General features: G+C 42.6%; 1 protein-coding gene across 4 annotated transcripts; it reads left to right on the top strand.

The window, feature by feature from the left end:
* Positions 1 to 26,523: 26,523 nt before the first annotated feature.
* Positions 26,524 to 56,824, top strand: LOC119621561 (uncharacterized). 4 transcript variants are annotated; one of them, XM_073009547.1, is made up of 4 exons: positions 26,524 to 27,191; positions 40,369 to 40,437; positions 48,074 to 50,049; positions 52,155 to 56,824. In XM_073009547.1, the coding sequence occupies exon 4, from the start codon at positions 55,311 to 55,313 to the stop codon at positions 56,331 to 56,333; it is 1,023 nt and encodes a 340-aa protein (XP_072865648.1). In that variant the 5' UTR covers positions 26,524 to 27,191; positions 40,369 to 40,437; positions 48,074 to 50,049; positions 52,155 to 55,310; the 3' UTR covers positions 56,334 to 56,824. The 4 variants fall into 4 exon arrangements, with proteins under 4 accessions (XP_072865648.1, XP_037846969.1, XP_072865650.1 ...); XM_037991041.2 differs by lacking the exon at positions 48,074 to 50,049; XM_073009549.1 differs by lacking the exons at positions 26,524 to 27,191; positions 48,074 to 50,049 and adding an exon at positions 27,201 to 27,291.
* The last annotated feature ends 15,265 nt before the right edge of the window (positions 56,825 to 72,089 follow it).

Raw genomic sequence — 72,089 nt, 5'->3', positions numbered from 1 at the left:
TTGATATGTAAAGAACTCTCAAATTCTGCAAGAAAATAAGCAGCACAATTACAAATGAGAAAAGATTTGAACACTTCACCAAAAAAGATGAAAAATAAGCACAGAAAAAGATGCTTAACACCACTAAGCATTAGGAAAATGCAAATTAAGATCACAATAAGATACTATATCTGATACCAGATCTAGCAGGCTAGTTAAAATTAAAAAGACTGGTTGCACTAAGTGTTGGGAAGGATGTAAGGGAATTGGAACACTCATACACTGCTAGTTGGGATGTTAAATGATGCAGTGGAAAATAGTTTGGTAGTTTTTTTTTTTGTTTTTTTTTGTTTTTTTTTTAAGTTAAACATCAATCTACTGTCTTATTCAGCCATTCTACTTTTAGGTATTTGCCTAAGAGTAAAGGAAATATATTTTTATAAAAATACTTGTAAATGAATGCTAATAAAAACTCTCTTCATAATAGCCAAAAATTAGAAAAAACCCACATGCAGATCAACAGTTGAATGAACACACACATTGTGGGGATCCTGCAATGGAATACCACTCAGCAAGAAAAGAAATGTGTGACTGATACTCAAAACAAATGGATGAAACTCAAAATAGCTGCAGTCAAAGCCAGGCACAAAAGAGTATATTGTATAAGTCCATTTATATAGCACTTTAAAAAGTGCGAAGTATTCTGTGGTGACAGAAAGCTCAATGATCCCCCCTGCAGATATTCATGCTCTTGTGTAAACTCCTCATGTTGCATGTGGGCTAGACCTAGTGATTCACTTTGAATAGATAGACTTCAGCACACATGATGGGCTGTCTCTTCTTAGGTTAGGTTACATAAAGACCGTGGCTTCTGCCTTGGGCTCTGTCTCTCACTCACCTGCCTGCTCATTTGCTCTGAGGGCACCATGCTGCCATGTTGTGAACAGCCTTAGGGAAAGGCCCGTGTGACAAGGAACTGATGTCTCTGTCACAGCTACATGAAGGAGCTGGGAATCAAGTCATCATCGCAAGATGACAGGAGCACTGGTTGACACCTTGACTGCAGTCTTATTAAATAGTATACCTGCAGTACTCAAGAAAGCTATGACTGCATTTCTCATCCTTAGATACTGTGAGACAAAAAAAATGTTGGTTGTTTTAATCTGCTAAACTTTGGGATAAATTGTCACACAGCAATAGATAACAAATACACTATGCAAGGTGTGAATGTGGATACGAGCAATGTTATGCTTCTTATTTTGTACAGGGGAAGACATTAAAGATATAGATGTTATGCTTTAGACATTAATAAGAAGAATAAGCTGATATTAGGTCTTAATAATGTGTAGAGAGCAGTAACAAAAATAAAATAAATAATTTTCAAACCAGTAGAATGAATATCTGTACTCAAGGCAAGACAGAAGAAGAAAACCAGAAAGAAAATCTATAAGTTAAAAATGTACAATAAGATAAAACAAATTGCCTAATATTATAGTATTTGAATAAATATAAATGGTTAAAATCATTGCTCAAAAGAAAAGAGACTCTCAGATTCTGAAACCAATGAAGGGGACTCAGAAATATGTCATTAGTAAGATTCATATTTAAAAGGATCCAGGAAGGTTGAAAATATAGCAAAGGGAAATAATATACCATACAAACGTGAAACTAAGGGAAGGCAGAGTGGTAACTTTAATTTTGTATAAAGTATACCTTAGTGAAAAATGTAAAAATGTAAAAAAATAGATGTGTTTCACCTGGGACAGATAAGTGAAGGGGCAGAGAGAGAGAGAATGCATTTGGGAAAAATCCTTACTCATTGAAATAAAAGGAACGAAGAAAAGACAATCCTTTCATAAATCACAAACTGAGTGAACTGGAGGAAAATAGATAAATGAACAAAGTTTATTGGATTTCTTAGTACACATCTCTCAGAAAGTAATGGACAAGCAAACATGAAATAAGCAGACATGGCTATTTCCAGTAATAGTGCACCAGATAATTCAGACCAAAGCATATGCTGAGAACAACTAGAAGACCAGACACACACACACACACACACACACACACACACACACACACACTCCTTGAAGAATCTGGAGAGTTAATGATGTGGTGAAGAAGTCCTGTAGCAGGGCCCGGCGGACAACTGAGAGGAGTAGGTAACCCAGCATGGAGTCAACTTCGATCCCTGGGAGATTCTCCGATTCAGGAGGGAGCAGCTAGAGGCTGACTGGTGGGGGGGTGGGTAGAGAGTTGACAACTCTGTAGGGGTGGAGGCCGTGAAACCTACTCTTGAGGAGTGATCTAGCAAAGACTAATCAGTTTCAAGTTAATTTTTGTGTATTGTGTGAAGTAAGGTTTGAAGTTTGTTTATTTATTTATTTAGAGATGGAGTCTTGCTCTGTTGCCCAGGCTGGAGTGCAGTGGCGCAATCTCGGCTCACTGCAGCCTCTGCCTTGCGGGTTCAAGTGATTCTTCTACCACAGCCTCCTGAGTAGCTGGGACTACAGGAATGCACTAACACACCTGGCTAATTTTTGTATTTTTAGTAGAGACGGGGTTTCACCATGTTGGTCAGGCTGGTCTTGAACTCCTGACCTCGTGATCTGCCTGCCTTGGCCTCCCAAAGTGCTGGGATTACAGGTGTGAGCCACCATGCCTGGCCTATTATTTATTTTTTTGCATGTGGATATCTGGCATCATTTATTGAAAAGATGATTTTCTTGTTCCCATTGACTTTTCTTGGAAGTTTTGTGTAAAATCAATTGACCATGTTCGTGTGGTTGTTTTTCTAACTCTCTACTGTCCCATTGCTTTTTGTGTCTATGCTTATGCCAAAAATACATTATGTTGTTTTCTATAGATTTCTAAGTCTTGAAATCAGGTAATTTAAATGCTTCGTCTTAGTTTACTTTCAAAACTATTTTGGCTCTTCTAAATCCTCTGTAGTTCTATATAAATTTTAGAACCAACGTGTTAATTTTCACGTACAAGGGATTTGTTCTAGTATTCCATTGAATCTATAGATCAATTTGGTGAGAAATGACATCTGAGCAATTTTGAGTCTTCTGACACACAAATATGATGTATCTTTCAATTAGATTTAAAAATTTCTCTTAGCAACATTTTATAGTTCTCAGTGTTCATGTCATATATATACATATATACATATATATACACACATACATATGCATACATGTATCCGTAAGTATTTAATTTTTGTATTGCCATTATAGTGGTTTTAATTTCCCATTGTTCATCACTGGTAATTTTGTCTTTGTATCCTGCAAACTTGCTTATCTCACTTATTCATTTAGAACCTTTTGGGGGGAGTTACTTTTTTAAAGATGTTCTACCTAGACAATCATATCATCTTCAAACAAATATAATTCTTCCTATTCTTTTCCAAATAGTATGCATTTTATTTTGTTTGTCTTGCAGAAATGCTTTGGGTAGGTCTTCAAATACAATGTTGAGTAACAATGGCAAGGGAGGTCGTCCTCCACATGTTCTCAATCATAGGGAGAAAGACTTTCGTTGTTAACTATTAAGATTGGTGTTAATCAGTCTTAACAATCTGGTGTATTAGTCAGTCTGGTATATTTTTGGCATAATGCTGCATGTTTTTCTCTAAAATTATTGTTTTAAATTCACCATTTAAATTTCGATATGTTGTGTTTTCATTTTCATTCAGTTCAAACTATTTTCTCATTCCCCCTATTCATTGTTTTTTATGTTTTTACCTTTTCTCAACTTTTACTTTAGATTCAGAGGGTACATGTTACCTGGGTATACTGTGTAATGCTAAGACTTGGGGTACAAATGATTTAGTCAACCAGATACTGAGCATAGTATCCTACAGTTAGTCAATCCTTGTCCCCCTTCTTCACTCCTCCCTCTATTATTTCCCAGTGTCTATTTTTGCCATCTTTATGTCCATAAGTACTTAGTGTTTACCTCCCAGTTACAAGTGAGAATGTGGTATTTGGTTTTCTGTTCCAGGATTAATTTGCTTAGGATAATGACCCCCCAACTGCATCCATGTTGCTGCAAAGGACATGATTTCATTCTTTTTTAATGACTGCATATTAATTCTTTTTGATACCTACATTATTTAGATGTATGTTGTTAAATTTCTAAATGTTTCAGAATGTCCCCAAATCTTTCTGTTAATATTTTATGTTAATTATTTTGCAGTCAGAGTAAACACTTTATTGCAATCCTCTTAAATTTTATGAGGCTTGTTTAGAAGACTTGAACATGGTCTATTTGGTGAATATTCCATATGCCCTTGAAGAGAATGTTCTTCTGCTATTGTTGGGTGGAGGATTCTATAAATGTCAGTTAGGTCGAAATACTTGAAGGGTTGCTAAAATCTTCTGTATACTTACTGGTTTTATGTTTACTTGTCCTTGTCTGCTCTGGCTGCTATAACAAATTACCATAGACTAGATAGCTTAAACAATAGCAATTTATTTTTCACAGTTCTGGAGCTTGGGAAGTACAAGATCAAGATACCAGCAGATTTGGTTCCTGATGAGGGATCTTTTCCTGGTGTACAGACGGCTGTCTTCTTGCTGTGTCCTCACATAGAAGAGAGAGAGTTGTAGTCCCTTTCTCTTCTTGTAAGGATACTAATCCCATCTAAACCTCTTCTAAACCTAATCACTTCTCAATGGCCCCACCTTCTAAAGCCATCACATGGGGCTGAGGGTTCCAACATACGAATTTGGCAGGGGGAAGGGCACACACATTCAGTACATCACACTTGTTCTGTCAAATAGTGAGAAAGGAAGGCTGAAATTTTCAACTACAATTGTGAAGTTGTATATTTATCTTTTAATTGTTTCACCTTCTGTTGCATTTCTTTAAGCGTTGTTATTAGGTGTGTGCCTATTTAGGATTTTTTTATCCTTTTGGTTACCAATTTGTCATTTTGAAATATTTCCGTTTAGCCCTGGTCATACTTTTTGTTCTAAAATCAACTTTGCCTTGTATTAATACAGCATCTTAAGCTGTACGTGTGTGTGTGTGCACGCTTGTGTGTGTGTGTTTGCCTGGTACCTTTTTCCATCTGTTTCTTTGTATTTAAAGTGGATTTCTTGTAGACAGCATAATGACGGGTCTTGCTTTCTTTTATTCAGCTTGACACCATCTATCTTTCAGCATTTATTGACATGCTTGGATTAAATTTACCATCTTGGTTTTGTTTTGTTTGTCCTACCTGATCTTTGTTACCTTTTTTCCACTTCACACGTAGTGTAAGGACCTTATGAGGCTTTCCTTCTGTAAATTCCTGCTCTCCATTGTATAACGCTGGCGTACATTTTTACTTCCACATATGCTATGAACCCCACAATTTAGTGTTATTGTTTTGTTCTTAATAGTCAATTATCTGTATTTCTGCGGTAGTAAGGTATACCTAGTGTATAAAAACTATGCATATTTAAACTATATGGTTTTGATAGGTTTGAATAATGTACAAGCCCATAAAACCATCACCACAACCAAGACAATGAAGATAGTCCACACTCCAGAATTCCTTATGCCCCTTTGCAATTCACTTCTCTCTTCCCCAGTCCCATCCCCAGGCAATCACTGGTCAGCTTTCTGTCACCATCGTTTAGTTTGCTTTTTAAAGTATTTATTTAAGTGGAATTGGGCACAATGAGTTCTTTTTGGTTTAGCTTCCTATACTCAGCTTAATTATTTTAAGAGTCAACCTTATTGTTATATATATTAAGGATTTATTGGTGAGTAATATTCCTTTATATTAATAAATAGTATTCCATTGTGGATTGAAAAATTCGTTTATCCACTTATCTGTTGATTAACATTTGAGTTGTTTCCAGTTTTGGTGTGTTGCAAATAAAGCTGTTGTGAACATTTGTGTGCAAATTTTCCTGTGAAAATATGCACGTATTACTATTGAGTAAAACTCAGAGAAGGATGATTGGGTTATATGGTAAGTATATGTTTAAACTTTTAGGAAATAAACAAAAGACAAAATATAGGAAATAACAGTTTTTATTATTCTAGACATCAGGCAACAAAGAACACAGATCCATGAGAGATGGGAAATAAACAAGGTAAGTCCTACAAGTACTCTGGCAAACAGCCTTATAAGAGTTTCCAGGTCATGACACAGATGCAGGAAAGCCATACAGAACTTAGAAGACACCCTGATTTGAAGACATGAAGCTAAAAATTTTACAAGACCAAGGCTACTAGAGTTCATATTACAGAGTACCAAAGAGGAGATGGCTACATAGAGAGAGAGAGAAGTGTGAAAATCTACTGAGGCCCTCCTCAAGTATTTATATGAGTTTTGATCAGCATAAACATATGAGGAAAATACCAAAGCCTAGCACAAAAAAGACACAAAATGATTAGAGGGAACAATGTCTTGTGCTCACACTAAGTTGCCAATAGTGCCTGTTTTTTCCTAGCCAGATTGGAAAAATCTTATGACTCATGGGGCAATGGGTAGAATAGTCAGAAGGATCTTGCCTCAGTGAGGAACAAATAGTCCCAGACTAAGCACTATCTTGGTTCCACTTAACAAATATTGAAAGCAAGATGCAGAAGAATCAACCTGTCTCCAAGTAACTTAGCTGTGTTCCAAGATAAAGATCAAGACTATATCTAGAAATATTAAAATACCTACTACCAAACAGGGTAAAATTCACAGTAGTTGACATCCAATAAAAAGTTCCCAGGCATACAAAGAAGCAAGAAAATATAATACATAAGGAGAACAAAAGTCAATCCATTGGAAATTGACTGAGTACTGATACAGATATTGTAACTAACCAACAAAGACATTAAAGCAGTTATTATGACTGTATTCATATGCTCAAAAAGTTAAGTAGAAATAGTAAAGATATGAAAGAAGATCAAAAGTAACTATGTAGAGATTTTGAAAATACAGTATCTGAGATAAAAAATACTCTGGAAGGGATTAATAGCAGATTAGATATTGCAGAAGAAAATAATAGGTAACTTGAAGACATAGAAATAGGAACTATAAAAAATAAAATACAGAGAAAGAAAGATGTTAGAAAATGAATAGAATATTAATGAACTATTGAACAGCTTGAACCACTTCAATCACACACACACACACACACACCCACCCACCCCAAAGAGGAGAAAAGGTGGAACAGAAAACACGTTTGAAGAAATAATGACAAAAACTTTCCAAATTTGCTTAAAACTCTGAGCCTATACATCCAAGAAGTTTGACAAATCCCAAGCACAAGAATATAAAGACACTATACAGAAGCACATCATAATCTAATTTCTCAAATTCAATAAGAAAAATCAGTCAATAAATAAATTCAATTAGCAATCATAAATTTTGCAAAAACAAAGCAATGCAAAATTATAAAGCAGTGAGTGGAAAAATGCAGGTTATATAGCAAGGAAAAAATATGGGGATGGCAGCTGACTTGTTGAAGACAGTGCAATGGAGAAGACAGTGGAATCGTGTCATTAAAATACTAAAAGAAAAACTTGTTAACTTAGAGTTATATATTTTGTGGAAATATCTTTCAAAACCAAAGATAAAAATAAAGACTTTTTTAGACATAGAAAAATAACAATGTATGGTGAGTTTGATAATGTGTGTAAGAGAAGATATAGATGACAGTGATATCACTAAGGTTGAGAGGAGAGAAAGGGAAGTACACTATTTTAAGCTTCTCATTTCATAGGCTACATGGTATGAATAACTTGACGGTATATTTCAATAAGTTAAAGATGTATATTATAAACCCAAATCCACTCCCACCCACAAAATCCTCCCAAAACAATTGAACAAATAATCCAACAAAGAAAATAAAAGGATTACTAACAAAGACTCAGTCCAAAAGAAGGGAAAAAAGTAACATGAAACAGGTGATCTAAATATAAAACACATAAGATGGTATGAATATATTCATACCCTAATATATCACTTGTCATGTTAAACATTAATGAAGTAAACACTTCAATTAAAGGCAGAGTTTCTCAATGGGTTAAAAAATAAAATAGCAGCCAACTATATGTTGCTTATAAGTGACATATTTACATATAAGGAGACAGAATGATTAAAAGTAAAGAGATAGGAAAAGATATATTTTTCAAATATTAACCCTATAAGTTCCAAACGGTGGACTGATGTGTCCTGTGTTACCATAGCCAACTCAGGATTACATGGAATATTTTAAAAATTGTAAGAAAACATAGCAAATCTGTTGTATTCCACACAAACCATAAGCTCTCGGAAGTTTGGAGTTTCAATGTTAGATCTCTTACATTTCTTTTGATGATGTGTCATTGCGAAGTTGATCTTTCATCAGTTGCTGCAATAAAAGAGCAAATACTGTGGAAAAGTTCTTGTGGTCCCATAAACAAAGGGGTGGTGTCTGATCTGATTCCAAGTTCTGAGAAGTCCGTACGGTGCCCAGTAAGTGCCGAGTTCTTAGGACATAAATATTTATCAGTTGTTTGGACCTGTTTGATAAAACTATTGGGTTTTATTTTTGTCGTGGGCCCTCCTGACGGAATTACTGAGACACTAAGGGTGCCATGAACAGGCAACGTTTGAGAACCTCTAAACTAAATTTCTCAAAGTGGTATTGTCACAGTAATATTAAAGTAGAGATTAATTTCAGAAATGTTACTAGAGATAAACAGGAATGCTTCAAAATAAAAAAAGGCTGAAGTCACACAGAGGATACAACAATTCTAACAAAGCCTCAAATTCTAGTAAGCACAAACTGACAAGGAGATTACGTGGAGTCAAAGAGCCAAAGTCATAATCATAATGGACATTTAAAAAACATATCTCTCTTAATTATCTGATAAAATGACTTATTAAATTTTAAAAAGACTTGTGTTGACTGTAAAATCAATGCCATGGTTTGAATGTTGGTGTTCTCTCCTGAATTCATGTTGAAACTTAATCCCAAATGTAACAGAATTGAAAGGTGTGGCCTCTAGAAGTGACTGAGTCATGATGTCTTCACCCTCACGAATGGGATTAGGTGCTCTTATAAAAGGGCTTGGCAGAGAAACTCGGGTCTTTTCACCCATTCTGTCCCTTCTGCCACGTGAGGACACAGCGTTCCTCCCTCCAGAGGACACTGCAGGGCACTGTCACAGCAGAGAGCAGCCCTCATCAGACATTGCACCTGCTGGGGCCTTGATCTTGTCCTCAGACTCCAGCACTGTGAGAAATACATTTCTGTTCCTTATGAATTACCTAGTCTCAGGTATTTTGTTATGGCAGCACAAATGGACTAAGATAATCAATAAGGATTAAACATGTCAACAGTGAGAAAACTTTATCTTATGGACGTATTTTTTTTTTTGAAACAGAGTCTCGCTCTGTCGCCCAGGTTGGAGTGCAGTGGCGCGATCTCGGCTCACTGCAAGCTCTGCCTCCCGGGTTCATACCATTCTCCTGCCTCAGCCTCCCGAGTAGCTGGGACTACAGGCGCCGCCACCACGCCCGGCTAATTTTTTGTATTTTTAGTAGAGACAGGGTTTCACCATGTTAACCAGGAGGGTCTCGATCTCCTGACCTCATGATCCGCCTGCCTCAGCCTCCCAAAGTGCTGGGATTACAGGCGTGAGCCACCGCGTCTGGCCTTATGGATGTATTTTTAAACACTGCACCCAATAATAACTGCAGAGTACAAGCTATTTTCAAACACATGCAAAACATTTATAAAAGTTGATATATTATGGCCACAGAGCAAGCACATATCAACAGATTTCAATAAACTAAAATAATAAGAGTGTATATTTTGAACATAATTTACTTGAATACCAGTAATAATAGGACAACTAAGAGACAAGAACAAAGACAAAAAGATTCTTAAGAGAACTGACATCAACTTCTAAATAATCTATGGGTGCAAAGAAAAGTGATGGTGGAAATTAGAAAATACACTGAACCAAATGATAATAAAATGTAAGGTATCAACACCCGTAGAGTTCAGTTAAAGTTTCAGTTTCTTACTTAGAAGAAAATGTATGGATTTATGTGTACTTTAAAAAAAGAAAATAGCATAAAATCATTGTGTTAAGAATCTGTCTTAATCAATTCGATGACAACAGCAAGTTAAACTCAAGGAAAACAGAATGATGAAAAAACACAAATTAATAAGCTTAAAAATGTGTAAGAGAGAGAATCAAAAAGAGGCAAAATTTGGATCTTTGTAAAGACTGAGAAAATTAGTAAACTTTTGGAAAGATTAACCAGAAGAAAGAGGAAAGAAGTAGTTAACCAGTGTCTATAATGAAGGATTCACCTCTCTAGATCTTTTAGACATTAACAACATAATAAAAGTGTTTTTTCTTTTCTCTTTTTTCGAGATGGAGTCTCCCTCTGTCACCCAGGCTAAAGTGCAGTGGTGTGATCTCGGCTCACTGCAACCTCCGGCTCCTGGGTTCAAGCGATTCTCCTGCCTCAGCCTCCTGAGTAGCTGAGACTACAGGCATGCACCACCACACCCGGCTAATTTTTTTTTCTATTTTTAGTAGAGACGGGGTTTCACCATGTTGGCCAGGCTGATCTTGAACTCCTGACCTCAAATGATCCATCCACCTTGGCCTCCCAAAGTGCTGGGATTACAGGCATGAGCAAAAGTGTTTTTAAGAACCACTTTATGTCAATAAATTAAAAAACTAGATGAAATGAAACTAAAACTTATCAAAAATTGACCCCAAAAGAAATATAAGAATAATTCTATGAGTATTAAAGAAATTTAATTAAGAAAAAATTTAAAAATTTTTCCTCAGAGAAAATGCTTGGGTGGTTGCTTAGGCTGGTAAATCCTACCAGTTACTTAAGGAGAGAATAATGTCGCTGTGGCACCAGCTCCTGTAAGGAGCAGGAAAACTGGGAACACTTCCCACTTTCTAGTAGCGTGACCTTGAGCGAATTACTTATCTTTATGTGTCTCCATTTCCTCATTTGTAAAATAGGATAATAATAATTACTCTATTGGGTTGTTATGAAGAGTAAATGACTTAATAGTTGAGACAGTTCCTGGCACATGGCAAGTCCGTATAAATTTTGTTAAACAAACTAAATTGTCATAATAACAACAAGATCGATCCACTAATCTTTCTCAGCTCTGCCTATGTCCCAGGGGCCATGCAGAGCACTTTACATACAGTACTTAGTTCTTGCTAAGGTAAATCTTATCAGGCAAATTGAGATCAGAAGCTGACTTAGACACTGTATTTTCATTTCTCAGTGTGCAGCTCCCTGCACCCCACTTAATTTGTAAAGTTGAACCTCCCACAAACCTAGGAAGACAAGTCTCTGATTCAGCATCCTTGGGGGAGTACATTTCACTCTTCAAAACCATGTCAGAGAAATCTTCTCACTCCCCTTCACCAGCAGGTGTGTCCTCATCTGTACATTCCTGAAATGTGTTGCTTTTGAGATGATCCTCCAGCTGGCCGACCCCCAAGACCCTTCTCTCCTCCTTTTAGTCCCCACACTGTGCGTGGAGGGCTACACTATGACCATGGCACTAGGAACCTCCTGCCCACTGGCTGGGTTCTGGTTGGGTATAGCCAGTGGAAGCACTGGGCAGGAGATCAGAGGGCAAGAGGAGGAAGAACTCATAGCCCATCTTGCCCTGCCCATCCATGCCCCAGTGGCATTGTTTGGCCAAGGGCTACGAACCCTGTCCACTGTGTTTTCTGCTGGATGGGTGGCCTCCTCCTGTGGCTCTGACTTGGACGGAGGTCTCCTTTGCTCAGGGTCTTCCCACAATTGCCAGTCCCTCAGTCCTTCTCATTCCTCTGTTCATAACTTCCTCTTGAATTTACAATAAAATCCTAGCCAGAGAAGGATCCTGATGGACATGCTCAGCCTTGTGTGGGTGTCCCCTTTATTCGGAGCGCAGCGCCTCGTCCAGCCCCAGCATCAGAGGTGCCTTCACATGCTGCCTTTTAGTCCCTCTTTGCCTGGTTCCCTGAGGATTTCTTACTTTCCCGTTAGTTCAGCTATGGATTAAAAGGACCTGTGCTTCATTTCATCCAGAATTACTGGATGTCAGGCTGAAGTTTTATCAGGAGATATAGTCCACCATATTACTGAAAAGCAAATGGAGTCTGGTGAATTACAAATATTATAATGGTAGAACAATTCTGTTCAAACAAACTCCTATACAGATTCTTAACATACACAGTAGGGGAAAGTATGATGTCTCTGTTGCAATACAAGTGGCTTTGCCTCAATTTTTCTGTCTCTCCCTATTTTGCTAATGATGAAGTTGTGGTGAAATTATGACTAGAACTCCATGAAGCTCAGTTTGAAACCCCGTTGTCTACCTCAATTCCTTCTTTTATTAACATTTGTAATAAGTTATTTGCCTTCAAATACTCTGTTGGTGTAGTCAAGATTCTCCAGAGAGATAGTTAGAACCAATAAGATAGATGGATAGGTAGATAGATGATAGATAGACAGATGATAGGTGATAGATAGATATATGATTGATAAATAGATGGATGAGAGGGGATTTCTTAGGGGAATTGGCTCAAGTGATTATGAAGGTTGAGAAGTCCCACAACAGGCTGTGTGCAAGCTGGAGACCCTGGGGTGCTGGTAGCCTGGCCCAATCCAAGTCTTGAAGCCTCAGAACCAGGGAAACTGAGAATGTAATTCTCAGTGCAAGACGAAAGGCCTGTGAACCTGGGGGGCCACTGGGGCAAGTCCTGGAGTCCAAAGGCCGGAGGTCTGGGGTTGTCGTCCAAGGACAGGAGAGGAAGAGGGTATCCCAGCTCAGCAGTCAGATCAACACATTTGCCTTTTCTCTGTTTTTGTTCCCCCCAGGACCCCAGCAGATTGGATGGCGCCCATCCAAACCAAGGGCAGATCTTTCCCACCCTGTCCACTCAGACACACATGCTGATCTCCTCTGGAAGCACCCTCGTAGACACTCCCAAAATAATGCTTTACCAGGTTCCCAGGTATTTCTCAATCCAGCCAAGTTCACAGCTAAAATTAACCATCACAGTCAGTTAATGACAGATTTAAAAAGAACCCAGTTCTCTTAATGGCTAATAGAAAGCATTTTTCATTACATTGGATTATCGTTACAAAACACGAGACGGTAAAGATAGCAAATAAGAAAAATGTACAGGTAAGCATGAATTGGATTTGTTGGCCTAAATGTTAGAACCATGGATCATTTGATCCCTTTCACATGTATGCCCAGGATTTGAAATTAATTTAAGGATCAGTTCCAAGTTGGTGGCCTGAATGCCCCACATTTTTCCTACACCAAGTAAAAAATCTCTTTTCCTGTTATGTATCTGTGATGGTGAGTATTGAGTGTCAGCTTGATTGGATTGAAGGATGCAAAGTCTTGTTCCTGAGTGTGTCTGTGAGGCTGTTACCAGCAGAGATTAACATTTGAGTCAGTGGACTGGGACAGGCAGACCCACCCTCAATCTGGATAGGCCACCATCTAATCAGCTGCCAGCACAGCTAGAATAAAGCAGGCAGAGGAACTTAGAAGGACTAGACTGGCTGAGTCTTCTGGCCTCCATCTTCTCCTGTGCTGGATGCTTCCTGCCCTTGAACATTGGACTCCAGGTTCTTCAGCTTTTAGACTCTTGGACTTACACCACCAGTAATTTGCCAGGGGCTCTTGGGCCTTCGGCCGCAGACTGAAGGCTGCACTATTGGTCTCCCTACTTTTGAGGATTTTGGACCCTGACTGGCTTCCTTGCTCTTCAGCTTGCAGATGGCCTGTTGTGGGACTTCACCTTGTGATCGTGTGAGTCAATACCCCTAATAATCTCCCTTTCATCGACATATCTATCCTATTAGTCCTGTCCCTCTAGACAACCCTGAGCAATACAATATCTTCAGCCTTGGGCACTGGCTTATGATTTAATGGAGTGATAAGTTATTGAGCATGGTCATTATTCTCTAGGAAGAAGCTTCTAGTGTCCAGATTGATATTCTGCTTCCTTACAAACTGTATATTCTAGAGGTATAGATGACAAGCTTGAAGGAAAATAGGTCAACAGTACTTAAGATAAGTAATAGTTTAATCAATCTGAAGGTAGTTTCTGATGGCTAATGTGTAATGGTAATATATTACTTTTAAAATTTCCCTTTAAAATGGTGTAGGCATTTAGAAACGCTATTGTATAAATTCCTTTTCAGAGATGCAAATACTCATTTTATCTCTCCTCAATAGTTATGTCTATTAAAATAGGCCATAATAGAGTTTTCATATTTTCTATAATTTTTGTTGTGGACTTAGGACTTGGGAAAAGTCCCATATTACATTGTGGACTCAGGAAAAGTTGGTGTGAATTTAAACAGGGAACTCATGGGGCATAAAAAAATATAGAAGCAGCTTTAAAAATTATCAGTCACATTATCACCTTTCACTTCATGAGCACTAGGTCCATGAAAACAAGGTAGGTCATCTCTACATTTCCCAGGGTATACGAATCCACCAGGTGCCTCTGGAGCAACAGCAAAAAGCAGCCAGTCAGAGGTACTTTCAATTTCCCATCTGCTGCGCTGAAAAGGCTGGGATGTGCAAAGGGGGTAGCTTCTGGTCCTTTTGTTACTTAGGCATGGAAAGTTAGGGTTTTCCTTTTAATTTAATTCTAGGAAGTTGGTGGGAGATGGCCTTAGGTTCCCTGCCTCCAGACCCTATTCTCCTACCTCAATATTACCCCCAATACAATAAAAATGTTTTAAAACAAAAGAAGGCTCAATTGGTATTAGCATTTCTGCACCCAGCATTGGAGGGACTATAGGAAGTCAGGACCTCACGGGCTGACAGACCTGAAGAATGAGGAGGGACCAGGTGCAGGGGTCTCAGCATGTCCCCGGTGGGTGCCTCTAAAGGAGAGGGAAGCGGTAGGTTGGCTGGAACTCAGAATGTTTGGGATTTGTGAGGCCACAGAAGCTGCTCTGATAATGGCAGAACCAAAGGTAAGAGAAGACGTCCTCGAGGAGAGGGGTGACGAAATTCTCAGTTTACATGTGGGGAAACTGGGCATTAGCTAGACCAGAGCAACAGAACTGACAAGCAGCCCCACAGCCAGGCGTCAGTCTCAAAGGAAAGACTATTTTGTTAAGAGCCGTAAAAGCAGTGGTTGGTGGAACTGACAAGAATTCTTGACAACTAGTGCTTAGTCATGATAGTACTATGCCCACATAAAGAAAAAAGAGAGCTCCAAGTTTTAAAAATTAATTTATACACAATAAAGAATTACATACCTAGTACTATGTATGTAATTTATGCATAATAGAGCACTAGTGTCTTCAATCTCTAAAGAATTGGAGAGGCTCAGAAGTTCTTTCCCCCTCGCCACCAAAAAACCCTATCTACTGCCTTTCTTCCACTAAAGCAATCTATTTTTAGGCTACAGCAGAGGAAAAAATGACTATCACTCTTGAAGTTCAGAGGATTTAAAAAAATTATTGGTGCCATCATCCTAATTTCTACTATTTTTTTCCAGCAGCCATTGTATTGCAGCTGTATTTTTGGTTTAAATAAGCCTTGTGGGTGAGTCTAGAAACCTCGTCACCACTTATAACATTGTTTTTATGGGAAAATGTTTTTAAATTGAAGTAACTGAATTAAAAATAAAGTGATGAGATGAAAACAATTTTTAATAAGGGATTTCATGCTTATGCAAACCTATTTTTATACAATAAAAGCATCTGTACAGTCTTGGCCAGTAGCTTATAAATAAAGCACATAATTCTTATTATTATGGTTACTTACATGTGGCTAATTACATTATATGACTTACACTTAAATATTCCATCAAATGGTCTGTATTCGTCTCTCTGTGCCTTTGAGCTCAAACTATTATTCCGCAGCAGGCGATAGGCAGAGAGTGGAATGAGATGCCACTAGTTGGTTATGTAAGGCTCAGCCCAAGTCTAAAAGCTAGGAATAAAATCAAAATTACTTTCACATGAGTTGGCCACGTTTTAAGTTGTACCAGTGAGCATAATGCAGTGGATAGAAACTCTTGAAACTGTAGAAGCTCTAACCCAGCCCGCCCCGACCTGCAGCCCTGTCAACACATCACAATACTTCCTTACCACTCCATGCCCACATAGATGGCTCTTGATTTTAATGATGGACCCTTTAACTGTACATAAAATAACTAATGGAACAATGGATTCCAACATCGATCAGTTTGGTAATGGGAGTGAGACATCAACAAGCTCATTATAATGCTCTAAGCGCAATTATTCTTTTAGATCCTCTTTATTTTCTTTTAATGTTTCGTGGCAAGCTAAAGAGCTAAGAAATTGCAAATGTGGAACAGCACATAATTCTTCTTATTATTTTAATTAAATAACACTCTCTGTGACATGTCATGGTAATTATCCCTTCCCCCTACTCTTCTTTTCCTGTTAATTTAGTTCCTAAATTCATTTCTGAACTATGGACTTTAACAGAGAGTTGTTTTAATGAGGTCTTTAAAAATGCGAGTGCTGTTGATAAGCTTGCTTTTAAGATTCATCTTGAATGTGACAGACATCTCAGGTAATTTAAAGGTGATTTAATGAGAGGCCCAACATTTCTTGTGAAATAATTAGGAAAATAATGGAACTATTTAGTAGTAATCCAAGCCTTAGCAATTTCCTTTAAGTCTTGATTTCTATTCTATTGTGATCTTCTCTGATTTGATTTCTTGTCTTGACTCTGATCCACTAGCTATGATCCAAACGTTTTGTAAGTTGTCAATTTATGTTGTCCTGGGAGTACAGCCCAGGTGCAGGGAAATGCCACAGGCACCAAACCCAAGGCAAATTAGGGATGTCGGCAAACGCTGTCTTTTCCTTAGGCTGCTGCAGACTCTGCATGTCTCCTTGCGTGATGCCCCAACTTTTAAAATAATATATTTCTGATATTTTAATTCAGGTGGAAAAAAGGGGAGTTATTATGAACACTGAATTTATATATCCTAGAAGAAATAAGACATTGAAATCACATTTCAATATCTGTGACTTAAAATCTCTAACACTGGGCCAGTAGAGCATATGTTCAGGAATGCTGTGGTCATTCTCTGAGTCACGTCAGCCTGAAGGTTCAGGGCCATCTCCCAACCCAGCCCTGAGGGAATCCATCAGCCAAGCTTGTTGATTTCTTTTCTTTTTTCTATTTGTCCATTAGGCTCCATCTCTATTTCCAGCATCTGGGAGATATCACCTTGATCCTTCCAAAAAGGTTGTATTATGTTGCTGTCCTTTTCCAAAGGGAGGACGGGATGGAGCAGTGGGAAAGGCTCCCAGGAAGCATTGTCTCTTGTCCTGATGTGGAGGCCTTCCCAGGTGGCAGATTGCCAAGCAAGGGAAGGAATGGCTTGGCCCCAGGCAGGATCCAGTCTCCTCTGAATTCACCAACCCCGTGGTATTCACTCTCCTTGGTATCAGGCTAGCTTAAGGCTCTTTGCACAAATCTTCAGCCTGCAGCTCAGTGTTTTTGGTGTGTCCACAGCCATCCCCATGAAGCCTCCCCATGCCTCTTTCTTTCAGCGCCCCCTGTAGTAAGCACCATCCCACAGGTCATGAGCTTGTATTTTGCTTAATTTGTTATTGCTTCTACAGCCCTCACAGTGCCTTGCATAGAATATCTATATAATATTTAGTCACATTACTCTGTAAAGGAAGGAAGGCTGCAACATGCATCCCTTTTGATGAAATGTCAACGTCCAAATACAGATCTCTGGACTTGGGTCTTACCCAAGTAATTTAGTTCCTAATTCATTTCTGAACTATGGGTCTTACCCAAGTCCGGAGATTTTTGTTTCTAAGGGTATCTTTTAGTTTATATTTGTCTTTTGTTATAAATTTGTACTTGTGCTCTGAAGGCCTTTTATTCTGAAATGTTAAAATATTAAATTCAAAGCAAACTAGTATTTACCACTGTTCGTTAGAAACTAAATGACCTGTCGTGAATCACAAATTCAACCTTTTCACCCAGGAGTCATCTTGAAGAGTGAGATGCCACACATTTCCGTTATAAGGGTAACTTCCATAAGCCCACTGTGTTTAGTGCAAAGGAAGAAGCTGAATGATGTTAAATGTCATTCATGATTTACCAGTAATCAGTGAAATCACAGTTTAAAATGTTCGTTTATTTCACACTTACAGCTGAAAGTGGGGGAGAAAGAGATACTGGTTTCTCTGCTCCTGTAATCACCTGCCCAGTTTTTTGAGACAGAGTCTCGCTTTCTTGCCAGGCTGGAGTGCCATGGCGCAATCTCGGCTCACTGCAACCTCTGCCTCTTGGGTTCAAGTGATTCTCCTGCCTCAGCCTCCCGAGTAGCTGGGACTACAGGTGTGTGCCACCATGCCCAGTTACTTTTTGTATTTTCAGTAGAGACAAGGTTTTACCATGCTGGCTAGGATGGTCTCAATCTCTTGACCTCATGATCCGCCTGCCTCGGCATCCTAAAGTGCTGGGATTACAGGTGTGAGCCACTATGCCCGGCTGTGTTCTTGTATTATGATCTTTGCATAAGCAACAGTGCCTAACTCAGTAACCTGGACAGAGTAGAATTCACAAATGCTTGCTGACTTTTGAAAAAGAAGGTAACTGCAGACATAATGACCTCTCCCTTGCAAGAGACCTGTGAGGGGCACATGAGGCCAGAAATCATGGTTACCCTTTTCCTACTTGTTTTGCCTTAACTTTTATGGACTCCATCAGCTAAGATTTCAAGATGAAGAAGTGACCAGACCTCAGCATTCTTCATTCCCTTGCTCTTCTGACCCTTAGCAGTTGAACATTTTTGTCATTTTTCCCCCAATTTTGGATGTCACAGAAGCTGAGTGGACATCCAGTTTTCTAAGCAGATTTTTTTGGTTGGTTTTGCCATTACCTTTTGAAAAGAAAGGGCTAGGGGCGTGTCTCAACAATATTCTTGGAAGGAAAATTAACAAGAGTCACAAGCTACAGAGATGGTTAATGGCTATGATAGTGGCAGGAGGCAGACAGATCCTAGGCAGTCCCAGGAAAACCTGACCTTCAGACCAAAGACAGTTCAAAGCCTGAGAACCCAGCCACAAGTTTCAGATAAATCCACAAATGAGATTGAGAACCTCTCTCCCCATTTGATGCACTTTCCTCTGATAGATTCCCATCCTTCACCTATTTTACACATACCTACCCTTCTCTAATTAGTTTTTTACCCCGTGATTCCCATCTTTGAGTGGTACCTTTTTTGTAGCCTTTTTGCATACTCACAAACCAGTCAGCACACACTCCCCCATTCTGACCCCATAAAAGCCCTGGACTCAGTCACACTTGGGGACTCCCTGCCTTCTGGTAGGGGGTGCTACCCAACTTGGGTCCTCTCTATGCTGAGAGCTGTTTCATTGCTAAATAAAACTCTTTGCCTTGCTCAACTGCCAGCTGTCAGCATAACCTCATTCTTCTTGGATGTGGGACAATAACTCGGGACCTGCCAAAAGCAAGTATGAAAAAGGCTGTAACACGGTAGCCCTCCACCCTCTGCCAGCGCCAGGGAGCCACCCCACATGACAGGAAGCAGCAACAGAACTAGACCAGCCCCAGAGCCATGGGCCAGAATGGGGCAGGCGGACTGAATGAGCTGTAACATAAACGGGCCCAGTGGGTGGGGTACCTCCAGCAGCCAGCCTGGGGCTGAGCAAGGCCTGGGCAGGGGCGTCACCAGCAATGGAGGTCTCCAGTTGGTGAAGTGACACCGGAAAATCCTGTGTCAGGTGGACCAGCATTGGAAAATGGTCCATTCTGGAGTATCCCACTGGGCCATATCTGTCTCCTAAGGCCAGGGATGGCTTTGTCCTCATCAAGATGACTTAATGTATGTTTCCAAGATCTGCTTTTGTCTGAATGTTCTAAGTAGTAAGTTGAAAGTTATAGTATTGGTATGGATTAATATTCAAAACCAACTACACTGCCCAGATTCATGGAGCAATTGTTCATCTTGTTCTCAGAAATCCTGTGGATACAATCAAAAGCAATCTCACAGTGTGTCCCCTTCTATTAATGTTGTTGTTGTTCAATTTTCCTGTTACTTTTATGATGTCTTGAATTAAAATGAATCCTAGCAGAAAGTTAATCAGTCTTGCTTCAGCTTCGAGAACTCAAGAGGAAGCACCAAGACTTTTTGTCAGGGAAATCGTGTGCCATCTATAAAGTAGGATCATTCCTGCCATCCTTCTTCTCATCTATATATTAAGCTCTGCAAAATCCCAAATTGAGTTTGACTCAACATATTTCTTGTAACCACATCATTTTAAAGGTTAATATCATTGGCCAGATCCTCATGGGATAAATCAATGAGATGGTAATTACCTTGCACAAATTTTTGGCTAAAAATGAAGTCCCACACAAAAGTGAAGCAAAACAATTCACATTTCAACTCTAAGACTTCTTAGCTGTGTGTACACAAAAGTATTATTTTACATTTTGGTGACCCAGATTTTCCATCTATAAAATGAGGATACAATTAGGAATCACCTCCTAGATTTTTGTGTGAATCAACAAGTTCACAAATGCTTTAGACAATCCTGGCTTGTAGTAAGCACTCAAGAAATATTAGCTATTGTCATAATCACTGTTATTTATTACCTAAATAGAAATACAAAATCTACAGATAATATTGCATTACAACGGGCTAACCATGTCAAATTTGAACCTAACTGGCCCTGAGCATACTTTGTAGATAGGATCATCTCAACCAACTCCTGAATGGGCTTCCCCAGGGTACTCCATACTATCTGCAAATCATAACTTTAAATGGAACAGTTGTTCTCAGTATCTTTTCTGTTATGGTCAGTTTTCTGTCCTAACCAAGAAGAATCCATATAAATAGAGAAAAAGTGTACTCTAAAATTTGTCTCCTTGCTCTCCCTGCCCCCAAATTATGTGATGCCATACAAAGCTGGAAGTAGTTTTTACTATTTTCATTTATCAAATTCTATGCACTGCAAGATAGATATAAAAACAGGACTTAGAGGGTAAAAGAATGGGAGAAAGTGAAGGATGTAAAGGATGTGGAAGAGAGAAAGGAATGGGATCTGTGCCCAAGATACACTGGCCATTCTCAGATTCTCTCCCCCTTTCCCTCCTTCACATCCCAACCCGACTGAACCCTCCACACAAGCTACGACTCTAACAGTAAAGCCCTCATTGGCCTCTCCTAGATGAGAAGTTCTGCTGTGGTCAAAATGCAACCAATTCTGTTTACTTTGTTATTTTGTTGTTCACATTTGTGACTTAGACAATGTTTAGAATGTCACAATTTGAAATTACTGGGTAAGTGGCAGATATTTTGACCTGACCACATATTTTCTTGTGCATAAATTAACCTGGATGTTCGGTTGAACATGCAAGTGTGTTTAGACACGTCAATTCCAAGGAAGTTCCAAAGAACTATTTTCTTTCAGAAGAGTTATGTGGCTTATGTTGTGTTTCTAAGGCGCTGGTCTTTCGGTAGGCTGCTGCAGGCTAAAGACGTGATAAATCTTTTCCATTGATCTTTTTATTCTACAACCCATAAAAGAAAATGCTAGACTCTCCCATTCATTCCTTTCTCCCTCTCCCATCCCTCCTCCCCATCTGCCCCCAGCCTCTCATGTGTGGTCATTAGAAGCAAACAGAGGACCACACTTCTACCTTTTAATTGGGTGTTTAACGGGACAGTGTTTGAAAGCAATTAATGGGGAAAAACATTTTTGTCCTGTTTTATCAATTGGTCTTCAAGAAAAATGCCTACCCAAGGTAATGATTCCGTGTGAGCCAGGAAACTGCTGTCCTTTTCAGTTTTTCCCATGTCACAATTTATTCATTTAATTCAGCTCTCCAAAATCACCACAGTGCCAATTATCTCTCTGTGTGTGGAAAATGAGTTCGGCCTACTTGAGTTTTTCCTTCATCTGATGCCTGCTTTTGGCTTTTCTTCTGTGCCTGAGTCATGTGCGATGCAAAAAAAAGGAGAGGATCTTCAGAAATATGTGAAGTGGTTAAAGTGGCTTCTTGGTACCTGCGAAGAGTCCCCTCGAAGCAGCTTAGGAGACAATGGCAGGTTGCGTCTGGCCGGGGTTTGTTTTGTCCACATGATCCATTTCACACGCACCCAGGCAACTGATGAATAGAGGATTAGCACAAGTTTTCACCTTATTGAAATGAGTAATTCAAAGCAAACAAATAGGGCTAACTAGTTAGAATATGAAATTAAAGATTCTCTAAGTCCCTTTGTTGTCCTGCAACTCACATTCACACTCAACGAAAAAATATGCAGATAGACACACAAACACCAGGTCACACGGTGGCCTCCAGGTTAGCCTGCTCGGGTGAGGCTGCATGTTGGAAACGCTAGGCAAATGGATGGGCACCGCACAGTGTGACCTCTCGCACTGTGAGGTCATCTGCATCTCCATCATAGGACTGGAATTTTAAAAGTAATTAATCTGTGCATTGAAAAACATGAAGATGATGCTCTGCTTTTAGGTTAATCTCTCTTGACACGACGTTTAAGTTTTTAGCCACCGTGACTGTTATAAAATCTGTCATTATATTGTGTAGAACAAACCCAGACAAATGCTGAAGCTAGGATGTCTTAAGTGCATAGTCTGTAGCTTTCTTGGTAGCCAGAATTTCTTTATGACTATTCTTGACTAGTTCGTCCCATTGGGGTCACTGTGGCAATTAACAGTGACGTAAAAGAAGCACACACATCCCTTTACAATCAGAGTCCCTGAATTTCAGTTTGTTAAAGGGTTGGATTCCAGAATATGAAAAGCCAGCATGAAAAGGAACTAACTTGATGAGTATTTCACTTCTCAATAGTTTTAGTTTATACAGTGACACTCACATCTGTCTTTAATAACTTCAATAGCCTGTTTATTTCTATGCACGCTCCGCAAGCAAAACCAGAATGTGAGCTCAATTTCCTATCCCTAATGGGATAGGATGCCTATTTCCCTTTCCTAATAGTCCAACGTTATTGAGCAATAAGGAAAATAAATTCTGAAAGGAAAAGTGACTTTTTTTTGATATGTTCATTTTCAGTCATTGAAATGAAAATTTTTGCAGATGCATAAAATCTTATTCTCAGTTATTCATTTATTTTTGGGCACTGAAAAGATGTCCAGCTTGTGTCTATCAAGGAGAGAAAAGATAAAAAGCAATAATGCCCAACTTTTGCAAACTCGTGACCCAAAGAGAGAGAACAGATACACAAATTCAAAAGCAATATCACGCAGTCTGTCATAAGTATCAAACTATTGGTGTTGACATTTAGAGAAACAGAGCAGGTGTAACTAGTAGAAACACAAGGTTCTTGTTGCAGAGTTGTGGAAGCCAAGATTATAAAGACAAGTTTTTAGGAAGATGGCTGAGAAATCTGCTGTATCTGGCCGGGAATCCATAAATGGAGTAAGAGGATGAAGGGGCATTTCAGGAAGTCATCCAGCACTGATGTGCAGATGAATTATATGGGAAGAGAATGTTTGCAGCAGAGCAGCTAAGATGCCATCCCACAGGCATGGAGCAATCAGAAGGCAGTTACGGACATTGCAGGAGGTGAAGTGAGGGATGTCAGGCTCCTCCAAAGAAACAGTCAACTGGATACTGGGAGGTGGAGTGGATGCATGAGAGACCATGCTACCCTGGGCTTGTAGGTCTCTGAGACCTCAGAGACACAATACGGTCTCCACCATGTAGACAGACTCAGCATATAGGAGAAACAGGACAGTCTCCACCGTGTAGACAGACTCAGCATATGGGACAAACAGGACAGTCTCCACTGTGTAAACAGGCTTAGCATATAGGAGAAACAGGACAGTCGCCACCAGGTAGACAGACTCAGCATATAGGTCTGAGCTTAGGGGCAAATGGGCTCATTCTGAAATGGTGGAACTTGTGTTGTTGATGGGAAATTCAAGCTGGAACGCCAGGATGGAGTTGATGGTGGAGGTTGAGTTGGAGACATAGATTGGGAAGTCAGCCTATGGGAGAGTAACCCAAGAGTAACCAAGGAACCAAAGGCAGACAGTGGGGAAATGCTGGGTGCTGTGCATCTGGCTAAATCTCAGGGCTGGGTGGCACGGGGAGGAACAGAGCCAGAGGAGTCCAGGAGACGTGGTGGTGGGGGACGCACACATTTGGTTTGGAGGGATGCTTGGACATGACAGGCAGTTCTCTGGATGCACAGTGGGGTACTCATGGCCATCAGGGGAGAAACAGCTTCCAGGACGACCCCTGCCGCCCACAGTGCTGACCCTATCTGCGCGGTGAGCCCAGCTTCTTCACCAATACGATTATCTTCACAAATTTCACAGCTGGAAAGTAGATAGAGGAACAGCTACCTTTTCCTTAAGATGAGCAAAATAAATGATCTTTAGTACAAAAAAAAATCTTTTTTGGCCTGAGACATGCACAGTAACGCTATAGTCAAACCCCGATGAGACAAGGCAAGTCGGGGATTTCAGAACCCAGTACAATTCTAATCTGTTCTTTGAGAATATGTTTTTGCTGTCACCAGTGACATATCTTTTATTTTTTGGCAAATTGAACTGGGTTTAGTTTTTGTGGTAATTGTAGTATAAAATCATCATTTTTAGATTTACATTTCAAATAGACAAAAATAAATGCGTAATGAACACATGCACATATGCAGATGATGTTTGTATATCTTGATATCACGTCTTACTATTATTTGTTTCTAATGAAGAATTACAAATACACTTGGCCCCTGTTTCTCCCTTTCTAGTAGACACTTTCACTAGTGCAGCGTTCGCCACTCCCACGCACAGTTTTATTCTTTATCTGCATTTTTGTGTATCTATAAATGTTATATAACATTAATTTAGAGGGTTGTTTTTAAGTTTTTACAGTTTATTACTCCTCTTGAGAGATGCACATGACAACCGTGGCTGAAGTCACGCAGGATCTCCCGTGGCCGCTCTACAGTCTCCTGCCTGCTCTCTGCTGGCACCAGCACCTGCCCCACAGCACCCCCCGCTTCCTCACTCTGCCCTTGCATTCCCTCTGCTGCTTCTTTGAGATCTTTCTGTCCTCAGACAGGCCATGTGTTGAAAGTCTATGTCCAAATTCATTTTTCTTTGCATAATTCCAGGAACCCCAAGTCATGCCTAAGCCAGTGGCCTTGTCACCTCCCAATGGGATATGAATCCACATACGAAGATGACATCTTCCACGTCTTGTGTTCTTCAGTTTAATTAGATCTCACTTGTCAATTTTGGCCAATCTACCCATCTGACAAAGGCCTTATATCCAGAATCTACAAGGAACTTTAAGCAAATTTACAAGAAAGAAACAACCCCATCAAAAAGTGGGCAAAGGATATGAACAGACACTTCTCAAAAGAAGATATCTATGCAGCCAGCAAACATACGAAAAAAATGCTCATCATCACTGGTCACTACAGAAATGCAAATCAAAATCACAGTGAGATACCATCTCACGTGTCAGAATGGCAATTATTAAAAAGTCAAGAAACAATAGATTGGTGAGGCTGTGGAGAAATAAGAATGCTTTTTCACTGTTGGTGGGAATGTAAATTAGTTCAAGCATTGTGGAAGACAGTGTGGTGATTCCTCAAGGATCTAGAACCAGAAATATCATTTGACTCAGCAATCCCTTTACTGGGTATACACCCAAAGGAATATAAATCATTCTATTATTAAGACACATGAATGTTTATTGCAGAACTATTTACAATAGCAAAGACATGGAACTAACCCAAATGCCCATCAATGATAGACTGGATAAAGAAAATGTGGTACATATACACCATGGAATACTATGCAGCCATAAAAAGAAATGAGATCATGTTGTTTGCAGGGACGTAGATGAAGCTGGAAGCCATTATCCTCAGCAAACTAACACAGGAACAGAAAACCAAACACCGCATGTTCTCACTCGTAAGTGGGAGTTGAACAGTGAGAATACATGGACACAGGGAGGGGAGCACATACACTGGGGCCTGTCAGGAGGTGGGGGAAAGGAGAGGGAGAGCATTAGGACAAATACCCTAATGTATGCCTGACTTAAAACCTAGATGATGGGTTGATGGGTGCAGCAAACCACCATGGCACATGTATACCTATGTAACAAACTTGCACGTTCTGCACATGTATCCCAGAACTTAAAGCAAAAAAAAAAAAAAAAAAGAGTAGTTTTTTAACAACTGCCTTCATTTTTGGCATCATGTTTTCAGCTGTGCCCACAACAGTTAAGTATGTATCCTTAGCTAGTTTGTCTTTCTGTGTCCCACATCTGCATTTTCACCTGCATCTCTGCTATTGTTTTTGTTGGAATGTATTCACTATGAGCTCCCTCAGAAAGATTTAAACACTGGTAAATTTTCAAAATCTGAATCTGAAATATATTATTTTTATCTTATTTTTGTGCTTGTATCAAATTTTAACTAGGTGTCAAATTCAAGCCTTCATATAATTTTTCTAATAACATTTAAAGGCATTATTTCATTCTCACATAGCCATGCCGTCAGTAACTAATTTCATGTCAGTCTGATCATTGCACTTTTGTACGTAAGCTGGTTTCTTCCTGAGTCTATGGCTTTTCTGGAACCTTGGTAACCTGGAATCTCTGTAAGTCATGTGAGGGAGTGGGCATGCTTGGCACCGTGTGGCCTCTTCCATGGGAAACTCAGAGTCTTTGTTTATACAGCAAGTCTTCTGTCATTTCTCTGATCATATCTTCTCTTGTTCCACAGCTGTGAACATGTATGGATCTATCTCCCACTTCTTTTAATTTTTCTCTCATTTTCTTCTTTTTTTTGCATTGTCTTCCGTGAAAACAATTTAGCTCCAGCTTCTAGTGTCCTAACCTATTTTGAAAAATTGTTTTGCAATAGCCATTTCAACTTTAATTTCTTTTTTTATTTATTGCTTATTTGGGGGACAAGTTCTTGCTCTGTCATCCAGGCTGGAGTGCAGTTTCACAATCACAGCTTACTGCTGCCTCGACTCCCCAGGCTCAAGTGATCGTCCCACCTCAGACTTCCAAGTAGCTGGGACCACAAGCGTGTGCCGTATGTCTGGCTAAGTTTTAAATTTTTATTTTTTTTTGTAGAGACAGGGTCTCACTATGTTTCCCAGACTGGTTTTGAACTCCTGGGCTCAAGTGATCCTTCTGCCGCAGCCTCCCGAAGTGCTGGGATTACAGGTATGAACCACCATGCCCAGCCTGTTTTCTTAATTATTATTGTTTCCTTTATTTTCAAGCACGTGTCAGTCATAGTTCTCAGCATCTGGAAGTATGACAGGTTAGCATGTTTGATGTTTAAAATATTTAATTAATATCTATAGTTCTTTGCTTTTGTTAATTTTATTTCTTAATTGACAAATAATAATTGTATATATTGATGGGCACAACCTGATGTTTTGATATATGTTTACACTGTGGAATAATTAAATCAAGCTAATTAACATATCCATCCCCTCGCATACTTATCATTTCTCTTTCAGCAATTTTGAAAGGCACAATGCATCATTATTTATAATCACTTTCTGTGCAATAGATCACTAAAGCTTATTTCTCCCGTCTAACCAAAACTGTTTACCCTTTGACAGACATTTCCCCTTTTCCCACCCAATCCTCCCGCCCCCACCCCCAGCTTCTGATCACCTCCCTTCTAATCTCTACTCCTATGAGTTAAACTCCTTTAGATTTTTCATCTGAGCGAGATCATGCAGTATTTGTCTTTCTGTGCCTGGCTTATTTCAGTTACCATAATATCTTCCTGGCTCACCCATGTGGTAGCACGTGACAGGATTTCCTCCTTTTTTATGGCTGAATAGTATTATTACATGGTGCCATTGTATCACATTTTTCTTGATCCATTCATCTGCTGATGGACGCTTACACTGATTCTGTGTCTTGGCTATTGTGCATAGTGCTGCAGTGAACACAGGCATGCAAACACCCTTCCGCATACTGATTTCAATCCTTTGGGTCTATACCCAGAAGTTGGATTGCTAGACCATATGGTAGTTCTATTTTTAGTTTTTTGAGGAACCGCTGTACCGTTTTTCATAATGGCTGTATTTACTAACCCATTTTTTAATCCGGCTCTTCCTGCTATTAGAACCTTCTACTGAAGTTTTTGTTTGTTTTTACGTTCATATTTTAAATTCATAATATATTTGATAAATTAACTTTCATATCATCTATTTGTATGCATGAGCTATCCTTTCCAGTTTCTCTGAATGTATTTTTTAAATATTGATTTTGGCACGTTTCTTCATATTGTTTGTTTTCCCCAACACTGAATGATCCTCTCCCTTGTTGTGGATACGGCTTTCCGGACGAGGCTGTGGGTTGAGCAGATTTCACTGTGGGAATAGGTTCTCCTTGCAGGGAGTGCAGGGGCCCAGGCTCAGGCTGTTTACGGGAGCAGTGAGAGGGGAATGGGGGTGGCCCCATGAGCATCCGTCCATTGAAGGGTGTTAGCCTTCTGGGTGCAGGAACGCCCTCTTCGTGACGGCTGTGACTTTGCCTGAGCACAGGATTCACAAGTCACAAAAAGATATTTGCGGATCTTACCTAAATGGAAACGCCGAGGCCAGCAAGTTCGGAAGCAGGACCCTACTTTGTGATTAATCACTGATGTAATGAGACCCTGGGCTCCTTCTTCCAGCCTGTGATGTCTCAAATTCTATTTCTATTCTCACTGAATTCCATGGGAAAAGCCACTTTCCCCCAGGTTCTTTCTGGCCTGGATGGGACTGCTGACTCTTTGGTTTTCATCCTCCAGACGGTTCCATTCAGTCCATTCAAGAGATATCTTCCAGTGATTCCTTACTGCTCTGCTCTGCGGGTGGAAGCCTTCCGAAACTCAAATTTTAAACATTTCTTTTGTCATTTCAATGGGATTTGAGGAAGCAGGAAAAGTGAACACATGCTAATTCAGCCACCTCTTTAAAGGCTTCTCTTTTATTTTTCTCCATATCCTCTTCTCTCAGCACCAAAGTCTACTGGAAGACCTGCTCCTTCAAAAACATCTCATACTTGGGGTCATTCCTGCCAGCCCCAGCGCACTAGTCTGTGTGCACAGAGTGACACACTGGTATGACAAAGATGTATTTAAATTGCCCCTCAGCCTCGCAACCCCTCCCCAGCTCTACTGATGCTCAGCTTGAATGTCTTTTAAAGATCTGCTGGGAATATCAATACCCTTTTTTCCTTTCTTGAGTTGCAAACTCTTCAGATCTGTAATTTCAACCCTATCTTGTCTCAAAAATTGTAAAAGTTTCTAATTGAATGATAGTTCACTTTTAATTTTTCTAGCAGTGCTATGTACTGATCTATTCCCATTTTTATCTTTTTCTAACATTTCCATGTTAGCTCTCAATAAATATCAGCTATAATAATCTCAGGATCAGATCTAGCAATTATTGAGTGTTTGTTACTTACCAGGCACTTCTCTAAGTGCTTTACACATATTAACTCATTTAATTGTCTTATCATCTTCAATCTTATAAGGCATTATTGAGAGGCCAAGTGATGAGTTCAAGGTTATAAAAGCTACTAAGTACAGACTTGGGATTTGGAGAGAAGAATTATTAACACAGTCTGCAATCTTAAACAGAAAACCTTTTATATTTTCATTTTATTAATAATTATACACATCATTTTTCCTTTAAAGTTTTCTACTGTCTACAATTATTCCTCAATAATACTAATAAAGTAATACATAGAGTGAGAGAGTATAGTCATAAGCTGACCCCACTGGGTACCAGTTAGGATTAGTTTAGCTGCATGTAACAGTAAAACTTTAAATAATAGTACTCTGAACAAGATCAAAGTTACACAAGATCAGTTAATCAGGCTGTTAATTGTGTCCTCTAAAAAGACATGTTGAAGTCCTAATCCTCAGTAGCTCGCAATGTGACCTCATTTGGAAGTAGGGACATTGCAGATGGAATTAGTTAAGATGAAGTCATGCTGGAGTAGAAGGGCTCTTAATGTGATATGACTGGTGTCCTTTTATAAAGAGGGAGATTTGGACAGGACACAAACACACGGGCAGAACAGTAGGTGACCATGGAGACAGAGACTGGGGTGATGAGTCAACAGCCAAGAAACACTAAGAATGCTGGCAAAGGCCAAACACCAGGAGGGGCAAAGAGAGCTTCTCCTCTGTGGGCTTCAGAGAGCACGTCCATGCTGACTTTCTGCTTCATGATTTGTGCTACTTTGGGTGACTTTGCCATATTCTAGGGCTTCACTCTCTTCTCATCCCCATTCAGCTAGTAGATAGGAAAAGAGAGGTGGTGGAGGAGCCCTTAGGAGATTTTTGGAAGCCAGGCTTGAACTGGTAGCCACCAAGTTTATTTCTTCCTCTAGGAAGAACACACATATAAAGTCCATGGTTAGGTATGGCAGCCCCATTATGTCACTGGCCATCTTTCTGGTCTTCTGCTCAGTGTTCATAAGGACTGGCTTCCATCCTCAGGTTACCTCATGGTGAAAGGTGGCTGCCTGAACTCCAGCTATCACGTTTGTGTTGCAAGCCACAAGCAGGAGCAAAAGCAGAACAACTAAAGAGCTGTGCCTCTGGCTGAGTCAGCTTCCTGTAATCCCCCCTCTGGAAGTTCATTTAACATTTCTACTCACATCTCACTGGGCTTACTCATAGAACTGCACTTAACTCCAAAGAAGGCTGACAAACATCCTCTTGTAGCGGGTAGCCAGGTGTCTTGCTAAAACAAGAGACTACTGGGAGAGGAGGAGCAATATGGTTTGGATCTGTGTGTGTCCCCACCCAAATCTCATGTTGAAATGTAATCCTCGGTGCTGGAAGTGGGGCCTGGTGGGAGGTGATTGGATCATGGGAGTGGTTTCTAATGATTTAGCACCATCCCTTTGGTGCAGTTCTCCTGAGAGAGTACTAACGGGATCTCATTGTTTAAAAGTGTGTTGGCACATCCCCCGTCCCTCTCTTCCTCATGTCCTGGCTGTGTAAGACGTACCTGCTTCTCCTTCACCTTCTGCCATGACTGTAAGTTTTCCGAGGCTTCCCCAGAAGCTGAGCAGATACTGGCACCATGCTTCCTGTACAACGTGCAGACCATGAGCCAATTAAACCTCTTTTCTTTATAGATTACCCAGTCTCAGGTATTTCCTTATAGCAGTGTGAGAACAGACTAATACAGAGAGAATGGATACTGGGGGGCAACCAGCAGCCCAGATCTCCACTACTAACAGTTTTTACTTCCCTGGCACAATTTCCCAGGAAAGCAACAGCCTTGTGGGCAGGCTGAGCTGTTCTGCTGGATCTGAAGTTAAGCTGATTTGGGTTCTTTCTCCCTTGGTAAAGTGCCTTAACTCTTAATTGACTTACTATCATCAGTCCATAAGTCAGTAAAAATAACTCATGTAATAATTTTTGAATAAATTGAACCAACTAGAACATTCTTGCTATAAGTCATATGTTGGCACTGTTTTTGCCCAGAGAGTAGGTGGTATAATGTCCTAGAATAATTAACTGGTCTAGTGATACACTGATCCTATATCAAAGCCTCAATCACAAAAAGAAGATTTTTAAAATTCCTTGAAACTTTATTAAGTAAGATAAATTAATTATAAACATTACAAAGCACTTTTTTTGAGACAGAGTCTCCCTGTGTCACCCAGGCTGAAGTGCAGTGACGTGATCTCAGCTCACAGCAACCGCTGACTCCCAGGTTCAAGTGATTCTTGTGCCTTAGCCTCGCTGAGTAGCTGGGATTACAGGTGTACCCCACCACACCTGGCTAATTTATCTATTTTTAGTAGAGATGGGGTTTTACCATGTTGGACAGGCTGGTCTTGAACTCCTGGCCTCAAGTGATCCTCCTGCCTTGGCCTCCCAAAGTGCTGGGATTAAAGGTGCGAGCCACTGCGCCCAGCCCCAAACATGATTTTTTTGATTCAATAATGAAAGTCTTTCTTTTTTTTAACATGCTCTTCATTAGCTTAAAGTTTTAGAAGTTGTGGGTTTTCACTAAGTTCTTTTTAATTTAAAATCAATGCTTTCTTTTTTTCCTAGTAAAAGTAGAAGAGTAGAGACAGATTTACAGTAATAATAAGAGTCTTGCCCCTTGCCTGGCTCTTCAGCCCCAAGTAACCATTCCCGACCACGCTTGGGCACGCTACCATATATGTACGTGTATTTGCACATATGCAGAATCTTTTTTTCTAAAATATAGAAAGATAAACGTTATTCTGAAGCTTGCTGTCTTTGGTTTCTGAGACACCTTCACTCTGTCTCCATGGAAGTTCATATAGATTTGCCTCATCAATCCAGACAGTCATAAAACATCCCATTGTATAACTATATCATGGCCCATTCAAGTAGGTTTCTATGCAAAACATTTATTTCCAATATTCTGTAATTGCACATAATGCTACAATAACTGCCACTCACACACCTTTGCCTATTTGTGTGAGCAGATCTATAGGCTGAATTCTTAGTGGTGAAAGCATTGGCTCAAACACCATGCACACTTAGATTTTATACATGATGTTGCACTTCCCTCTGAAGGACTGTGTGGATATAAATGATTGTATTCCACTCACAGCGTGTGACAGTACGTTTCACCCCACGGGTGAAACCATGCGACTATACTCATTTTTAACCTTTGTCAATTGGAGAGGAAAAAATTTTTATATTGCTGCCTAAAAGAACGTAGTTGATCATCTTTAGAAAAGCAGACAAGGAATACGCATAATCAGTTCTCAGAAAAAATTAATGCAAATAGTCATGCACCTAAACTCTTAAGCTCAGGAGCCTCAGCCTTCCTCCGGTGTCAACACTCGCTGCACTGAGCCCCGCCGAGAACTCCCAGACACCTGCCGGTCTCCCCCGCACTTGCCTCATCTCCAAAGATGGGAGAGGTGTCTCTTGATGTTTCCATCATTCATCAACTTAGGCTATTACAAAGCTGTTTCATAGTTTGGACAAGAGCAAAACAAAAACCATTACATAAACATTACATAATGGGAACATTTTTATACTCATTTTAATTTTAAAAGAGGAGTGACTTATTTTTAAGTTTTTAACATTTTGAAGGGCTTGATTTATGCATGTCAAGGTGAGGAAGAGAATTGCCAGGAAATGCAACATAACCAGGCATACTTAAATGAGCGTCCAAAAGAGGAGAGCAATACAGTCACTCCCCACCGGTGAGACTAGTAGAGAAAACAAGGCCAACGAGCATTTTACATAAATTTATCGACAATCATTTCAAAATTAACGATTAAGGGGAACTCAAGGATGATCAAAAAAGCATTCTTCATCTGTTGAGATTCCTATAATGAAGGTAAAATGTGCTTTTCTACAAATCAAAGTCAACAATAAATATTTATAGCTGTGCTAAGCACCGTGTTAGGAAGTTGATGAGATGAAAAGTTAAGATGTGTTTTCTGGGCCAGTGTATGTTGCAGAAAGTACAAGTACACCATCTTCCCCACCATCTGAGTGCAAGGGATGGAAGGAGGGAGACAAGGAGAGTGGCCTTGTTTATCGAGGAGGGAGCTCCCCAGAAAGCCAACACTGGAAGACTGGTAAGCAGGACGCGTAGGAGGAGAGGCCCAGGACTCATACCCAGGGGAAGAGTGAGGCAGCAGGATTGGGCGGAGGGAGGTGCTGAACTTGGAATGCCACCACCAGACCTCAGTCTGGCCACGGGAGCTCCAAGGCTGGGTGGTCAGTGTGGCTTATGCAGTCCTGAAGCAGTCTTCTGACGTCTCAGTCCATGCAGGCTGTGGTAACAGAGGACTGCAGACGGGGCAGCTTATAAATAACAGAAATGGATTTCTCCCAGTTCTGGAGGCTGAAGTCCAAAATCAAGTTGCTGGCAGATTTGGTGTCTGGCAAGGGCTGTCTCATTGTCTTGTAGAGGACACTGTCTTCCTGTGTCCTCACAGGATGGGTATGGGGACAGAAAGAGAGACTATGAGCTCCCTGGGGTCTTTTATAAGGACACTAACCCCATGCACGCGCACTTTGCCCTCATGACTTAATCATCTCCCAAAGGCCCTACTGCCTGGCGCCGCTGCCTTAGGGGTTAGGTTCCAGCCCATGAATTTCGGGAGGGCACACACATTCAGACCGTGGCATCTGTATCGCAGCAACATGCCCTGCAAGCTGACAGCCACTGGGAGGAAGACAGGAGTAAGGGAGCAGATATTGCCGTTGAAAACCTCCTCTTTGCCCATGGACTGTAATGCAACAGAGGTAGATCGACTCCGGGAAGTCAGAGAAACGTCCATGCTCAAGTAAAACAATAGTAACCTTCGTCATCACAGAGGCCGTCCTACAGCTAGGTTGACCGAGTTCAAATTCCAGCCTCACCCGTCACTGATTTGAACTCTCTGAGACTCCATTTCCTCAACTGTAAAAAATGTGGACACTCTCTCACCTCCTCGGATTGTGGTAAGGATGAATTGAGTTAATATTTGTAAATAATTTAAAACACGGCCTGTTGCAAAGTGCATGCTATTTGTGAAGGTTGTATCTGTCATTACCCTGTGGTTCCTGCCTCATCCCGCCTCCACCATTCCTCTCCAGGACTGTCTCTCACTGCAGACCCTGGCATCTGTTCTGACAGCTCCTGCTGGAGCCCAAGTGTCTTTCGGGTGGTCTCTTGCTTCCTGTCATGTTGCTCCTCCTTTAGGAAAGTCTGGAGATGCACACGTCTGTTTCCAAGTTGTCTGTGTCCATCCGTTCTTGCATTGCTATAAGGAAATACTTGAGGCTGCATAACTTATAAGGGAAAAAGGTTTAACTGGCGCATGGTTCTGCAAGCTGTACCTGCTTCTGGTCAGGGCTGAGGAAGCTTCAAACCATGGCAGACGGTGACAGGGAGCCAAGGAACCACCTGCTGACAGAGAGAAAAGGGGAAGGCACCACACACTTCTAAACAACTAGATCCCCTGTGAACTAACCCAGTGAGAACGCACTCATCACCAAAAGGGTGGCACCAGGCCATTCCTGAGGGATCCTCTCCCGTGACTCAGTCACCTCCCAGCAGGCCCCACCTCCAGCACTGGGAATCACATTTCAACATGAGACATGGAGGGGACACACCTCCAAACCTGAGCATCATCTCTTTGGACATTACATTCCATATGTTTCAAACTGGCTCAGGGAAGTCCAGAGCGGCAGGCACTCTTTGGAGGCCTCCCCACAGGTACAGCATCCCTCTTCCCAGTAATAAACACGGATGTTTGCTCAACGGCGATGGAAGCCCCTTGGTCCTCACCATCCCCAGGACGTAAATCACGTTTGCTCTGCATCAGGGCTTCTCAGCCTCGGCACGATGGGCTTGGGGACTGATAGTTCTTTGTTGTGGGGGCTGCTCTGTGCAGCGCAGGATGATGAGCCGGGCCTTCACCCATGAGATGCTCGCAGCACCCCTCCCAACATTATGGCAACCAATCATGGGGTTCTGCAGACACTGCCAAGCTGCCTGCCATTGAGAATCACGGGTCCAAGGTGGTCTAAGCCCCTCCCATTCACCGAATATTTGCTCTCCTGTTCTCTCTGGAGTTGGGGGCCAATGAAAGGAGTCTCCCAAGAGGTTTTGAAAAAAACACATTCTTCCTGACAAAAATGAATGACCTTTTCAGGAGGAAACCTGCCCCCTCTCCTTCTGACTTAGGACACCTGGAGTTGCTCCACCCACCAGCAGCCCCGGAAGAGGGAGTGACACTCAGGGACGCTGACCTGCCGATGGGGTGTGGACGTTCCTACCTCTATTCCTCTCGTTCTGTGACATCATTAAATACCATCATCATCTAAGCCATTTTTATTTGAGCATTCCATTATTAGTAGCCAGACATATTTTTAATTAACTCATAAGAAGGATTTCCTCTGTGTTCACCTTAGAAGTGTCAGGCATCCCCCAAACCCCTCGGAGCTGGAAAATGAGCCCCTATGTGTGGTCTCTGTAATATGATTTACAGACCACAATTTCATTTGCCCACAAATGTCAGCTACTGAGGCTGAAAAGTTCTGTTTTTTAAAGCAATTCTAGATTTTCTATGTAGAAGTGAGACTCAACCAGCTATGGTCAACATCTTTTCCGGTGCCCAAGTTGTGTGTCTGTTTTGATCAATTAGGATGCGTGCATAGAGATGTAAGTTATTACACCTTTGCCACATTTCCAAGGACCGAGTCTCCAGTACGATGGGGCTTCCCTGGAAACAGCTGCTGTCTCTGGTCTTACACATACATGAGCCTCCTTCACTAAAGCCATTGGCCTGCATATATATATAATAATATATATAACATTAAATATATATATATTTAATTGTCACTGAAATTCGTGGCTGGAGGGAACTACAAAGGTCAATGGGTTCACTTTCCCCACTGTACAGATGGAGAGACTGAGAACCAGGGACGCTCAATGGCCCAGGGCCCCACAGCCACCAGGTGGAGGCGGAGCTGGGAACAGGACTCTTTTGTGCCCTTTATATTTTTCTCTTTTGTTGTTCTTCCAATTCCTCCCCGCTTCTTATGTTTCTCTACCTGGATATTATGTCCTAAATCACTCATTTACAACATACCCAGGCACCCCCAAGTGCTGTGCCAACTGCCATGGGGTGCCCAACAGAATAACCACCACAGCGCACTCTCCAGGTCCACTAGCTAAATCAGCTTCCCCTGGGAGGACCTCTGTGGCCCAAAGTCCTCCAGCCTGATAGCATGACTGGAACACCCACAAGCCTCCCTGGAGGGCTCAGTGCCTCCTCGATGTGCCTTTGATTTGGATGCCATGGCAGAAGAGCTGTGCCATGCCGAATGTGCCTCTGAGGAGCCCCTGTGTCTGTGAGTTTCTGCAGGCCCAAAGTGCTTCCCCATCCAGGACTCAAGCTGAGCCTCCCACCAAGGTGGCAAAGTCAGTAGGGCAGATACTTTTTTCAACTACAGCTGAGGGTGTTGATGTTTAAGTCCTAGTCAGAGGCCGTGCACCAGGGACCATAGAAGCAGCAGACACCAGGGTCCAGGTCTCAACTTTGTTCTGGCCAAAGGACCAGCATCTCCTTGCCTGAGCCGCAGCATGGACTTCTGCTTCTTCTGGGGATCCTTGAGCTTTGCTCCCTTCTATCTCTTAGCAAAATATGTAGTGAGAGTAAACTTGACCCTCTCGCCAGTATCCTGACACTCTCGGCTTTTTATTTTGGAATGTTCATAATTTCTGGCTTCCAGATAACCTACCTCTGATGCAAATTGCACAGGAATCCCTCATTCTGCATCGCTGATCCTGATGTAGACGCACTTGTAATTTCTCTATGAATAGACGTCTAAGTGCTGGTTAGCTTTCACAGAGCGACACGGGAACGAGCAGAAGTGGGCACAGCAGCACATGAATATCAATCACCTCTATTATGATCCATGCACAGTGGAGCCGCCTCGGCAAATCAACAAAAGCTTGCTTCTCCACTCACGGGGCTGGCATGGATTTGGAGGCCAGACCAAGCTGCAAATGCATCTCTTAGTTCAATAAGCACAGAATGGTTTTGTTATGGTAGTTTTAATTTCCGTTTTCCAGTTGTTATATGTGACTTTCATGGCTAGAAATCCCAGCGTTGCAGGAGGCGTTGCCCTCCCTGAGCCCCTGCATTGTCTGCACACACACTACGACTCTCATGAGAACACATCCCAGCCTTGCCTTGCCGTTTCAAAGGCCACCAGTGACCAGAGCACCAGGCACTGCCGTTTCCACAACTGCACGGGTTTGGCAGGGGAATCCCCTTTAGATAGATCCTTTTTCTTATCTCAATGACCAAAATCTCTTATATTACCTTTATCTCACCTGCAGCTGCTAAATTGTACTTCTGTAGGCTGAAAACTCATTAATAATTGTAGGACTGTTATCAAAAAGTTTAAGCCTTATTGGAAGACATTGGAAACTCAGGGAGGTTTTAGTGCTTCACTAACAACTTTTCTAGGAACTCTAATGGGGAAGCAAAAGAAATAGCAAATGGGAAAGGATTTACAAATTTGGATTTCTTTATCTATTTATTTTTTTCTTGTTTGGAGATGAAGTTTTGCTCTTGTTGCCCGGGCTGGAGTGCAGTGGCATGATCTTGGCTCACTGCAACCTCTCCTCCCAGGTTCAAGTGATTCTCCTGCCTCAGCCTCCTGAGTAGGTGGGAATATAGGTGCATGCCACAACTCCTGGCTAATTTTTTTGTATTTTTAGTAGAGACAGGGTTTAACCATGTTAGCCAGGAGGGTCTTGATCTCCTGACCTCAGGATCTGCCCACCTCGGCCTCCCAAAGTGCTGGGATTACAGGCGTGAGCCACCACACCCAGTCACAAATTTGGATTTCTTACAACAGATACTTGGAAGTCAACTGAGGCTACTGGGTAGGGGAGTGACTGGGGAGGAAGGAACAGGTTCAGAGGGAGTAGAAGAATTCCAGGGATGTGGAATGGGGGCTCTGAAAGAAAGCAGGGGTGGAGCTTGTCTACTACTTTTAATATTTTTATTTCAGATTTTGTTTCCCATTACGTATTGGCATGTTTTTATATAGCTAGGTTAAATATTTTCAACAATTCTTTGACATAGCAGGTCTATTTAAAAGATACTAGAGTACAGAAATATAGACCGAAATATACAGGAAAAATATGTCTATATGTGCACACACACAAAGATATTCTTTGCACATTTTCTGTAATAGTGAAAAAGTAAAAACAACTTACGTATACATTAATAAGGGACTGGTTAAAAACTGACGGTACATCTACAATAGAAAATATGTGGTTGTCATTAAAAAGGATGAGATCGACCTGTGTGTTCTGGCTTAGGAACATGGCCACAATGTAGGTAGAGTTATAACAACAAGTTGCAGAACAATATGTATAGAATAATGGTATTTACAAAATAAATACATGTGTGCATATAAAAAGCTATGGAAAGGATGCAAACTCATCTCCTGAGTTGCTGTCTATGTAGATGAGAAATGCAGTGGATGTCCCCACACTTCCTCCCCTGTCCTCTACTGTGTTGTTTGACTGTTTCCTACAAGCGTGTATTACTTTCATAACAATAACAGGAATGGTTGAAAATTGTAGTGGTTCTATTCTTAAGCATACACCCAGGAGAACTGCAATAATACACCCACACAAAGTCTTGTACATGAATGTTCAGAGCAGTCTTAGCTGAAAATCAGTGTAGCTTCACTCTCCCCACGTCGCCTTCCTTCTTGTGGTGCTCCAGGCCCAACAGACAGCGCATGGCACAGTCTGCCGCAGCCTTCCTGGTGGTGCTTTGGCATAGATGCTGACCCTCAGGCTAGACTCATCTCCACTACCGTCGTGTCTGCCTGTAGACCTCTACCTCTTCTGTGAGCTAAAATGTTCATGTCTGGTTATGACAGTTCCAGCTAAAGTAGCCACTTATTTCTGGTGCTTTACCCGAAACCCTCCAACTTTCCATCCTCAGAACACCCCTCCTTCCTTCCTCACTCATGGATTTTCTTAGTGACAGTGACTGCTGCATGTACCACTTTTACTTTTTCTCCAGAGTGGTTTCTCCCTGTGTCTGTCTCCCCACGAGGTCCTGTGCTCTTGGAGGCAGGGACTGTCTTGTACACATCATAGTGTTTCCACAATTTCTGGTTCAATGTCTTGAACTTGGTACATTTTAGTAACTTAGTTGGATCCATTTCTGACTTCCCTGAACTTGAACTTTTGTCTGCTACATTTATAATATCCACATTACACTTCCAGGCGAATCCAGCCTTCCCTCCCCTGAAGTGAACTAATTTCAGGTTGGAGGAATCTTTGTGGTTCCTTATATCCAGGATGAAGCCTATCTTTGAAGTTTATGCAAAAGGCATCTTTGAATAGATCATCAATGTGTCTGATAACAGAACAGCATTTTACCCAGTACGATTCTGTCTTTTCTCTGTCCATAAAAACCGTTCAGTGGATCAGAACTGGAACACAGTTCCTTCAAGTCTAAAATGCTGTGAAGTCCAGTGGACAAAGAGTGGTCACTGGCCAGTGATCCAGAAAGGGCGCTGGAGACCTTCCATCTGGAGGGCAGGGCGGGCATGTGGGCTGGACTCTGGTGCACAGGGAGGCATGGCAAGCAGGGTGGTGAGAGATGTGCTTGTTTAGACCCCTAAATGACTGTCGATCTTTCTTCATCCTTTTTCTCTGAGGTCCCTCTGGATGATCTGATCTATTCAAACATCTACACACTGATGATTTTTGAGATGGTAGCTCTCCTGAATTCCAAACCTGAATGTTCTTTCTATGGGAAATAGCCACATGAATGTCCCACAGGCATCCCAAATAAAGTATTAATGAAACTGAACTCCTTATCTTTCTTCCAAAAGCTTCTGGTCTTCCTGGATCTCTATCATGGTTCAAGACATGGCTCTATCTTGTCCCACAAGGAATCTCAGGTAAGATTTTAGTCCTCCCTCTTTTTCACCCACACAGAAGCCTGTGACACCACCTGTGAGGCACCTCTGTGGTCCATTTCTCTGCACCCATGGCCATCCCACCACTCCCAGTCCATGGGTACTTAACAGTGTCCAACATGCTTCTCTTTTTGTTTACCATTACTCTGATCAGAGTATTATCTTTTAAGAATATAAAATTGTTATGCTACCCTTATGCTGAAAACCTGTGAGGGATCCTAGAAGGGGGGTAGAGCAAAACGGCAGAATAGAAGGTTCCACTGATCATCCGTCCTGCAAGGACACCAACATAACAACTACCTACACAAAAAAGCACCTTCATAAAAATCAAAAATCAGATAGGCACTCACAGTACTGGCTTTAATGGCATATTTGCCACAAGAGGCACTGAAGAGGCAGGAAAAGGTCTTGAATCGCTGGTGCCATCCCTTCCCCACCTCCAGCCGTGGTGGTGTGGAGTGGAGAGTGTGTGAGAGGGAGGGGGAGAGGGAGAGTGCAGCAATTGTAAGGCTTTGGATTCAGTGCTGCCCTGTTATATCAGAAAACAAAACCAGACCAAACTCAGCTGACGCCCACACATGGAGGGAACATTTAAGCCAACTTTATCCAGGGGGGAATTGCGGAACCCAGCCGTTCAAACTTAAGGGGAGGGAAGGGTGAGGAAAAGTGCATCTTGTGGTTTGAGTACCAACTCAGCTGTGGTACAATAGAACACCAGGTAGAGTTCTAAGGCTTTTGACTGTAGTCTCTGGCTCCCAGATGGCACATCAAGCCCAGCAATTCAAACCTAAGCCTTGCCTCTGCAAGCTAAAGTGCTCTGGGCTCTAAATAACTTGGAGGGCAGTCTAGGCCATAAGGACTGCAACTCCTAGGGGAGTCCTAGTGCTGAACTGGGCCCAGAGACAGTGGACGGCGAAGTGGCATGGGGAGGGCATGTGACCTACTGAGAAACCAGCTGGGGTGGCTAAGGGAGTACTGGCATCTTTCCCTAACCCTAGGCTGCACAGCACACAACTCCAAAAGAGACCCCTTCCCTCCTCTCAAGGAGAGGAGAAGAAAGCATGGGGAGAACTTTGTCTTGTATTTTGGATACCATCTCAGCCACAGCAGGCTAGGAGGACAGTCAGAGTTGTAAGGTCCCCTTTCCAGGCTCTAGCTCCTAGACAACATTTCTAAACATACCCTGAGCCAGAAGGGAACCCACTGCCTTGAAGGGAAGGACCCAGTCCTGGCAGGATTTATCACCTGCTAACTGAAGAGCCTTTGGGCCCTGAATAACCAGCAGTGATACACAGATACTAACTATATTGAGGGCTTTGGGTGAGACTCTGAGGCTTGATGGCTTCACGTGAGATTCAGCACTTTCCCAGCTGTGGTGGCCATGGGACAAGACTCCTTCTGCTTGAGAAAAGCAGCGGGAAAAGTAAAGGGGACTTTGTCTTGCACCTTAGGGACCAGCTCAGCCACAGAGGGATAGAGCACCAAGTAGGTTCTTGGAGTCACTGATTCTAGGACTTGGGTCTTGACATTTTTGGACCTGCCCAGAGTCAGAGGGGAGCCCACTGCCCTGAAGAATGAGTCCCAGGCCAGGCAACATTCACCACAAGCTAACTGAAGTGCCCTTGGACCTTAAGGGTACATTGTTGGTAGTCTGCTAGTATTCTCCATGGGTCTGTGACAGTGGTGGCCATGGGAGAGGCTCCTCTGCTTTTGGAAAGGGGAGGGAAGGGTGAGGAAAACTGCATCTTGTGGTTTGAGTGCCAACTCAGTTGCGGTGCAATAGAACACCACGTAGAGTTCTAAGGCTTATGACTGTAGTCTCTGGCTCCCAGATGGCACATCAAGACCCACCCAGAACCTGGGGGAGTTTACCATCCAAAGAGGACACAGCCTGCCTGGTTTTGCTACCTGCTGATTGTAGAGCCCCAGGGCTTTAAGCAAACATAGGCCGTAACCAGGGAGTGATTACAATAGGCCTTGAGTGAGACCCCAGTGCTGTGCTGGCTTTAGGTATGACCCAACGCAGTCCTAGTGGTGTTGGTCACAGGATTGCTTTTGTCACTCCACCCTCAGTTCCAGGAGGCTCAGAACAGATACAGAGTGACTCCGTTTGTTTGGGAGAAAGTAAGAGAGGAGACCAAGAATCTTTGCCTGATAACCCAGAACATTCTTCTAGATCTTATCTAAGATCATCAAGGTGGTACCTCTATGAGTCTGCAAGAACCATGGCATTACTGGGCTTGGGGTGCCCCCTAAAGCAGATACAGCTTAGATCACAACACTCAAGTCCTTTTGAATATCTGGAAAGCCTTCACAAAAGGGCAAGTACAAACAAGCCCAGACTGAGAAGACTACAATAAATACCTAACTCTTCAATGCCCAGACAGAGATGAACATCTACAAGTATCAAGACCATCTAGGAAAACAGGTCCTCACCACATGAACTAAATGAGACAACAGGGACCAATCGTGGAGAAACAGAGACATGTGACCTTTCACACAGTGAATTCAAAACAGCTATTTTGAGGAAACTCAAAGAAATTCGAGATAACGCAGGGAAGGAATTAAGAATTCTATCAGATAAATTTAACAAAGGAATTGAAATAATTAAAAAGAACCAAGCAGAAATTCTGGAGCTGAAACACGCAATTGGCATATTTAAGAATGCATCGAAGTCTCTTAATAGCAGAACTGATCAAGTAGAAGAAAGACTTAGTGAACTCAAAGACAGGTTATTTGAAAATACAGAGTCAGAGGAGACAAATCAGAAAAGAATTTTTAAAATGGAGCACATCTATGGGATCTAGATAACAGGCTCAAAAGTGCAAATCTAAGAGATACTGGCCTTAAAGAGGAGGTAGAGAAAGAGATAAGTGTGGAAAGTTTATTCAAAGGGATAATAACAAAGAATGTTCCAAACCTAGAGAAAGAGATCAATACGTAAGTACAAGAAGGTTACAGAACACCAATCTGATTTAACCCAAAGAAGACTACCTCAAGGTATTTAATAATGAACCCCTAAAAGACTCAGGATAAAAGAAAAATCCTAAAAGTAGCAACAGAAAAGAAAGAAATAACATAAAATAGAGCTCTAGTACATCTGACAGCAGACTTTTCAGTGGAAACCTTACAGGCCAGGAAAGAGTGACACGACATATTTAAAGCACTGAAAGAAAAAATACTTTTACCCTAGAACAGTATATCTGGTAGATATAGTATTCAAATCAAACTATATATACTACTCACTGTCAAACATGAAGGAAAAATAAAGACTTTCTCAGACAAGCAAAAGCTGAGGGACTTCATCAACACCAGATCTGTCCTACAAGAAATGCTAAAGGGATTACTTTAATTAGAAAGAAAAAGATGTTAATGAGCAATAAGAAATCATCTGAAGGTACAAAACTCACTAGTAATAGTGAGTACACAGAAAATACAGAATATTACAACACTGTAACTGTGGTGTGTAAATTACTCTTAAGTAGAAAGACTAAACAACGAACCAATAAAAAATAATAATGACTGCAACTTTTCAAGACATAGACAGTATGATAAGATATAAATAGAAACAACAAAAAGTTGAAAAGCAGGGGGATGAAATCAAGGCTTAGAGTCTTAATAAAGACTCTAAGTTTTCATTTTGTTTGTTTATGCAAAAAGTGTTAAGTTGTTACCAACTTAAAGTAATGGATTGTAAGATAGTATCTGCAAGCCTCATGGTAACCCAAAAATACGCAACAAATACATGAAAAATAAAAAGAAAGAAACTAAATCACACCACCAGAGAAAATCACCTTCACTAGAAGAAAGACAGGAATGAAAGAAAGAAGGAAGAAAAGACCACAAAGCAACCAGAAAACAAATAACAAAGTGGCAGGAATAAGTCCTTACTTACCAATAATAATATTGAATATAAATGGACTAAACTTTCAGTCAAGAGACATAGAGTATCTGAAGGGATTAAAAAAAAAAATAAGACCCAATGATCTGTGGCTTACAAGAAACATACTTCACCTATAGCGACACATAAAGGCTGAAAATAAAGGGATGGAAAAAGATATTCCATGCCAATGCAAACCAATAAAGAGCAGGAGTAACTTTACTTACATCAGACAAAATAGATTTCAAGACAAAAACTGTAAGAAGAGACAAAGAAAGTCACTATACAATAATAAAGGTGTCAATCTAGCAAAAAGATAAAAAAAATTGTAAATATATATGCATCCAACACCGGAGCACCCAGAATATGTAAAACAAATATTATTAGAGCTAAACAGAGAGATAGATCCCAATACAATAACAGCTGGAGACTTTAACACCTTACTTTTAGCACTGAAGAGATATTCCAGACAGAAAATCAACACCAAAACCTCAGACTTAGTCTGCACTATAGATCAAATAAACCTAATAGATATTTACAGAACATTTCACCCAATGGTTGCAGAATATATATATAATCTTTTCCTCAGCACACTGAGAACATGATCATTCTCAAGGATTGATCATATGCTAGATCACAAGACAAGTTTTAAAACATTTAAAAAAAAACTGAAATAATATCAAGCATCTTCTCTGACCACAATGGAATAAAACTGTAAATTAATAACAACAGGAATTTTGAAAACTATACAAATACATGAAAATTTTAAAATATGCTCCTGAATGACCAGTGGGTCAATGGATAAATTAATAACAAAATTGAAGAATTTATTGAAACAAATAATGGAAGCACAATATACCAAAACCTGTGAGATACAGCAAAAGGAGTGCTAAAAAGGAAGTTTGTAGCTCTAAGTGCCTACAGCAGAAAGGAAGAAAAACTTCAAATAAACAACCCAATAATACATCTTAATGAAAAAAGTCAAGAGCAAAGAAAATCGAAAATGAATGGAAAAGAGATAAACCAGAGCAGAAATAAATGAAATTGACAGAAGAAAACAATATAAAATATAAATTGAAAACAATATAAAATATAAATGAAAAAAAAAAGTTGACTTTTTGAAAAGTTAAACAAAACTGGCAAACCTTTAGCCAGACTAAGAAAAAAAGAAAAAATCCAAACATATGAAATCAGAAATGAAAAGAGAGACATTACAACTGATACCACAGAAATTCAAGGTATCATTAGTGGCTACTATGAGCAAGTGTATGCCAATAAATTGGAAAATCTAGAAGAAATAGACAAATTCCTAGACACATACAACCTATCAAGATTGAATCACGAAGAAAACCTAAACAGACCAATAACATGTAACAAGATCAAAATTGTAGTAAAAAGTCTCCCAGTTAAGTCCTTGACCTAATGACTACGCTGCTGAATTCCTACTGCCCCCCGATATTTAAAGTAGAACTAATACCAATACTACTCACACTATTCTGAAAAATGAGGAAGAGGGAATACTTCCAAACTCATTCTATGAGGCCAGTATTACCCTGATCCTAAAACCAGACAAAGACACATTAAAAAAAAAAAAAAAAAAAAAAAAAAAAAAAAAAAAAAGAAGGAGGAAGGAAGGAAGGGGAAGAAGGAAGGGAGAGACAGAGAGAGAGAGAGAGAGAGTGAAAGAAAGAGAGAGAGAAAGAAAGAAAGGAAAGAAGGAAGGAAGGAAGAAAGAAAGAGAGAGAGAGAGAGGGAGAGAGAAAGAGAGAGAGAGAGAAAGAAGGAAAGAAAGAAAATGAACAAACTACAGACCAATATGTCTGATGAATATTGATGCAAAAATTCTCAAAGAAATGCTAGCAAACCAAATTCAACAATACATTTAAAAGGCCGTTTATCATTACCAAGTGGGATTTATCCTTGGGATGCAAGGATGGTTTAACATATGCAAATAAATCAATGTGATACATCATATCAACAGAATGAAGAACAAAAACTATATGATCATTTCAATTGATACTAAAAAAGCACTTGATAAAATGTCAACATCCCTTTATGATTAAAACAACCCTAAAAACTGTGTATAGAAGAAACATACCTCAACATAATAGACAACATATGCAATAGATCCAGTTGGTATCATACTGAAGGGAAAACTGAAAGCCTTTCTCTAAGATCTGGAGCACAATAAGGATACCCACTTTCACCACTATTATACAACATAGTACTGGAAGTCCTAGCTAGAGCAATCAGACAAGAAAAAGAAAGGAGATCCAAATTTAAAAGGAAGAAGTCAAATTATCCTTGTTTGCAGATGATATGATCTTACATTTGAAAACATCTAAAACTTCCACAAAAAACTATTAGAAGTAATAAACACACTCAGTAAAGTTGCAAAATACAAACTAAATATACAAAAATCAGTAGCATTTCTACATGCTACAGTGAACAATCTGAAAAAGAAATAAAAAGAATCCCATTTACAATAGCCACAAATAAAATTAAATATCTAGGAATTAACCAAAGAAGTTAAAGATGTCTATAATAAAAACTATAAAATATTGATGAAAGAAATTGAAGAGGACACCAAAAACATGGAAAGATGTTTCATGTTCATGGATTGAAAGAATAAATATTGTTAAAATGTCCACACTAGCCAAAATAATCTACAGATTCAATGCAATCCCTGTCAACATACCAATGACATGCTTCACAGAAATAGAAAAAAAGATCCTAAAATTTATATGAAACCACAAAAGACCCAGAACAGCCAAAGCTATCCTAAGCAAAAATAACAAAACTGACAGAATCACATTACCTGACTTCAAATTATACTACAGAACTATTCTAACCAAAACAGCATGGTACTGGCATAAAAACAGAACCACAGACTGAAGGAACAGAACGGAGAACCCAGAAGCATATCCACACACCTGCAGTGAACTCATTTTCAACAAAGATGCCAAGGACATACACTGCCAGATAGCAGGGTTGATGTGCTCTTCATTTTCATGTTGCTAAGAACTGGCACAGGCTAAGTTCCAAATAAATGTTTGCTGACATACAATACAAGCCTTAGGGGCTACTGACATGTGAGGGCTGTTGTCACATAGCAAAGGATCTCAGGCTACTTTGCTTTTTGAGTTCTTGAGCTTACTTTGATGGTTTTTCTTTCTCTTCTCTTCCTGTTAATCTGTCAGGATAGTCTGCTTCCTGCCCTGTGTCCAGAAGCCCCACTTTCCTCTTTCCTAAATTACTGTCATTCTGTTGTGTTGTAGAAAATGAGATAGCAAAGCTTGTTGTAATCCTCACAAAATGAAGTTCTTTGGGGTCTGAGCAAATGCCTCCAAAAGCTCCTCTTCTGAGCCCAGCGTGTGAACCTAGAGACATTTCCCAGTGACTGCAGGTGGCTGAGGTTTCTGGATAATGGCCCTCGAAATAAATCAGGGTATTATTATAGAATACTAATTCTTAAAACTTTCAAATGAGCAATATGGCCATCTCAAAGTTGTGGAGAATCCCTGGGAGTTTTCAAAACTTGAGGAATATAAAAGGTAAGTAAAAAGTAAGAATTTAATACTATAAATTAACCCTAAAGTAATTCATTCCATGGAAAAGGTTATGAATGAGAATTATGGACAGATAGCATAGGAACATTTATAATTAAATTTACAATGATATTAGGAAAGTCTGTTCACTAAGTCAATGACCTAATCCTGTCAACACTTTTTTTTTCAGCCGTATGGTTCCCAAGCTACTTCATTCTACTCCATGTCAGAGGACCGTGTATTCCCATGAGATCAGCCAAGTTTTTCTGGAGGTCAAATAATCTCCCCCAGCCACTGGGCCCACAGCCTGTGTGTGTGTGGGGTGTGCCGATTTGGCTGTCTGGCTCTTCTCCTGTGTCCTAAGAACCACCTGCCCCAGGTGGCTGCCTGCCAGGTTGGAACCCCTAGTGAAAAGGCCGGTGGTAGAGGTGTAGCAGCCAGCTCACCACACATGCAGGGAATAAGTGCTGGTCGTGACCAAGCCCTGGGATGGGGATTGTGGTTACTGCAGCAAAACTGACTAATACAAGCATTAAGGGGTATTTATTTACCTGTCTCCTAAGCTTTCCATTAGCTTAGCTTCCATGTTTTAGAATGATTTCTGGTGTATAAATATTATAGGAAGAGTTAGAGTCATGCATTTATTTTAAGCTTCTCAAATCAATAAATTGTCATTATTATACTTCTCATAAGTGTCATAAAATCTGAATTAAATAGGACCCTGGAGGTGACCTAATCATCCTCATTCTAAGTTCTTCCATAAGATTGTCTCTCAGCCTCTGCTGAGCTGTTTTCACTGATATGTGGCAATGCAGACGGGTTCATCATGGGACAACCCCGATTTGTTGAAAATTCTCCACTGAGAGAGGCAGTTTATCCTCAGCCATAAGAGCGTGGACTTGACTATCAGACAAGTGTTCGTTTTCTATTGCAGCTTAACAAATTACCACACTCTCAGAAGCTGAAAGCAGCACACATTTATGATGTTTCTGTGGGTCAGGAGAGCTAACTCCTCTGCGTGGGTCTCTCAAGGGCCACAACCAAGACTGCAGGCTGGGGCTGAAATTCTCGTTCGAGCTCACAGTTGTGTTGGCAGCATTCATGCAGAACTCACGGCGGTTGGCTTCTAGAAGGCCGGGAGAGGAATCCCTGATTTCTTGTCTCCCCTTTAGGGAAGGCCTGGCTTGCTGGGTAGGTCAGGCACACCTAGGGCAATCTCCCTATGGTTGAACTGAAAGTCAACTGAATAGGGACCTTATTTACATCTTCAAAATCTCTTCACCCTCACTGTAGACATAACCTGATCTTGGGAGTGGCATCCTAGCCTGTTCACAGACCTCCCCACACTGGGGGAGAGGGGCTACAAGAGGTGTATACACCTGGGGCGGACTCTGGGGCTGACTCAGAAGCCTCCTAGCACACCTGCCTTCAGGACTGGCCTCTGCAGACTGTGGCTACATCTAGTTGGTGCTGTGCTTCACCTACCTGCTTCTCAGAATCTTCAAAGAGAGAGACAAAGATAAAGCAGCTTCACTGCAGGGCTGTGATGAGGGCTCCCATGCAAAACAGCCCACAGCGTGCTTGGCATGTGATAAACCCTACCATGTTTCTAACGTTACCTTGGGTTAGAATCATGTGAATGAGGCCAATCCTTCCCCAAGTAAGATGCTCTGGTATTTGAAGTCAACCACCAGCTTCACTGGTGCGATTCTGTGGCCACAGCCCCAGGCTCTCCAGGCACTGTCTGTCGGCTGTTTCTTGGAGAAGCTTCACTGTCACTGTTAACCTGTTCAATGTTCTCTAAATGGAACACAATATTTGGGCTGAGATGCACTCTCCTTAGAACGAGAAGGTGCCTGGTCTGCCCTGATGTGGCTTCTTGGGGACGTGGGTGGCAGGGTGGGGGGGTGTAGGTGGTGAAGGCGTTCTCCTGTATCAGCCAGTGTTGTGCTCAGTTAACCCTCAGGTGCATTTCAAACAAATGATAAAGGAACCTTCCAGATCTGAGTCAGATAACTGCCGGGCTGTCTGGAATATAATTTCTTTGAATGCAGAGAGAGCTCAAAAGTGTGCATTCTGGACAACACATACGACATGCCCCGACAAGGACAGGCACTCTGTCACCAGCAGCAGAACGCAGGAGGCCTTCAGGGCTGGACCATGGAGGTGGGTGCAGCATGAAGCTCGAGTGTCGCGTTCGCTGGGTGACCTCGCTGCACCGCGGGAGACACGAGTGTTCTGAGCCTTGATAATCTCCCATTAATTTGATTTTTCCAAGACCTTACAGAACACTGGTTATATTTAGTTCCAGAGGCCTCCAGGAAAGAGATGGCTGGCTGCTAACATTTCCATCTTTAAGAAGATGAAGTGGGTTCTGAAACAGATGAGATGATGCTGACTTTCCTTTTTGCGGGGCGTAGGTGCAGGGGTGGTGGGTCCTGGGTGTCAGGTAGGCATCTTTTGTAGGATTCTGGATGTTGCCTTTACCTTGAGGAATAGTATTACAAGTCCCTGCACAAAGGCAAAAGCTCTGGTTGCTATGGCAATAGCCAATCTGAGGAAGCTGTGACCTAAATCATGACTGAGAAAAATAGTACCTTGTCTGTATCATCGCCGCTATCGCTTCCTTGGATTAGGGGAGGCAGCATTTATTACCTAAAATGAACTCTTTTACCTCAGGAAAAGTGAAACAGTGATATTTTTCTGCAGAAACTTTTAGGGAACACAGGTCATAAAAACTGTGCTGCTGCAGGATCAAAGAAGGGGAAGAGGTGGCCCAGGGCATTCTGCTCCCAGGTGAGGCCAGTCCCTTTCCCTGCACAGGGGCTGCTCCACCAGCCGGGGCCTCCAGGAAGGGCTCCAAGAGCCCCACCTGGAAGCCGACCACCTGCCCATCCTCAGCAGGTGTGCCTGTCACACACCTGGCTCACACAGCGCACACACATGGCACCTCACCTCACATAGACCATGTACACAACACACTAGGCACATGTACACTAGGCACACACACAACACACATCCTGCACACAACACGGATCATGCACACACACACGGCACACAACACACGCCAGGCACTCAACACAGACCATGCATATGCACACACGCAGGGCCCATGCACAGCCCACACAACACACACCAGACACATAACTCAGACCAGGCACACACACATGGCACACACACACAAGGCACACAACACACTCCAGGCACACAATACAGACCATGCACACAAACACACACAACACACCATGTACACACACAACACACACTGTGCATACACAGACCACGCACACACACATGGCATAGAACCACACACCATGCACACACAACACACACCAGGCACACAATATAGACCATGCACACAAACACACACAACACACCATGTACACACATGACACACTGTGCACACACAGACCATACACACACACACGGCATACAACCACACACCATGCACACACAACACACACCAGGCACACAATACACACCAGGCACACACACAGCACACACAACACACACCAGGCACACAATACAGACCATGCACACACACACAAGGCACTTATCATGCACATACACAACACACACCATGCATACAGACACATACCATGCAGACACAACACACATAATACACAGCACACAACACATAAAACACAACACACGGAAAACAAAAACACACAACACACACACACCATACATGAAACACACAAACACACTACCTCAAACACCACATATCCCACATACACCCCACACACCACATGCACCACACAGATGCACCATGCATGCACACGCCGACACATAGACACACACCACACAGTGAGAGCGCCACGTGCTCTCCTGAAGGCCTCTGCATTGCACAGATGCGGTGGTGATCTTGATCAGTTGTATTGAAATCTTCAGTAGAAGGGTTCAGGATGATTGTCACTTTCTGCTCTAGTGAGAAATGCCCACAAGCTCCCTGACTGTGATGCCTCCTGTGGTCTGGCCTGGAGCCTGGTGCCTGGGCAGGAGTGGTGCTGAGCTGGTGAGGGCAGACATCCCCTCTTCCGCAGCCTGCACGCATGGACGTGTGTGTGTGTGTGTGTGTGTGTGTGTGTCGGTAAGTTCACTCACCCTGGCACATCAGAACCCACAGTCTCGCTGTATAGCCCCACGTCCCTTTGTTGGTGTTAATTAAGTCACCCCTGACATGGGTTTGGAAACTGGGGCTGAAGTGGAGACTGGCCTTGGTGAAATGGTCCACATCCCTGACCACTTTTGCCTTTTTTATTCTTCCTCAGCCTGAACATCCAGGTGATGAAATCCTGAGTGCCTGAGGACAATTAAGGACATTCGGGAATCAAGGTTGATGTCTATGCTACTCTCAGGGACGTTGACAAAAGCTCTCGGCCTGGGAGAGATGATGCTAAAATTGCCTGCCTCCCTAGGCCACCTGGTCTCTCCAACATCTGTCGAGAATCTGGCTCCGAGACTCTTACAGCTCCAGGACAGTGAGCACCGCACAGGACGGGTGTCAACGCTGCAGACAACTGTGCCACACGGGGTGTGCTCAGGGGAGCTGTGCTGCAGCCTCGTCAGCTTCCAGGCTCTTCCAGGCTGTCCCTGTTCTTAGAGGGATGACAGAGGATGCCTGGGACTCATTTCCTTAACAAGGATTTCCAGTTGCCCAAACTGACGAGACTTTATGCCGTGTCCAGCACAAAGAGTGCTTGCAAATTGGTGGTGAGGACATTGCCCTCATTCACCCCATGCCGCTCTCAGCACCGATCCTCTGCACCTCAGTCAGCAGAGCTCATGGAGCTGCTCGTCCATCCTCTCTCTTTCATCCTCCTTGAACAGCAGGCGGGGACGGTTGGGATTTGTTATAAAAATGGGAACAACTACCCAGGAGGCTGAGGCCGGAGGATAGATTGAGTCCAGGAGGTCGAGGCTGCTGTGACCTGGATCACACCACTGCACTCTGGCCTGGGCAACAGAGCGAGACCCTGTGTCAAAGAAACGAAAGACAAAGATAGGAACACCATCTCCATTTATTTCTTTTGTTACTCCAAAAGCAAAATGAGGGTTTCAGATTTGCTTTGTTTTTTCACCTGGAAGGTTTGACGTGGGCACAATCTTCTTTTCCCCCTTCCCTTCCAGTTCAGCGTCTCCATCCAGTGTGGTCCCCCTGCATCAGGCATGACAGTGCTCCCTGCGGAACAGGGGAGCCATCAGGAATAGGTCCATAGACGTGAAGGTGCTAGCCATATTCTCCATCACTTTCACCTCCTCCCTCCCAGCCAGCCCTTTCTTGCCCTGTGTCCCACCCTTCAGAACTCTATGGTGGTGGAGCTAATGCCGCCAATCCTCAAACATCCAAGTTGATAATCATTCCATATTTCACTCCTGTGGAGGGAATGTGCATTTTATCACGGTCTCTGAAGCATTCGTATTAGGAATTAAACTCTAGTGCTAAAGGGTCAGGTGCATTCAGTAGCAGGTAAGTAGGCAATGCATGTGGGGAAGGCACAGTTGGCCCCTGGGCTGGTCTCATATGTGTGGCTGTCCAGGTGATAATATTTCAAAGAGTAGTGAAGGGTCCTTTGTCCTCACTGCCCTGCTGCTGTTCTCTCTTATCCTGCCTGAACCAGCCTGGACTTTCAACGAAGTCCGTGCAAAGACTCCATCCCTAGATGATCACTTTGTCTGGTATGTTTCTGCATTAAGTTGTTGAACAACAGTGCAAGTAAATTAAGGTCCATGAAAAAAGAAGCCATTTGAATGATGAGCTTGCTACAATAATCTATGTGCACAAAGATACCCAGATTGGCTGGCTCTTTAGGGGTTGGGTCTTCAGAATAAGCATCTGGGTGGCTCGGCCACGTGAGTCTCTATTCACTGGGCCACCAGCAGGATGGCCAGGGCAGGAGCTCAAATGCTTTCTGGGAGGGGCTTTTGGTGGCTTGTTCCCCCACAACATACAACCACTGGTTTTTATGAGATTAGGAAAGGCTTAGACCCTGTTCACCACCGAGGCCCAAAGTAGAAAAGCCACATCCTGAAAAGGAGGCAGAAGAAAGAGGCAGACCTGGCCCAAGAAGGGACCTTGGCTAGGAGTCTGTCCACTATGTAACCAGGGAGGTTCCTTTCTGCACTGCAGCTGAATAAATGCACAAGTGTGATCCACTAGGACACTGCCCACTACATGGCCTGGGAGGCCCCTTTTCACACCAGAGCTAAATAAATGCACAAATGCGATCCACTAGGACACTGCCCACTACATGGCCTGGGAGGCCCCTTTTCACACCAGAGCTAAATAAATGCAGAAGTGTGATCCACTAGGACACTGCCCACTACATGGCCTGAGAGGCCCCTTTTCACACCAGAGCTAAATAAATGCACAAGTATGATCCTCTAGCTCTCCATGCAGTGGCCACATGGAACATGGGGCATTTCCAGGGCAGAGGTCCAGGAAAAGCAGTGAGGGCCCATCCCCACCCAGGACTGGGGTCTGATTTCCTGCAGCCATGCCAGTCAGCGTCCCTAACCACTAAGATGGGGATAACACATGGGGTCCACTCACTGGGTGTGTGCTCCCAGCCTTACCACTTTGCTCAACTGTAAAGTGGGACTGAGAACCCCATAGGGTTGTTATGGAGATTAAAGGGTTTCATACTTGTAAAGCACACAAAACAGTGCCTGGCACATCACAAGGACCATGGAAGCGTTAGCACAGGCATTCGTGTTAGTGGTACCATGAGCGTTAGCACTATTAGTATGAGCATCAGCATTACTATTGGCACTCGCATTAAGATTATTACTAGCGTTAGCATTATTTTACTCTTGGTATTAGCATTAGTATCAATGTTCCTATTAGCATTAGTATTACTAGTGATATTAGCACTATTACTAGTGTCACTATTAGCATTACTGTTATTAGCATTAGCACTAGCATTAGTGTTACTATTAGCATTAGCATCACTACCTGTATAATTATAGTATTAGAATTAGCATTAGTGTGTATTGTTATTAGCATTATCATTAGTGTTAGCATTATTACTAGTATTAGCATTAGCATCTGGTATTACATCAGCATTAGGATCAGCATTAGCAGTGACATTAGTATTAGCACTAGCATTAATAATATTACCAGCATTTGCATTACTACTGGTATCAGCATTAGCATTAGCATTAGCATCCATGTTACTATTGCCATTACTGCTGGTGTTAATATCAGCATTTGTATTGGTATCAGTGTTACTCCTAGCGTCAGCATTACTACTCACATCAGTACTAGCATTAGCACTGGCGTTGGTGGTACTATTGGCATTAGTGTTGCTATTGATATCAGTATCAGCACCAGCCTGCATATTAGCATTAGCGTTCTGCATCCTAGAGCAGGGAGAAAGACCCCACGCAGCACATCAGAACTGGTGGCAACATGTGTGGCTTCTCTTATGTCTACTGAATTTGAGAGTCACCTGGGGGCTGTCACGGTAGACAGATGCCACACGGGAGACAGAGAAGCCGCATCCCATGTCCCATGGCTGCCCTTATTGGAAGTTCCACGTGTTGTGACCCCTGCCTCTGTCCAATTATCTCTTCTGTTCTCTTTGACTCCTTCCCAGAAGACGCTCCTGCAGGGCCCTCCAAGCTCTGGGGACCTGACTTTATCAGCCTCTCCAGGGAGGACACCTGTTTTCTTCCCCCGTTCCCCGCAGCCCTGCGCGGGTCCTGGTGGTGGCTCTACCTTCCAGGCCGAGTTCGCCTGCAAGGTCTTGGGGGTGCCCCTCCCCCTCCCCAGAATGGCATCACGAGGCCCGGGCCTCCATGCAGACCTGTCCTGTGCCGTCTCAGCCGCCCAAGCACTCCCTGCCAGCGGTGGGGCACATCCATCCCAGGAGGCCGGGACCTCGGGGAGAGCCCCCCCACGCTCCATTTCTGTCCTCCCCGCGGGCTCTGTGGGTGGAATGCGCCGCTTCCCACGTGCTGCCCTTGTCGTTGACATTCTGATGCAGTCTGTAATCAACGCAAGCTTCAGCTCCTCTCATTACTGGCTCTTGAAGGGATTCTTCAGACTCAGCAAGAACAGCCGCCTCGTCAGAGGACAGCATCTGCTCCCCCCGACCCCGCCCGCCGCCCGCGACAGACAGGGGGGTGCGCATTTGCATTCGGGTGCTCAGCCCGGGAAGGTGCCCGGGAGGTGCGGCCTGCTCTGCCGCTCCTGTCCGGGCTCCGTGGACTCTTCCCCTCACCTGAACCACAGGTGGCTCCTGTCCTGGTTCTGGGTCACGGAGCTGCAGGGTTCTCATGGGGACACTGGGCACTACGGTCCCCACTCCACCTTTACAACATGGACTCTGACCAGGGAATGGGACTGGGGGCAGGAGTGTGTCCTCATAGATGTACGTAATTTAAACCCCACATGTTCCCAAAAAGGACCTATCGCAATGCAATTACAACCCACATATCGTGATTAATTAAAAAACTAAACAGACCTTAAGAAATGCGTATGTGTGCACACACATGTAAGCATGTCTGGTGGAGGAGAAACGTGCAGAACTGCAACAGGACCAGAAGCTGGCAGGGACGCAAGCAAGTGCTGTAAGATCTGACGTGATTTTTAAGACGGGGCTGTAGGTTCAACTCTGATTGTAGTAGCAGCGAAAATGAAGAAGGAGTTGTGACATTTTCCAAAGTTTATTTTTGTTTTGAGCTAAAGTCACACCAGTGGCAAGGTCAAGAAAAGGTGACTGAAGAAGATCTCAGTGCTCAGAAGGGGACGCAAGGTGGGTGCAGCCAGGTGGCAGCCAGGCCATCATGATCGTCCTACAGTTAGCCAGGCAGACGCAGCCTGGCAGCACCCACAGAGGACCCTGGGATTTCAGGTCAAAGGAATTCTTCAAGGGGAGATAAAAAAGAGACAGCTTTTTAGTGTCTTGGCTTAATGGAGAGATAAAAGCAGAACACCTAGAAGAATAGATGGGTCTGAGCAACTTGTCCCAAGGCACAGTCAGTGGGAGATGGAGCCTGGCCTCGAACCTGGGTCTCCTGACACTGTGCCCAAAGGGCAATGCCAATCCTAAGCTGCTTCCGGCTGCCATGCCTCTCCAAGCCACACCCGCCCCTGTGGCATTTCTCTGTTCCGTGGGTTCAATCGATGATGATGTCATGGATATTTGAATTCCATTGAGGTAATTTCTAGTTTTATACTTTCCCACTACGAACATTTAAGGCCCATTAAGAAGGCTTAAGTTACCCATGTTTTCAGAGGTTTTCAGAGCTACCTAAAACAAACAAGAAAGCATCTATAAGTGTTTTATTTTTGGTGTAATTTCGAATTCATCTGTTGTCTCGTTTGAGACTAAGAATTAAAAGATTAAAAACAGACTTCCTAAGGGACAGTAACCAGGTAAGCCACAGTGGGTGTTCTTTCCATAACACTGAAAATTTATTTGGTTTAGGAGGCAGACATCTGAAAAGTAAACAGAGAAAAGCTCCCTAAGGGGGACCACAAGGTAGGCTGAAGCAAAAGTTTTCTCAATAAAAACAGAATTTATTTGGTTTGAGAGGCAGACACTGGAGTAGCAAACGGAGATGTTACAAAAAATATAACCTGTCCCACCACAGAGAAAATTCTGTGCAAGGCATGGCCATCACTCAGAGATCTGCCCTAAATTTATAGAAAATATAGGCCAGAAAGGGATAGAATTGAAACTGAGTTGTTTGTTATTCTCCTGAAGAGGGAAGAGCAGCTAAAATCACCTTGATTAGTTATGAGCCCCTGACATTCAGTGGAACTTTACTATTTCACTGTCCTGGGTTTCTTTTCTTTTTTTTTTCCCCCGCTGTGGGACAATGGTTTGATTAGACTGTATCAGCCCAGAGTCCCCTGCCCAATCAGAATTCAAAAGTTCCTGCTACCAGAGATACCAAAGGATCCATTTCTTCATGTATATAAAAAAATAAACCCACAATTTATACGTTGAAGGCTTTTTTAAGTAACATATGCACATGTAAAAAAATTCAAAAATTATAAAAATAATAGAGCAAAAAAGCATTTTCCTTCCCACTGCCATCCCGTTGCCAACTGGAACCCTTCATGGAGGTGGCTGCTGGGTTCTTCCAGTTACACATATGCGGGTGCGCGGCGGGCACACGGTGGGCACGTACACCAGCGCACACACTCCCCCCTTATGTCGCATGCTCTGTATGTCCTGCATTAACAACAGTTATAGCAGAATTTTGTTTCATATAAAAGCATCTAAAATGGCTCCATTCTTCACACCTGTATGACATTTCATTGCGTAGCTATAGCGTGACTTGTTTGACCTGTTTTCTCTGCTGTTCTCAATCTTTTGCAATTAAAATCAGTGCTACGTTGAGTATCGTTTTATGTATGCCATTCTCATGTATAGGACAAATCATTAGAAGTGGAATGGCAGGGTCAATGGTATGAGAGATTTCAGTGTTTATAGCTCTTACCAGGTTTTTCCCCTCAAAGCTTTGCCTATTGAGTCATCTCTGCACCGCAAAGCCCGCTTCCCCAGCTCTTAACAGAATAATATGTCATCGGGTGCTTTAATCTTTGTCTAAGTGACAGATTTCTAAGCATTATTTCCTTGTATTTTTAATGTATACTTCTCTTATTCTGAGCGATAGTTTCTTTTTATATACCTAAGAGTTACTTGGATTTCCTTTTCAATGAAGTATATGCTTGGAAAAATTGCCAATTTTTCTATTGTATTTTTTGGTTTTTTATTTGAAAAACCCTTTGTAGATAAAAATTGCCTCTTTTCTGTTATGTCTTGCAAATATTTTCTATTTTCCTACTTTGAATTGTTTTTTGACTGTATTTCCCACACTTTTCCTTATAAAGATAATATTTTATATTTTTAAGTATTATACCAATTTTTATGGCTTCTGATTTTTGTATCATACTCTAAGATTTAAAGAAACCACCCCATATTTTCTTAGACTATTCTTATATTTGGGGTTTTATGTGTAAAATGGTATCATTCTAAAATTTACATTTGTTGAAGAAGTGAGCAGTGCTGTAACTTCATGTTTTTTCCAATGCAAACCCACTTATCACAACATTATTGATGAGACCATTCATCTTTCTCTCTACTGATTTGAATTTCCCCTTTTATTCTACATGAAATTCTATATTTATTTGGTCCTATTAATCGACTTTGTCTTCTTTTACATTGATCTATTTATCTATTCGTGTACCAGTGTAATGCAGTTTGATAATTACAGCTTGATTCCTTCCCATTCATTTCTCTTCTGCAAAGTTGTCCTGGCATAATACTTTCTGCAGGTTTTTCTTTCTTTTCTTTTTTTTATGAACTGAATCTACCTGATTTTTTTTTTTTTTTTTTGCATCCTTTTATTTTTGAAATTTCTGAGTCACTGTTGAGGTGTGCTTCTTGTGTATTATATTGGCTGCCATGGTATACTATTAATATACTCTACCTGATCTTTTTCTTTAAATATAGGAGTTTATTACATGTCTATTTCTTAACTAATGGATGTTTGCTTGTAGCATTAATCCACATTTGATGTTGCTGTCATCTTCAAGTTTGTGTGCCTCTCAAAATAACAATATGTTGAATTCAAATCCCCAATGTGTTGTTGTTGAGAGGTGGGGCCTTTGGGGGGTGATGAGGTCATGAGGATGGAGCCCTGTGAATGGGATTAGTGCCCTTTTAGAGAACGAGCTTATTTATCCCTCTTGAGCTTCCACCACGTGACGGCACATAGAAGGTGCCATCAATGAGGAATAGGCCCTCACCAGGCACCGAATCTTCTGGCACCTTGATTGTGGACTTCCCAGCCTCCAGAATGGTGAGCAATGAAGTCATATTGTTTATAAATTGCCCAGTCTCAGGTATTTTGTTACTGCAGCCCAAGACATATGTCAGGCTTTGGATATTTATTGATTCTTTTGTTTCATAGTCTGTCATATTATTTTGTTGTGTGTTTTGCTTTGGTGTGTTTTGTATACTTATAGATTTGTTTTTATTTCTGTAAAGTTTTTTGAATTATATCTTGCAATATTTTTATGTCCTGTTATTTTAGTTCTCTTCAGGGATGCTCATGTATGTGTGTCAAGAGCTTTCTTTTGTCTAGCTTTAAAATCTAACATTCTGTCCCTGTCTTTTTTGCTTTGTGCAGTAGTTATATTTCATTTTCACTTCTCCGTGTCCCTCACTGTGTTCATAGACATGTCTTATCTCCTTTGTGCTGTTTTTGATATGACTTCTGGTCTGTGGTGATTTTATGTTCTGCTCATTTCTGGAATGTCTCCAGCTCCTGATCCATTCTGATGGGGGTCTTACTTTGTGTTCATAACCACTAACTTCATGTGTCACTTCCCTCCCCACCTCACTTATAGCAAAACTCTACAAAATGCTTTTCTATCCTTGTGTGACCTTCCTCTTCTCCCATTTTCTTTTTAGCTCACTCCAATCAGCCATTTAGCCTTCCACCATTCCATGGAAATTGCTCCTCCTCAAGCCACCAAAGGTCTGGAAATTGTCAAGTCCAGGGGTAGATTCTAAGTTCTCACCTGACTCCACTTATCAGAGGTTTTCACTCATATGCTCCCAGCCTCCTTAAAAGACACAGCCATGTGGCCTCCAGGATATCCCTCTCTCTACATTCTCAACCTACTTCACTGGCCTTCCTTCTCAACTTCCTTTTATGGTTCATCTTTTGGCCCCTAAAATTGTCTTGTCCTAGGGCTTCCTTTGGTCCATTTCTCTTCTGTGTGTACCTTCATTCTCTTAGTGATTTCATTTGACCTGGGAGCTATATTATAATACTATAGGCTAAAAGATATGCAGAATCACACGTTAAGCCCACATGTCTATGCTGAAGTCTAGAGTTACATTATCTGCATACCTTACACCATCATTTGTTTGTTTTTTGACATTGCAAGCTTGATAGATCAGAGGCCTGATCTCCACCCCTTTCCTGCACTCCTCCTTTTGATGTCTTTCCTACTTGGAAAGTGAACCCAAACCACTGGAAGAATGCAGTTCTTGAAACAGTGACCACTCTTGGGCTGTGCCTGGAAAATAAGGTGTTGCCCTGGGACTGCCATTGGTCCTGGGAGTGGCAGCGATGGACCAGAGTTATTGGAACAATGCAAGCCTATGCCTTCAACTGCTCAGGTGCAAACTCAGACTTATCCACAACTTCAGTCTTTCATATCTCACATCCAATCTGTCTGCAATTCTTGTCAACTCTACCTGCGAAGTATACCCAAAACTTAACCACTTGTAATCATTTCTAACACCACCATTGGGTCCAACCCATTCATATAAAATGAAGCAAACATTGTCTGATATTTCTCTGATTAAAGTCTGTGCATATTTAATTGCATGTGCATCGTTTCTGTTGCCTTTTGTTCATGGTGTCTTGCTTTCTTGTGAACTTTTTGTTTTTGAGTCTGAGCTCACATTTACTGGAATTTTATCTATGGGGATTTTCTGAGGCCTGGTTTGAAGTCAGGCTCTGTGGAGAGGATTTTCATTTGCTTCTTCAAATGCCTGGGTTTACTCCTAAGCCCAATTAGCCAAGAACAAAAATGCTGGCTTGAGATTTTATGGACCACTGGATAAAACAAATTTGAAAGACAAACTTGCATGGGGACAGCTTTTAGTTTTGAAAACTCACAAGAGGTATTTTCACCTCTTCTACTCAAGATGGAAAATGCCTGGTCTCCTGAGAGGTATTTTTCCTAAACGATTCGTCTGAAGTCCTTTAATAAGGACAATGAAAGTTCATGGGGAGAGTTCCTCTAAACACCTCAGTCTGCCTTGAGCACCGTCCTCTTTCCTCCAATCCTGAGAGATGACGGGAATCAAAGGTCAAGTCCACCTGGTTTATCAAGTCCAGAATTAGCTTCTGTCTTATTCTTTCCTCTCTATTAGGCCTGATGAACCAGGAGGTCACTGGCTGATGCCCCCATCCCTGACCTGTCTGGCACCTGCCTGGGACACTCCTACCCTCATTCCTCTGCTGGCTCAGTAGAGCCAATTTTTAAGGGCTGCTTCTCACTCTTTTGGGCATGATAATGGCCCCATCTCTGGATCCTGTAACCCTGTCTGCTTTTCAATTTCTAATTCTGTGGTAGTCCTGTCTCTTAAGTGAGATCTGTCTCCTGATTCTTCCCAGTCCCCCTTTATACTGCCATTTGTGAGCAGAACATCATGCTTCACAAGGAGATCCTGAGTTGTGGCATGGAATAGCTTGAACTTTGCTTTTCAGTGGCCGGCGATGACCTGAGCCCTGCGCTGACAGAAGTTGCTTGACCATGATGGGTTTGTAATGTGGTGCTTTGTAATCTCACATGGCACTCCAACAAGGGCCCTGTGGAGTTTCTTCTGCAGTGACTTATATATACTCATGAAATTTATACTCAGAAAACAGAATGAGTGTGTGAAGAATATCCCATGACAGTCACAGAAACAGCAAACCCCTGCTGACAGTCCTTTCGGATAGAAACCAAAGAAGCAATCACATGTGTCTTACCCTGGGGATGCTATGCCATGTTCACCTCACAGTGGCCTGTTCTTTTCCAGAGCTTCGGAAGGTAGTTGAAGAAAGAAAACATATTGATCACGGTTTTAAAAAGAGATAGGGCAAAAAACTAGAAAAAAAAAGAAGGCGCTATACTAAAGAAAAGCCAGGAACATTGTGAAATTGTGCATGCTTTACAGTTGTCTTCTATGATTTATATTCTGTGGCACACATTTCTGCTGTTGGTAGGTCTTCAAAGATGGCTCTGTTTAGGCAACTGTACAGAGATGATTGGCACTTGGAGTTGCTTCAATATAATACCTTGAAAATGAGTAAGCAGAAGCCTTGTTATTGTTATTTTTGTATTATTATTATTATTATTATTATTATTATTATTATTATTTTTGAGGTAGAGTCTCATTCTGTTGCCCAGGCTGGAGTGCAAGGGCCGGATCTCAGCTCACTGCAAACTCCGCCTCCTGGGTTTACACCATTCTCCTGCCTCAGCCTCCCGAGTAGCTGGGACTACAGGCGCCCACCACCTCACCTGGCTAGTTTTTTTGTATTTTTTAGTAGAGACGGGTTTTCACCCTGTTAGCCAGGATGGTCTCGATCTCTCTACCTTGTGATCCGCCCGTCTCAGCCTCCCAAAGTGCTGGGATTACAGGCTTGAGCCACCGCGCCCGGCCTATTTTTATATTATTTTTAAGCTGACTTCTGGGACATATTCCTATGGAGCCTGAAGTTTTGTGGCACGTAGATGAGGAAATGAATGGTTGTGTCAGGCTCTTACCACCTTCTCCTCCTCTTCCAAGCTGGTGCACCCTTTCATTCAGCTGGGTCACACAAGCCCTGGTGGTGAAATTCGAGGTTTAAAAAAAAGGAAGGGTCACTTCTCAAAGATTCCAGGCAGGACCAGTGCTCAGTCAGTTCATGAAATGGTCTGATTTTCTTTGGTACCCTTCATCTCCTCTCTTTTTCTCTTGTTCTACTGTCTTGCTACATCTTCTAATTCCTAAGGATGTACCAGCTACTTTTGCCATGTATCTCACCAATGTTTTCTTACTATTGCATATGAGCAGCTAATTTCTATCAGAATTTCTAGATAGATATAGGAACTTTGAGCTGAGCTTCTCCTTTCTTTGACTCTGATGGTAAAACAGGATAATAAGCACCTATTTGCAAGTACCAGGTAAAACAGGAGGATTCTAAGAAATGAATAGCTCATAAACTGAATATTCAATAGGATTTTGCTAGTGCACAAGGTTGCATAACCTATTAAAAGTATGAATGAAAGAGAAATGCCTTGGTTTCAACTTGGCCATTCTCCCCTTTGCCAACTTTTGAAAAACGGAGCTCAACATTAGTTACTGAACACATAACTATTATGCCTGTAGTTTCTTCTTCTAAAAAATAATTGTGTTGAAAAATGTAAAGACTCATTGCAGTCTCAACCTCTATTTAGTTAGTTGGAGTGGATTGGTAACCTATGACTACATAACAAATTACCACAAACTTTGTGACCTGAAAGAACATTTGTTATCTCATAGATTCTATGGATCAGGAGTCAGGCATGGCTCAACCAGATCCTCTGTTTCTGGGTCTCACAAGGCTGTAGCCAAGGTGTCATCCAGGGCTGCGGTCTCATCTGAGACTCGACTGGGGAAGGATCTGCATCCAAGCTCACTCACGTGGTTGTTGGCAGAATTCAGTTTCTCATTGCCTGTTGGCCAGAGACCATCCTCAACTCTTTTTCAGGAGGGCTTCTCCAACATGACAGCTTGCTTCATGAAAGCATGCCAGACAAGAAGTCCAGAGAGAGAGTGCCACAGAGAAGGAAGTGGCAGTCTTTTGTCACCTCACCACAGAAGTGACATCTCATCAATTTCGTCTTATTTTTCTTGTTAAAAGGAAGTCTTTAGGTGCAGATCACACTTAAAATAAGGGGATATCACAGAGACGTGAAGAGAAGGGGTCTTGAGTTACTGAAGACCATCTTGGAAAGACACCTGCCACAGCAAGGTCTGCCTGCATTTCACCCCAGTTTCTTGTTCTTTAGCAGTTTTCATCTGGTCCTGGCAAGGCAGGGCAGCCTGCTCCTCAATGCCTTGGAACTCTCTCATGAGAACAGACACTTTGGGCTTTTCCTTCCTGCCTCCCTCAGTCCAGGAGTGGGTTGGGAGGGAGCAAGAAGCTAAGGAAGTGTGAGTCCAGTAGCCCCACTGGTTCAAAGCAAGCCCAGGAATGCCTTGTCACCATCAGAACAGGTTCTCAGTGTTTGAGACAAATGCTATAGCCTTGGCACAGGGCTGGGGATTTTATGTACCCCAGTAATCCTCATAAAGTCCTGTGTCTTTAATTACACAACCCACAGAAACTCTTAAAGTGGATGATTAAATAGGAGATAATTAATGACTTTCCATGGAAACCTGCTCATTTGCCAGTGGAAATCATCAGCTAGAGAGTTGCCTGAGTGCTCATGCCGGCTAGAGAGTCTGCATCCTAATCTTCCAAAAGGCTGGGAACCTCCTGCTTCTGAAGCCCCTGGCATCTTACCCCTGCTGCACCCAGGTTGAGCACCCCTGTGTGACTCCATGGGCTGGTGTCCCCTGGGAAAGACTGTGAGGCCTCTGGGGCTCCAGGCTGACGTTGTCACTGCTCCACTAACAGCCCAGTGGGAGGGGGATGCATTGTTGCCACAGCACACACCAGGAAGCAGAGGCCAGGGCACGGGGGCTTGCCAGGGAGTTGCCCTGTTCCCCACAACCCAGAAAACCCTTGAGCAAACTTTTCACTGCTGATGGCTTTGCTTTAGACTTTGGGATTGAGCCTTCACCTGTGAAAAGCTTAGCCTACTTCTCAACCAATGGAAACAATTGTGTGTGTGTGTGTGTGTGTGTGTGTGTGTGTGTGCATGTGTGTATGTATAACAGACAGTGAGAGAGAGAGAGATTCAGATATAGAGAAAGATGGAAGATGTAGAGAGAGATAGAGATGGAGAGACAGAATCAGAGAGAGAGACAGAATCAGAGACAAAGACAGAAAGAGGCCGACATAGAAAGGCATAAAGACAGAGAGAGCAGAGACAGAAAGAGACAGAGTCAGAGAGAGACAGAGTCAGAGAGAAAAAGAGGCAAAGACACAGATACAGAGATAGAAAAACAGACAGAGAGAGATGCAGAGACAGAGAAGGAGAGGGGGAGGAGAGGAGAAGGAGAGAAAAGAGAAGAGCAAGTGAGAATACAAAATAAGATGGTTGTTGCCAACCTGTGGTGTTTTATCCCAGCATTATCACTGACACTGATAAAGGGTGAGCCAATGTTCCTGAAAACAGCCCCAGGGTGGTACAGTCCCTCCTGTGAGTAGCTGGCTACAGTTGGCGTTGCTCCAAATTAAAGGGCAATTGTGACACAATTGAATGTATTGCCGTTACAACGAAAGACAAATGCACCAAGAATCAGAAGCAAAGGTGTCTGCATATGATTCTTCTGGAGAACAGCCTATTTTTTTTTACTCATAGCTACTATCCTAAATGGGGCCTCTTAGTACATGGAAGTCAAGAAACACTAAAGGTTTCACATAAGTGTGACAAATCAACACATTACACCATTACACTCTGATAGACGTTTGCCCACTGGTTCAATAACATAACTTCCTAGGCATTTACTCCTTATTACTTTGTGGTTGATCAGTGGAGTTGCTGATTTGCAGACTTAAGTTGTGATGACATTTTAATGAAGCTTCTGCTGAGTTTTTGCTCAGAATCTTAATTCTGGCTCAGAGGAGTCATGTTAATACAATCAACTGAAATGCCCTTCCCTGCAGTTAAGCCTGTCCCCACGGTTGGGCTTCTCGTGCTTCCTGCACAGCCTGTGTCCTGTGGGTTCGCTTGGTCATTGTTGCCTTCTCGTAGGAGGAGTGAATGATTCGGCCTCAGCACCATCCACTACGTTGGAAGCTGGAGGGAATCTGCCTTTCTTCTTGCCTCAAGTCCCCTCAGGTCCTGAGCATTTGACCCTTTCTAAAAGCAGAGGAAAGCCGTGCACAGAGCAGCTTCTGCAAAAACCTGTTGTGCTTCTCCTCCCTGTTCACTAATCACAGCTTGGCCTACTGCAATTCAGGATGAGGCCTGAACACAGGGGCTACCGGGTAGCTTCTAGGTAGTACCCATGGTGTGGGTCCAGGGAAGGGGAGGGGAAGCTGGTTTTCAAATGGAAACGAGATTTGAGTCTAGTTATCCCCAGTCACCCGGAGTGTATTGAGCACTAGTTACATGCAAGGCACGAAGCTTTGTGGCCAAAGGAAATAAGTCTCTGCCCTCAAGCAGATCTCAGAAATGGAGGAAATCCTATGTAATGGGAAGATGCTACTCATTGTTATGTCTGGGGCAGGCTCTTCTCTGGAGCTAGCACAGGGCCAGTGTCCCCATCCAGGTGCACGAACCTGCCAGGATTGCCGCAACCAAGTCCTGCAGACTGTGGGGCTTGGACAACTGGGATTCCTTCTCTCACCATCCTGGAGGGCAGAAGTCCCAGATCAGGGTGTCAGCAGGGTTAGTTTCCCCTGAGGCCGCTCTCCTGGGCCTGCAGATGGCGTCTTCTCCTGGTGTCCTCTCTAATGTGTCTGTGTCCTCATCTCCTCTTCTTAGAAGAACATCAGTCATATTGGATTGGGGCCACCCTAATGAGCTCATTTCACCTTAATAACCTCTTCTACGTCCTCATCTCCAGATACAGTCACATTCTGTGGCACTGGGATTCAGGACTCCAGCATATGGATCTGGGGATACGGTGGGATAGAATTCTGCCGTAATGCCAGGCTTTTTTTAAGATGAGGAGGTTTTTACAGGCAGGGAAAAAGAAGTAATGTTTGTGGAGCAACAGATAACAAGAGCAGAGGCAGCAGGGTGGACGGTACACAGTATGCACCGGGGGCTGCCCTGTCCAGGGCCCAAAGCCCACTCCAGCAGAACTGGGACCTTGCTGCAGCCTCCGATAAAGAAAGGTTTTCTTTTGCAACCAAATCATCTTTCAGAGGAAAGCCTTAATAAATAGGTTCAGCATAGTTTGATACCCATTTATAAGAAGATACTAAAACAAAAATTAAAGGTAAAACATTTATTATATCAACATATAATCTGTTTGTAATTTAGACTAATGACAGTCTTGAAACCTGTCATTTTTAGGCCAAAGTCAATACCAACATTAAAGAGGGGAACATGATCAATCCAGGTGTTTCCTTTAGCAGGACGATCTCAGCAGGGAGGGCCCTGCATTTCAAAGTTGTTTAGAGGACGCTTAAACCACGGGCTTGTGCCCCGTGCAGAGACCTGGCTGATAAGAACTCGACGAGTCAAATCCTTGCTTCCATGAACTCAGCTGCCTTCTGCCTGTGCTGGAACCCCCTTGCATTTTAAAAAGTATTTTAAAAGTATGTGTGTGCTAACAGCTAATAGCTGTAAGAGATTACATGGCTCTGAAATGTACAGAAAACACATGTATTTTCAGAAGCCACAGGCCAGTCCCCGAGGGGTAGAAGTGGTCAGTGTGGCAGTGGCCCCAGCCCTATTCTTCCTACCAGTGTCTTCGCCCCGTTCTAACCTTCGGAATTGTCTTATGAGCATGGTTGCTTTGTATACCATGGGTGCACATGTGTTGTGTGTGTGTTTATTTGTGCTATGCACATACCACACAGCCATCTGTGCACACGTGTCATCACACACACAGTGTGTGTGGCGTCATCTATGCCGTGCGTGCGTGTGTTTCTATGAATTCCAGGTTATCTCGGCCTCATTTCTCCAGCAGTTGAGATGACGGAGATTAAAATGTCAAAGCTCCGAGCTGACGAGTGGGTTCTCACGGTGCACATCACCTGTCTGTTTTGACAGTCTTTGGCTGTTAAGAGTGATTAATGGAAGGCATCACAGAAAGGAACGTGTCTCAATTCTGTCCCATTCTTTGCAGCTAATAGCCCCAGTATATGAAAATGTTAATGTGTGGCTCCCGGGGAAGTGTCACCGATCCTAATATTGTTACTGTCGTGGTAACGTCCATGAAGCTCGTGCTGGAGCTGGAGGAGCTGGGACCTGCAGCATGGGGTGGAGAAAAGTCTGGTGCCTCTGCCTCGTTACCAAGAGCCCTGCACCCCAATGTCCTCTCAGCATTTGGGCGTTTGAGAGGAACTGGGAAGAGGGGCTCTGTGAGAAGAGCAGGGAGACAAGAGGAGTCCGGGAGGGGAGTGCTCAAGAAAGAAGATGAAAGCTGGGGACAGAACAGATGTGCCAAGTATTCACCCAAACCAGAGGGCGGCAGGACATTCGAGAGCCGCCATCCTGCTCTTCGGAGATGCATTTGCACTTCGTGCCTTTCTTGGAAAAGTCAAGTTGTCATGGAGTCACCAGTGCCCCTGGTACAGGGATTTCTTCACAACACCCCAGAGTGCTCGCCCCGAATGCCTGCTCACCATGTTCACACGCTCTGGAGATAGCACACAGCTTGCGGCACGCTGTGTTCACATGTTCTAGAGATAGCACATAGCCTGCGACTTGCCACGTTCACACGCTCTGGAGACAGCACACAGCCTTCGGCTCACCGTGTTCACACGCTCTGGAGACAGCACACAGCCTGCGGCTCGCCACGTTCACATGCTCTGGAGACAGCACACAGCCTATGACTCACCGAGTTCACACCCTCTACAGACAGCACACTGTCTGCGGCTCACCGTGTTCACACGCCCTGGAGACAGCACACAGCCTGCGGCTCACCATGTTCACATGCTCTGGAGACAGCACACAGCCTGCGGCTCGCCACGTTCACATGCTCTGGAGACAGCACACAGCCTATGACTCACCGAGTTCACACCCTCTACAGACAGCACACTGTCTGCGGCTCACCGTGTTCACACGCCCTGGAGACAGCACACAGCCTGCGGCTCACCATGTTCACATGCTCTGGAGACAGCACACAGCCTGCGGCTCGCCACGTTCACACGCTCTGGAGACAGCACACAGCCTGTGGCTTGCCACTTTTACACACTCTAGAGACAGCACACAGCCTGCAGCTCGCAATGTTCACACTCTCTGCAGACAGCACACAGCCTGCGGCTCGCCACATTCACACACTCTGGAGACAGCACACAGCCTATGACTCACTGAGTTCACACCCTCTACAGACAGCACACAGCCTGCGGCTCACAATGTTCACACTCTCTGCAGACAGCACACAGCTTGCGGCTCACCGTGTTCACACGCTCTGGAGACAGCGCACAGCCTACGGGATCACTCTATTAGGACCCTTTTCTCCTTGGATTTTCCTGAATTCCCTCTCATATGTGCCTCTTAATCCTCAAGCTTACTAGACAAAAAGGAGCAGGAAGAAATTCTAGGCATATGTGAAGGCAACTCCTCTCTTTTTCCTGGGTTTTCTGTGGCCTCTGATGGAGCACTGGGCCAGGAGCAGTGTCTGCTTCTGCAGTGCAGCCTGACTGCACCCCGGCAAGGAGGGGGCAGGCAGAAGCTGTACAGGTTACAGGAAGCATCCTCAGAGATCCAGAGGGACAGGTGTGGGAAAATCAAACTGTCTACCAGATTGGTCACAGTTTATGAGGAAATTGTTCAACAACAACAGTACGTCCAATCCAGCTTCTCTGAGGAGGAGTGTGCTGTCTGAAGCTCGTGAGGTAGGTGCTGCTGTCGTCTGAGCTGGACTCATGGGTCAGCCTGATGCTTAAAGGAAAGGTGAAAGCCTCCGGGATCCCCTGGGACCCACTGGAAAGGGCGCACCGAATGGAATAAATAGTGAAGACCGAAATAAAAGGACCTTAAGGGGGGGACATCAAAGTCTGCATTGGATTGGATGTCTGAACAAAGGAGACCAAGGAGAAGTAGGAGAGTTGGAAGTCCTGGTCCCATGGGACAAGGCAGGGACCCTGGAGAGGAAGCGGCAGGGCCCATGCATCACTGTGGGGTAGGAATAATCACAGGCTCCAAGGATGCAGCCCCGAGACCTCCTGCTGCCGAGGACCTCCTCCCACTCTGTGCTCCCTGCAGACTGAGGACCTCCTCCTGCTCCGTGCTCCCTGCAGATTGAGGACTTCCTCCTGCTCCATGCTCCCTGCAGACTGAGGACCTCCTCCTGCTCTGTGCTCCCTGCAGACTGAGGACCTCCTCCTGCTCTGTGTTCCCTGCAGACTGAGGACCTCCTCCTGCTCTGTGCTCCCTGCAGATTGAGGACTTCCTCCTGCTCCGTGCTCCCTGCAGACTGAGGACCTCCTCCTGCTCTGTGCTCCCTGCAGACTGAGGACCTCCTCCTGCTCTGTGCTCCCTGCAGATTGAGGACTTCCTCCTGCTCCGTGCTCCCTGCAGACTGAGGACTTCCTCCTGCTCTGTGCTCCCTGCAGACTGAGGGGACAGTGGGGCAGTGCTCCTTCTGTGGGGCCTCAGCCAGGATACAGCACCCCCCTTGACAACTGCCCATCTGCTGACACATGTGCCAATGAAAGTGGCACCCAAAGGAACCTGAAAAACAGCCAGCAACTCGTCAGAAAGAGAGCTCACTTCTCAGACACTTAGGCAGATGTCTTCCTGAGGGCATGTAAGAGTTAAGCCTTCAGAGTGAGACCAGTCTCAGTCTGCAGGCTGCTTCTGTTGATCTCCAGTTATGTGACCTTGAGCAAAGTCTACCAGGTTCAGCTTTTCCTCTAAAAAGCAGGAAGAATGACGCTGCCACTCAGAGCTGCTGCAAGGACTAAGCCAGATGAAGCAAGTGAACGTTAGGGATAGTCTAATACACAACGTTTGCTCAATATACAGTACCTACATTTTAGGATAACAGAGGAAAAAAAGGTTCAGATAAAAAAAAGCAGAAGCTACTCTGCCACAAGACTGTGCCTTTGAATACTTAGCTAAAAGTTGAAGGATATTTATCAAATATGTAAATGTACACAATTAACATGTTGCATATTTAATCTAGTTTCAACAAGATTGCAAGAGCTTTAAAGATTGCCAGATCTTTATGCATGAATTTCACTTAAAGCCATTTACAGTAAGAAAATAATCAGAAGTGCACAAAATGATTTATGAGAGTGTTCATTGCAGATTGATTAATACTATGCAAAGATTTGAAACAACCTATATCCAACACTAAGAGTTTGGATCATTTTTATTTCCTTGATTATACTTTTCTCTCTTTCTAAAATTCCTATTAGAAATAAAGGAAGACTATTAAAATAACTCAGAAGTCTATAAAAATGACTAAGCTGTGACAAGAAGAAATGGAAGATGAGTTCATACTGTCTTCTGTAGTTGGGTCCAAAAAGTTAACTCTGTTTAAAAAATAAGAGAAAAACACTTTAAAATGTCATTTTGTGAGAGATTTTGTTTTCACTAACCTCGATAGGAGTGGTCAATGAGACGTAAGTTCCCAAAGAATATTTCCTTTTTCTTTCTTTTCTTTTATTTATTTATTTATTTATTTATTTATTTTTATTGTACTTTAAGTTCTAGGGTACATGTGCACAACGTGCAAGTTTGTTATATATGTATATATGTGCCATGTTGGTGTGCTGCACCCATTAACTCATCATTTACATTAGGTATATCTCCTAACGCTATCCCTCCCCCCTCCTCCCATGCCACAAGAGGCCTCGGTGTGTGATGTTCCCCTTCCTGTGTTCAAGTGGCCTCATTGTTCAATTCCCACTATGAG

The sequence above is a fragment of the Chlorocebus sabaeus genome, chromosome 21, assembly GCF_047675955.1.
Source record: "Chlorocebus sabaeus isolate Y175 chromosome 21, mChlSab1.0.hap1, whole genome shotgun sequence".
In the NCBI taxonomy this organism is placed as follows: domain Eukaryota; kingdom Metazoa; phylum Chordata; class Mammalia; order Primates; family Cercopithecidae; genus Chlorocebus; species Chlorocebus sabaeus.
The sequence above is the reverse complement of the archived record's forward strand: the minus strand, read 5'-3'. Positions and strand labels throughout refer to the sequence as shown.

Bases quoted from the DNA above. Each gene is read 5' to 3' on its own strand.
- LOC119621561 (XM_037991041.2), top strand. From the start codon at position 55,311: ATGTCTACTGAATTTGAGAGTCACCTGGGGGCTGTCACGGTAGACAGA.